We start from the raw sequence: 72,089 nt of genomic DNA on the forward strand, positions 1-72,089 counted from the left end.
CCAAGAAAACAGCAGCAGCAACAGAGTTGCAGCAAGCCAAGGGAAGTAACAAGAAAAGAAGTAGCAGCAATAGCACAAGCAAGGAAGAAAACAGCAGTAGGGGAAGCATACAGTGGGAAAGCAAGGCAATAAAACAAAGGCAAGTCAGTAAACAACAACAATGGAAATACTAGACAGCAAAGAAATATGACAATGAAGAAAACAGTGTGAACAAGATAAATGAACCAAGGCCTAAGGCCAAGGGCAAGGGAGATGGTGAAGCTAACAGAGCAAGGCTAAGGCATTCATCTAGAGTGGGAAGAGAACTAGCTTGCTCATTGTCACTAGTGAGCACTAGTTTCTCCCAATGCTCAATCAAATCAGTGCAACCTAAGCATACAAAAATGGAATGGCAAGATAATCAGCTTGCTATGAGCACTGATTTCTTCCATTACTCAATCAATTCAGTGCTTCAAAGGCTTCTAGCCTAGCATTCCATCAAACTAACATTACATGACAGTGAATTAATCCTAACAGTGAGCATTTAACTAACATTAACAGTGAAATAACATGGAATTAAACCTAAATAGTATACTAACAGACATTTAAACAACAAATATAAACATTAACAGTGATTCTAGCAGTGAGATAAACATGAACAAGGATTGATTTGTAACTGAAATTGAACATTAAAATTAAACATACACTAACCCAAATTTGGGGGAATCTTGGCTAGCCCAAGAACGCCCTCAAATTGCTCTACACACTCTCTATTTATAGCATACAAATACCCAAATTTCGAAACCCTAATTTTACAGACCTAGGGTTTGATTTTTTTACCTAATTTTATGTAGCAACATCAAATTAAACTCGACCCATTCTTCCTCTGACATTGTAGCTTCATTCCCATGCCTTTTCTAGCTTCTCTAGCTCGATCTATCTCATCAGTCTCTTACCTAGGGATTAGAATAGGGGAGAGCTTGATGGAATAGATAGGTAGAGAGATAGGGTGGTTGTGATGATGTGGTATTTGGTAGTGACAGTGGAGAGTTGGTGGTGGTGGCGGACATGGTGGTACGGTGGAGCAGTTGTGGAGTTGGTGGTGGAGCAGTTGCAGAGGAGAAGGAAGGAAGAAGTCGATGGAAAGAAGGAGGGGAGTGTTTGGCGATGGGTATAGGGTTAGGTTGCTCGGGTGTGAGGCGGGTGCAGCGATTTTTGATGTTTAGCGAGACTAAGCCGTGAGATGTGGAGCTGGTAGGTAGATCGGACGGTGATGCGGAGGCAAGCGAGGAGCGACCGTCGGATGAAGGGATACAACGAAACGAACGGTGCTAGATTAGATTAGGTTAGGTGTTGTAGTGTAAGGCGGAGATATCAAACTTTGATGAACAGCAAGGGAGCAACCGTTGGATTCAACTACCATCTAATCTGAAGGCTTGGAATTTCAGCCTGTGGTGCTTGGCAGAGACTTCAGATTTTGATGCTCTATGAAGGAGCGACCATCGGATGCTTCTGAGAACTGATCTGATGGCTGAGAACGGAGGCGTTTTTGTGTGTAGAAAATGAGGTTGTGCGCACCATTCTTCGCGGCTTCCTTGCGTGATTTCTCCCGGCTTTTCACTACTTTTCTGCTCTTTTTGCTCCGCAAGTCATCCAGACTTTATTTATTACCTAAAAATGCAAAATTAATTAATAAAAATATTTATTCTTGAAAACAATGAAAATACAGAATATGGGATAAAATGTAGAATTAATGCACAAAAGATGAGTTAAATGCCAACAAAAAGGGATAAATATATACAATATTTGGCACTCATCAAATACCCCCAAACCTGAATTTTACTTGTCCTCAAGTAAAACAAAACTAAGGAAATCCTAACTATACCACTGTCGTTGGTCTCTCGAATGCATTTAGCGTATGCACTAAGCCTTTTAAACCACTAAGTGTTCCTAGTGGACGAGTTGAAGTCTCGTGAAGGTTTGCTTAGAACGTACCTACAAAGTTCTAGGTCAAAATATAAGCTCAGATTCCATCAAATGTGACATGTGCAAAACAGTTAAGCTCACAGCAAAATGGAGATGTCAATCTAGCTATCAAAGGCACAGTCCTAGCACTGATAACAAAAAAAATAGACATGTGATAAGAGTGTAAAGTGTATCTACACATGTGTAAAGAAAGATCTGAAGTTATGACTACTAATCACCAAGAGATAGTTTCTCAGGCTAAGAACCAAGGTCGAAATCTAGCTAGCTGTCCGGACTTTACGAGAATTGTGAATGAGTTGGAGGTATTTCACAATTACTCGCGTTGTACATCAATGGTATACACCCTTCCTTGCTTATTACAATGAAACAACAAAATGACTATTTACATGACTCTTATTTACATTGACTACTCTCTTTTATTTTTGGAACAAGAGAGGATGGAAATGATAAATACTTGATTTTTTGTATTTTTCTGATATATTTTTTTTCTCTTTTTTTTTTTTTTTTTTTGACATTTTTTTTTTTTTTGATTCGGAAACACTTTTGATACATATACAAAAGAAACAAAAGATTACATGACACTTTGCAAGAGGTAGCCCTTTTTGATGCACCCAGTTAAATTCGATGGTTGTCTTTCTTAATGTAACCTCCACCTTCTATCCCAACCAACCAAAGAACAAGCTAGTCAAGTTTCGTTCAGTATTCTAAAGTGATTGGCAATCGTAACTTCCTATCCAACACCTTGAAGATCGAGGCCATACATGTATTGGTAGATCGTGCGCGTGCAAATTTCTTATCACTATGTGAATTGTGCTAGAATCAGGGTGCCTAAATATCTAGACTAAGACTCCTAATAAAAATACATATTTGCACAAGAGTCAACATTTCAAGGTAAATGAGCTCCATTTTTTATGATTTTTTTCAATTTTTTTAATTTTTTTGAATTTTGATTTTTCAATTTTTTTGGAATTTTTTTTCAAAAAGAAGAAGGAGTTCGTTTTCAATTATGGCAAATTATCATGGTATCTACTCTATACCCCCAAACCTAAACTAAACATTGTCCTCAATGTTTCAAAATATGGAAAGAATTAAAATGCAACATATGGAAAGGGACATGCTGAGTAGAGTAAAAGGAGAGAGAATACCGAGTACGCGGCGAAAGCGATTAAAACTCCGTTATTCAAGGCAAAAATCCAACATATTTCAGCCGAGATCATATTGGATTAGCAAAATATATACAAAAGGAACAAAAGAGTTTTTAAGAAATTTTAGCTACTGGATTATATACAAAAAATTCACCATACACTAACAATCTAAAGAGTTGAGGATCAACCCAAAAGACAAAGTGTAGAGACATAGAAAGTTTCAAAACACTAAAATTGGACTTAAATGGGGGTGAGAGTGAAAAACCGAATGAATCACCCCTGAACCAAAATTTTTCAACAGGTTTACTTTTAAGCACAAAATCTTTTAATTTTAGGGGTTCAGGATTCAAAAGGTCTAACTCATAATGGACTGTTTTAGGGATGGGCAAAGAAATGCATTCCAACTGTGGCTCTTTAAAAGTGTTATATTTTGAAGCAAAATAGTCCAAGAGGACTTGGGAAGCACACAGTTCCAATCCTAGATTAGGAATTTTCAGAAAAATCGGTTTGACAATATGGGTACAAACCAAATCTAGGTTGGGTGGAAGGCCATCAGATTGTGACTTAGGTAGAAGAATAGGCATATCATTATCAATCAAATCAAAATCTCCTAACTCATCTACACATGTCACATCATGCTCACAATCATCAATCAAATTGGAAAGATCACAATCAGAATTATCAACATCATCAACAGATTTATTCTCGTGTATCGGCACATCAGGGGAAACATCACATGGAATACTAGAAGAAATATCATGCATTAAGGTCGGGGCAGATAAGCTTAATGTATTTGAACCCAGAGGTTCCATAACATTTTCAGTATAGACATGTTCTTCTAACATAACATCATAATCATCATCATCATCATGATAGGAATTTTGCAATCTAGGATAATTTTCAATCCTAAGGTCGGAGCTATTACAAGAATAAAACTCTAATTCATGGGGGTGAATCATATCATGTGGTGTTGTTCCTGTTTCCCTAACGGATTCCCATTGATGGGTTTTCTATGCAATCTCGGCTAAAAAATTCCATGCATCATCCACAGATTTATCAATAAACTCACCATTACACATAGACTCAACCATGGTTCGAGATTTAAAGTCTAGTCCCTCATAGAGGATGACGACAAGTCTCCACTTCTCAATTCCATGGTGCGGACATTCACTCAACAATTCATTAAAACGTTAAAAATAGTGAAAAACAGTTTCCTCATCCAATTGGACAAAACAATTGATACTTTGACGAATAGCGATGGTCCTATGATGTGGAAAGAATTTTTTGAAAAATAGATCTGTGAGTTGGTCCCAAGTGTTGATTGATTGTGGTCTCAAACCGTAAAACCATGTTTTGGCCCTTTCCTTTAAGAAAATGTAAACAAACGCAATTTCAGAGAGTCTTCGGACATATGATCAGGTTGCATAGTCCGACAAATTTGTTCAAACTCTCTTACATGAGTATAGGGGTTCTCAGAATCGAACCCTCGAAATATAGGAAGTATTTGTATCATGCTTGCATTTATTTTAAAAGGGTTATTGGTTTGAGGTAATACAATACATGATAATGGAATTTTTATTGACGGATACATGTATTCATGGAGAGCACGAGGTTGGCCCATTTTGAAATGACACAAAGCCCACTATTTGGTTTTTAAATGGGTTTTCAAAAATTTGGTTTTTGATGGGTTTGGATTTTTGGGAAAAATTTGGTTTTGGTGGGAGACATTTGAAAATTAAAATTTGGTTTAAAAATGGGAGCAAAGTAGAAATTTGGTTTTAAAATTGGGAGCAAAAGAAATTTTTTTTTTATTTTTTTTTTTATTTTTTTTTATTTTTTTTTTTTTAACAGAAAAAAATGAAGAAAATAAATTTGGTTTTTGAAATGGGAGCAAGCCCACTGTTGGTCCTCTAATGGAATGGAAGGAAGGCTGCGGCTCAAGAAACACTAAGTTTTAATTTTGATAGTTTAATTTGGCCCAGTTGGTTAAGGCCCGACGTTTGTTTTAAAACTTTGGTTTCGAGGTCCACTCTTGAGTGGAAGCAAGACCACAATCGGTTACAAGCTCAGCTGGGTTTAAACCCAGAGTCCAAAATACAAGTCCAATGGAAGAATTTAAACAAGCCCACACAAAATAAATACAAGCCCACAAATTAAACAACAAGCCCAAAAATAATTAATTACAAACCCAAAATAAAAAAATAAAAAGCCCAAAAAATTGGGTTAATTATTACAAGCCCACAATTAAAGAAATTTGGAATCCCACAGGTTGGGTTCTCTTAATGGAATGGGTTTAGGCTTACCTTTTTAGCACAGCCCAGCTGCTCTGATATTGTTGCAAAAACCCAGTTGGGTTTTGGTTCTTTTCCTTGGTGGCGTCCCAGCAGAGGAAAAACAGGTTCAGAACAGCAGGTCCAACAGCAAATGAAGTGAAGCAGATGCAGATGCAAATGCTATGAAATGAAATACAAAATAGCTAAAGAAAAACACAGCACCAATCCCCGGCAGCGGCGCCAAAAATTGGTAGGCTTCTAAAAGGTCCTAAAAATTATCCCCGGCCAAAAACTTGGTGGGCCCGGAGATATGTATAAAATTAAGCGCAATAAAAACGGTGGCCTACAGTAATACCGCAAGTGCACGGTCGTCAGTTGTATCTCGTGCAAGTACGGGTCGATCCACAGAGATCGGGTGTGTTTGGAGTTTTCTAGCTAATTGGGTTCCTAAATTGCTGTTGGGCTTAGTTGGTCTTTGAAGTGTAAATGGGCTTGTGATTGAAGTTGGCTTTGGCCTTATTCCTAAGAATGAACTGGCCTTAGTCTTTTGAGTTAGGCTTTTGGGTCAAGCCCACAGTTGAATGAATTGGGCTTTGGTTTGAGCTGGGCCTGTGGTCTTTCAACAATTTACAATGGGCTTTTGTTTTGGTCTTCTGGTGAGCTCAAGTTGTGCTCTGGGCTTTTGGGCTCAATGGGATTGAGCTAACAGTGGACTGTGGGCTGGGCTTTGGAGAGGAAGCAGCAGCAGCAGGGTAGCAGACAGCTGCAAGGGAAGTGGAGTGGCAGCAACAGCTGCAGAAACTCAGATGCAGGAGAAGAAGTGGCAGCAGCACAAGGCAATGCAAGTAGTAGCAGCACAAGAACAGCAAGGCAGAGGCAAGTGCACAGCAAGGCCAAGAAAACAGCAGCAGCAACAGAGTTGCAGCAAGCCAAGGGAAGTAACAAGAAAAGAAGTAGCAGCAATAGCACAAGCAAGGAAGAAAACAGCAGTAGTAGGGAAGCATACAGTGGGAAAGCAAGGCAATAAAACAAAGGCAAATGCAGTAAAAACAACAATGGAAATACTAGACAGCAAAGAAATATGACAATGAAGAAAACAGTGTGAACAAGATAAATGAACCAAGGCCTAAGGCCAAGGGCAAGGGAGATGGTGAAGCTAACAGAGCAAGGCTAAGGCATTCATCTAGAGTGGGAAGAGAACTAGCTTGCTCATTGTCACTAGTGAGCACTAGTTTCTCCCAATGCTCAATCAAATCAGTGCAACCTAAGCATACAAAAATGGAATGGCAAGATAATCAGCTTGCTATGAGCACTGATTTCTTCCATTACTCAATCAATTCAGTGCTTCAAAGGCTTCTAGCCTAGCATTCCATCAAACTAACATTACATGACAGTGAATTAATCCTAACAGTGAGCATTTAACTAACATTAACAGTGAAATAACATGGAATTAAACCTAAATAGTATACTAACAGACATTTAAACAACAAATATAAACATTAACAGTGATTCTAGCAGTGAGATAAACATGAACAAGGATTGATTTGTAACTGAAATTGAACATTAAAATTAAACATACACTAACCCAAATTTGGGGGAATCTTGGCTAGCCCAAGAACGCCCTCAAATTGCTCTACACACTCTCTATTTATAGCATACAAATACCCAAATTTCGAAACCCTAATTTTACAGACCTAGGGTTTGATTTTTTTACCTTTTGATGTAGCAACATCAAATTAAACTCGACCCATTCTTCCTCTGACATTGTAGCTTCATTCCCATGCCTTTTCTAGCTTCTCTAGCTCGATCTATCTCATCAGTCTCTTACCTAGGGATTAGAATAGGGGAGAGCTTGATGGAATAGATAGGTAGAGAGATAGGGTGGTTGTGATGATGTGGTATTTGGTAGTGACAGTGGAGAGTTGGTGGTGGTGGCGGACATGGTGGTACGGTGGAGCAGTTGTGGAGTTGGTGGTGGAGCAGTTGCAGAGGAGAAGGAAGGAAGAAGTCGATGGAAAGAAGGAGGGGAGTGTTTGGCGATGGGTATAGGGTTAGGTTGCTCGGGTGTGAGCGGGCGCATCAAATTTTGATGTTTTGTGACTCTGAGCTGCGGGATGCGAAGATGGTAGGTAGATCGGACGGTGATGCGGAGGCAAGCGAGGAGCGACCGTCGGATGAAGGGATACAACGAAACGAACGGTGCTAGATTAGGTTAGGTGCTGTAGTGTAAGGCGGAGATATCAAACTTTGATGAACAGCAAGGGAGCAACCGTTGGATTCAACTACCATCTAATCTGAAGGCTTGGAATTTCAGCGCTGTGGTGCTTGGCAGAGACTTCAGATTTTGATGCTCTATGAAGGAGCGACCGTCGGATGCTTCTGAGAACTGATCTGATGGCTGAGAACGGAGGCGTTTTTGTGTGTAGAAAATGAGGTTGTGCGCACCATTCTTCGCGGCTTCCTTGCGTGATTTTTCCCGGCTTTTCACTACTTTTCTGCTCTTTTTGCTCCGCAAGTCATCCAGACTTTATTTATTACCTAAAAATGCAAAATTAATTAATAAAAATATTTATTCTTGAAAACAATGAAAATACAGAATATGGGATAAAATGTAGAATTAATGCACAAAAGATGAGTTAAATGCCAACAAAAAAGGGATAAAAATATACAATATTTGGCACTCATCAAATACCCCCAAACCTGAATTTTACTTGTCCTCAAGTAAAAAAAAACTAAGGAAATCCTAACTATACCACTGTCGCTGGTCTCTCGAATGCATTTAGCGTATGCACTAAGCCTTTTAAACCACTAAGTGTCCCTAGTGGACGAGTTGAAGTCTCGTGAAGGTTTGCTTAGAACGTACCTACAAAGTTCTAGGTCAAAATATAAGCTCATATTCCATCAAATGTGACATGTGCAAAACAGTTTAAGCTCACAGCAAAATGGAGATGTCAATCTAGCTATCGAAGGCACAATCCTAGCACTGATAACAAAAAAAGACATGTGATAAGAGTGTAAAGTGTATCTACACATGTGTAAAGAAAGATCTGAAGTTATGACTACTAATCACCAAGAGATAGTTTCTCAGGCTAAGAACTGAGGTCGAAATCTAGCTAGCTGTCCGGACTTTACGAGAATTGTGAATGAGTTGGAGGTATTTCACAATTACTCGCGTTGTACATCAATGGCATACACCCTCCTTGCTTATTACAAAAAAAACAACAAAAGATGACTCTTTACATGACTCTTATTTACATTGACTATTCTCTTTTTATTTTTGCAACAAGAGAGGATGGAATTGATAAATACTTGATTTTTTTGGTATTTTTCTGATATTTTTTTCTCTGAATATATACATCGATTTTTTTTTTTTTTTTAATTCAATGAAACACTTTTGATACAAATACAAAAAGAAACAAAAGATTACATGACACTTTGCAAGAGGTAGCCCTTTTTGATGCACCCAGTTAAATTCGATGGTTGTCTTTCTTAATGTAACCTCCACCTTCTATCCCAACCAACCAAAGAACAAGCTAGTCAAGTTTCGTTCAGTATTCTAAAGTGATTGGCAATCGTAACTTCCTATCCAACACCTTGAAGATCGAGGCCATACATGTATTGGTAGATCGTGCGCGTGCAAATTTCTTATCACTATGTGAATTGTGCTAGAATCAGGGTGCCTAAATATCTAGACTAAGACTCCTAATAAAAATACATATTTGCACAAGAGTCAACATTTCAAGGTAAATGAGCTCCATTTTTTATGATTTTTTTCAATTTTTTTAATTTTTTTGAATTTTGATTTTTCAATTTTTTTGGAATTTTTTTTCAAAAAGAAGAAGGAGTTCGTTTTCAATTATGGCAAATTATCATGGTATCTACTCTATACCCCCAAACCTAAACTAAACATTGTCCTCAATGTTTCAAAATATGGAAAGAATTAAAATGCAACATATGGAAAGGGACATGCTGAGTAGAGTAAAAGGAGAGAGAATACCCGATTGTACGGCGGCAGCTCGATTAAAACTCCGTTATTCAAGGCAAAAATCCAACATATTTCAGCCGAGATCATATTGGATTAGCAAAATATATACAAAAGGAACAAAAGAGTCTTTTAAGAAATTTTAGCTACTGGATTATATACAAAAAATTCACCATACACTAACAATCTAAAGAGTTGAGGATCAACCCAAAAGACAAAGTGTAGAGACATAGAAAGTTTCAAAACACTAAAATTTGATGCTCTATGAAGGAGCGACCATCGGATGCTTCTGAGAACTGATCTGATGGATGAGAACGGAGGCGTTTTTGTGTGTAGAAAATGAGGTTGTGCGCACCATTCTTCGCGGCTTCCTTGCGTGATTTCTCCCGGCTTTTCACTAATTTTCTGCTCTTTTTGCTCCGCAAGTCATCCAAACTTTATTTATCACCTAAAAATGCAAAATTAATTAATAAAAATATTTATTCTTGAAAACAATGAAAATACAGAATATGGGATAAAATGTAGAATTAATGCACAAAAGATGAGTTAAATGCCAACAAAAAGGGATAAATATATACAATATTTGGCACTCATCAAATCCCAGGGATGGAAGAAGAGTTAGAGGATCCTCCCGGTCTACTTTTCTACGAAGACCCCAACCGATGGGAAGTCTTCGTTGATGGGTCGTGTAATTGGAAGGATCAGGCATCGGAATGGTTTTCACAACCCCAACCGGCCGAAGGATCGTCTACAGGTTAAGGCTCGAATTCCCTCCCACTAACAATATAATCGAATACGAGGCAGTAATACATGCCCTCCGAGTAATCATCGCGCTGGGCATCCATAATGTGCGTCTCACAAGTGATTCACGACTCATTATCCGGCAGATAGATGGAACATACCAAGCCTCGGATTCATATTTGCAGCGATACCTTCAACTCACCAAGCACTACATCGAGCAGATACCAAACATCACGTTCCGCCACTTAAATCGAATCAACAACAGATATGCTGATGCCTTAGCATTCATAGCTTCTATGACAATTAACCCTGAAGCTACCAATGTCAGAATTGGAAGGGTCCTACTCCCCTCCATCCTCTTGGAAGGAAACATGGACATCCTCGTTGTCGACTCAGTAGACCAGGAGGAAAGTCTTCCAGAGGATGACTGGAGGACAGCAATCATCAAGTATATAGCTAACGGATACCTCCCAAGCGATCAACTAATTGCATACAAGATAATATCAAGGTCTGGGAACTACCAACTCCGCGATGGCGTGTTATACAAACAATCCTACCTTGGGCCTCTCCTCAGATGTCTCTCCTTTGCGGAAGGACAGACCATATTAAAAGAAATACACTATGGTTACGCAGGAAACCATAGTGGAGGACGATCCCTCGCTCACAAAGCGAGACTACAGGGGTATTTTTGGCCTCGCATGAACGAGGACTCAAAGCAAATGGCAAAAACTTGCATAGAGTGCCAAAAATTTGGCAAAAGAAGACATGCACCTTCAATAGACTTAAATTCCGTTCTAAGTCCTTGGCCATTCGCCAAATTGGGGGTTGATATTGTCGGACCCCTAAGAGCCGGTACTGGACAAATAAAGTATTTAATTGTGGCCACAGACTACTTCACTAAATGGGTGGAGGCCTCGGATTTCATACACATAAAAGACCATGATGTCTTTAAATTCCTCTTCGAGGATATTATATGTCGCTTCGGTATCCCAACCGCAATTGTATCTGATAATGGGGCGGAACTCCGAGGAAAAAACATCGACCTTCTCTTCAATTGTTTCAAGTTCAGAAAAAAAAAAGTCTACGATAATCTATCCTGAGAGTAATGACCAGGCAGAGGCCACAAACAAAACCATCGCCGACATCCTCAAGAAGAAACTTGGCGGATATGGAGTCAGTTGGTGTGAACAACTACACAACGTCCTATGGGCCTATCGAACCACTAAAATGGAAGCCATAGGAATGTCTCCCTTCGCCCTCACATATGGCACAGAGGCAATCATACCAACAGAAGCCATGATACCCACAACGAAGACCGAGGCATGGGAGAAACCTGACCTCGGACATGATACTCTCCAAACTGGACGATTTGGAAGAAAATAGAGAAATTTCTCTCCAAACAATAGAAAACTATCACAGAAAATTGTCTCGGGAATACAACAAACGTGTTCACCAGAGACAATTCAACCCAGGAGATAAAGTCTGGCGCAAGATTCCACCCTACCAACGCGAGTCAGGAAAATTTGCACCCGTATGGGAAGGCCCACTAACAGTCCTAGCTAAGGCAGGGGATGAAGCATACAGATTTCTCAAATCTAATGGCGAAGAACTTGAACGCCCATGGAACATCAAATACCTAAAAGTTTACAATGCTTAGGAAGACCGTCCAACGGTCCTAGAATGGGGCACGATCCCTACTTGTACACAGGTCATAGAACCTTCCTAGAATGTACTCATAGCTTACCAAGTTCTCTTTTGACAAATAATGAAACTGCTCTTTTTGTGTTAATTTTAATTTTGCTTTGTTTATTTGATTTACTTCGGTTCTTTTTTGTTTTGTTTTCCCTTTTTGATTTTTTTTGCTAATTACTTTACCCCATACTTGCATACCACAAAATCCCATAAGCCACTATGGCACGGTGCTAGCCACACCTTCCATTCTTCACAGAATGATGCAGGTACTTTACCTAAGCTACCCGACACGGACACAGACCTAAGGTAATGCCATCACGATCACGGAATCGGGTGATGTCCTCCGCAGTAGGAGATATCAAGAATCGAGATACCTTCCCATGGGTGGGGCAAGTATCACTCGACCGAGGTATCACCCTACAAGCCATATGGGGGAAATCCATTCCCAAACAAGGAACCAAAAAAATAAATAAATGAGAGAGCGCGAAGGAAAAGATCTTATGTATAAAATTCTAATAATATAAGTGGTGCCTTATCCAAATACAGGAACTGATCACTCCTTGGATTTGACATCCATGATCGGACCAACATTACATATGGTCACTCCTCCGAGACATACGACTCGCATAAAGCAATCAAATAAACAAACTTTGAACAGTACAGAGCTGCAAATTACACGATGCCTTCGGATAAGAACATCGTTCTCGCGCCTCGCTTGGAGCAACGGGTTCCTCACCTACTAGTTCCTCGTCCAAAGCGACATCCACGAGCGGGAGCACAACCAACCCTTCTCTTCACACATTCTTTGGACTGGAGCAAGCCACCAATCGATTTCCCTCCGCTTTAAACATATGACAAGCCTCCGGTGCTACGTCATAAAACATGGGCAAGGTATATATATATATATATATACGTTTGAAAACAGAAATAGTATTTTATACCCTAGCACCTCCAGCAGCAAATGTTTCTAAAATTAAAATGCGCAAACAACCACACACATACAGTGTTCCCAAGGCCAATCGTAAGAAGAAACACAACACACGAAGTATTTCGAATCTTGCCCGTAAAAGGAAAATAAGTGATAAATACGAGATCCCATAACAGGAGGTGCAGACACTTGACGAACAGACGAGACTAAAGATGTCATGCGAAAAGATAGGTTTCTCCGAAAAGACATTGATGATGATCTAGAACAGGATCAATAAAAACGAAGGAATACATGAATGAGAGGACATACCATCATAGTAAAAAAAAATACATGAACAACTACCTTGTTCGCATGGAGGACGAGGAGGAAAAAAATTTAGCATACATCTGAGAAAAGAATGAAGAAAAAAGGAGATCATGCCCTCATCACAAAAGGACCCTTCTTAAATAGAAGAGGAAATCTTTGGAAAACTAACTAGATCTCCCAAACCCAAGAAGGTCAAATGCGCGGCAATCTAGACGATTAGAATTCCGGAGGAAAAGTACAAAAGAAAAGACATCCTGTTCCCAGAAAATCTGAGAGAACCAATAGATATCTTAAAACGAGCGGACAGGTACACACGTGTCGAAAAAGGTGGGACGGTTACAAAGTTTTCTTCCCATTATTCCTTCGGCAAGTTGCAAAGAAAAGGAGCAAAATGTGTGGGTAAAATACTCGACGGCCACGTGTCAACATCCCAAGGTATGAATACATGGTGAGATGAGGAGGTTGGAGCACTGAATCATCCTCTGTAAAGAAGGGTTTGTCTCAGTCGAGGCAACTGCACAAGCGCCACATGAATGACGTGTGTGTATAAAGGTCTAATCTGCTCATACGGTCAGGTTTAAAAGTAAGATCGCATTTAATGAAGGATAAGAACAAGACTTGGGTAGTTGAGCATCGTGACGGAAGACTCGGACGATCTATACTACGACCCAGAAGGGATGGATAACGAGGATCTCCACAGAAGGGAAGCACAATCCAAGGGAGAGCGAGACAACTCGGAGGGAGGACCAAGTATGCCATCGCGAGGGACGGTATAGAACGAGTCCGAGGGAGCCATGACGATGGAAGACAGCTCACCCAACTCGTACGATCAATCGACCATGAGTTTATTCTGTCTATAAATACCAGTACATGTACCAGGAGATGGATGACTTATGTAATCTTAGATGGTCTTTCTACAGAAAATTCCTGAGAGAGACTTAGATAGAGAGAAAGTGAGAAATCTAGAAGAGATCTGTAACACTTTCAAGGGTAAGACCTTATAATCAATAAGAAAACATCTTCTTCTTCGTGGATGTATGTCTTCATGGCAGAACCACGTTATATGCTTGTGTCAATCTTTACATTCCATGCTATTTACATCTTGTTCATGTTGAATCTTGTATGTTTAAGTAGTTTTTAGTCTTTAATCTTACTTGGGTGTAGTAGTCAGAAAATATGCAGCTACATTCATAAGTAGTCTAATCGAAAGTGTTATGTTTCTTTTTATCATCTTGACATATATTAGTTGTAAAGTATTTCAAACATTACTTGCAAAAGCTGCTTACCAATTTAATAACCGTATTATCAGTTCCCCAATGGTGTTTTTCTTTAAATATTAAATTCATTACTAACGCACTCTCTGTTGGTGCAAAACGCCATTTAAATTCAACACACATGGACGCAAGGCAAAGAACTTTGTCGTGGTTCTATCAAGAATGTATTTTTATGAAGAGGGATGTTGGAGGCATCGATAAGCTTCTCGTAGCTATGAATTCGAGGATATCGGATAATGAAGTTGTTTCCCAATTGGTAAATTTTGTCGGTAATTATATCAAAAAATGTTTTGTATATGTATTTCATTTTACCTATATATTAATATTTGGAATAATTTTATTTTCCTGTATAATGGTAAAATAATTTTTTATTGGGGTTTTTAAACAAAACAAAGAAAAAAGAACAAACTTATAAATGAATAACAAAAGAGATTCAATCGAATAATACGAAATAAATCTAAACTTAATTCAAAGGAAGAAAAAATGAATTAGAAGTTGAAACATAAGAGCCTACGAATAATAGCGGTTATAGACCACTACAATATATCTTATTAAATCATCATCCATTCTACATATAAGAAATTTTTAAAATACGAAACTCTTTGAAAATCTACTTTATCATTAACATTTAGCATTATAACCGGGACCTCCATAGTAAAAACCGTATCCATTTGTATTATGGTGGTTATTGTCAATTTCCAAGCCATAACAGTTTGGATTTGGAACTCTTGTCTCCACATTTTCAGGATCCTTGGTCACGTTGTTTTCATCAACTACTTGAACACAATTAAAATAACTCGATTTTTTCAATCTACCCTCTGAAGGGAAATGACCGCTACCCATTTGTGTCGAAGTATGTCGTCCTTTACTCTTGTGATTCGTGATTTCTCCACCAAAATGTACTTTTGTTGACGTCATTGATAACTCTGTGAAGAGGGAACTTGGATAATATCCAATCGGATTACCTTGTATTTGGACCCACCATTGTCCACCAATTTGGTCCTGCCAAATTATTCAACATTATGAATCAAGCAAAGTTGATAATGAGTATAAAATTTACTTGCTTGTATTCTCTTACCTTGTGAATACTGAAGTTGGCATCTTTCTGGTTGCCATTGAAAGTGGATACCTCAGTAAAACTTCCACCAAGGCAGAAATCTGATGTTGTTTGTACAAAACCATCGCATAGGAGGTTGAAGCAACCCGAATTCTTGTATCCGTCCATCTAAAATGAAAGAAGTCAATTGTTTTGATCTACTTGATAAAATAATTTCAAACAATAATATATATCCTTTCAAGATATTCTCGTCATTAAGACATTTTGTATAATGTAAAAAGTAATAATACTTACGGTCCAGTATATAAAAAATCTAGGCTGGTCGTCTCCATATATATGTTGGCTCACCTAATCAAAAACAAAGATAAAATTCAATGTTGCCAAATAAAAGAATATAAAGTTACTTGTATATAATTTTTGGCATATAAGTTACCATCCATCCTGTTTCAACACTGTTTTTCACTTCGTTTTCACCAGCTGTAAGCCAGATTTGGGATATACTCATTTCAGTTGGTGTTTCCGTAACCGGTTTCCAAATATTGATTTTCGCATTTGCTCCAAGAAAATGTCCATTCACCTCGATTACCGCGTACTAAACAATGTATTTTTATGCACATATAAAAAAGAAAAGGAAACATTCTTATTATCATATACATACATGTACACAGAGTAAAGTAAACCAATAATAACAATATATGGTCTGTGATTATGTATACCTCATGTTCACTTAGATCTCCTCCCCATGTATTAAGAGTTTTATTATATGATAAATTTGGATAATTCTGTTTACGCAAAACTGTTGGATCGTAATTTTTTCCTTTCCTCCTTATAGGGATAGTTCCTTCCGGACATGATCCATATTGATGCCAAGTTTGTGTAAGTTGAAGTGTCCCGAAATTATTAGGTTTCATTTCTTTCGGGTACGAATTTGGTTTCACCTGTTTCATAACAATAAAAATAAAATAATTTCATAAGAGTTAAAATAAAAACACAGACATATACATATATATATATATATATATATATATATATATATATATATATATATATATATATATATATATTGTCAACAAAAGTATGTATATATATTACACCTGTATTCTGTGATTATGAAGCAAAGGATGATTAAGACTAGGTTGTCTGTATATATCATAACAATCAATGATCTCATTATTTTCTGCCTGCAAAATAAAAATAAATACATCCATAAACATAAGGTTAACTCTGCAAAATAACAATCAATACATCTAAAAACATAAGATTAACTCTACAAAATAAAAATCAATACACCAGAATGTGTGTAAAAATGATATTTCACCTTAATAGTTTTTATTATTGCTTTGTTCACTGCATCTATGATTGCTCTTCCTTCAACTAAGTGTTCATTGATGATTATCGTTAATATGAGTAGCCAGCATGTCAAGCCAATAAAGATCGACATCGTCAAACAAAGCGATTTTTTCTCCCTTTTTCTTGAAGCAGCAATATAGTTAATGGAGAAGATTGAACAAATGATTATATATACTTTCTGACATTAATACCATATTGTTTGATATTATAATCCTATAATATTTAATATTAATGCTATAAAATTTGATATTAAATGAAATATTAATGGTACAATGACGTTTATAAATAAACTAAGTAACTACAATATTTGCAATTAATAGTATAGTATTTGCAATTAAGGTTCAATTAAATATTAGTATAATATTCAATTCTTTTTAAAAGAGATTTTATCTTTTACCTTAAGTCGATCAATAAATATCATATTAATATTTGTATTTAAACTAAAAAATGACCAGTGCCATAACAGCCCGGGCTTTGTGCTGTTGTTACTAATTAATCTGACCTTACTAATTCATTCAAACACGATCGTTCCTTCTTATTTCCACCCAAGTATATATCCTTGGTTAAGAAACCATGTTGTTGCATAGATGGGGGCGAAGTCAACTTAAAGCATTATGTGCAACCAAGCTGGTTTCCGAGTTTAATATTTTTACTTGATTATACCTCTATCAAGTATCAAGTCTTTATTTGCTTCTCCGTAGCAAGATTTGATAAGTCTATTAAAATGATGCACATCAATTTCTTTGATCACATCAATTTCTTTTTTCAATGCATTTCATGTAGTATCATTTCGAAATCAATCCAAAAAGAAATACATCCAATTGAAAATGAATAAATGATGGTAGTCATTAGTCATCCTAAGGCTTGTCCGGGGATTGGCTTGATTTGACTTCGCGTGACACAAAGTAAATTACCAAGCATATCATCTTGTAGTAAGTTTGGATACTGGAATTTCTCTGCCAATAATTGAGGAGTTCAGTTGAGCCGCACTATATGGTTCCTAATTCCCTACTGACCATGTTATCACAACCAATACCATAAGTAACTGAGACAACATCTTATATATAAGCTACATGTCAGTATACTAACATACAAATGCCAGCAGAAGAATAAATACATAGACTTTTATATACCGATCAACCCATAGATTTCAATAGGATGTTTTCACTTAGATAAGTAAAAGATTACAAATATAAGATGAAATACATCCAAAAATAAGAAGGAACTATTAGACTTTCCAAAAATAGAACTTCACAAATTCCAAATATATATGTTATTAAAAAGTTCAAAATTGAATCCAAAGAGTTGATGAAGACTTCTAGGCTATTCTTCAAGTTTTTACTGAAGGCTGAACTCCATGAGTCCATGACACAAAGAGAGTTTATCGTCATTCAACTATCGATTGCAGCACGGTGTCCAGTGATTGACTTTCTATTTGACGTGTTTTAAGCCAAGTAGTGGAAGCCGTTGATAAGTTTCTGCAATCAACTAATGATTTCTGAAATTTCGCAATGCGTTGATATATTAACAGATCTTCTATTAAAAATAAGATGAATAATCGGTGTACAAACAGTCACTTTTGTTAAGAACCCTTAACAGAATAGATTCCATGGAAACAACCTGCGACTTTGTGTTACAAAGTTTGGCAAAAAAGACTGTTCTCCAAGCAAACGAATCCCTTACATGCTCAATTAATATTCTAGATATTGAAACAAATGAATTTAAAATAGTTCCAGTTAGTTAATTGCCTAAGCAAACAAAGGGTCCTAGTTGCTCACACAACAAATGTTTGTTACAAATTCGAGATACAGTTCAAAGTTCAATTGTTGTTTATTTATCCTTACTTGGTAGGTATGCAGTCATAAGATTCTTCAACTACTATTATCAGTTTTCCGTATGGTCCGTCGTATACTTCCTCTAAAGATACTGCCAAATAGCTAGATCAAATTCGAGATTAAAAATCCGAGTGCCCAAAATCATTTCCTACATTTTAAAATTCCAGTCGCAATAGATGAATATGAAAAAGCTCGGAGAAAAATAAAACCTGGTAAGCAAAACTATAGCTTGAGTATAGGTGTTGCTTTTTCTCTACCTCTTTCTTCAACATTTTGCAGCTGTTGGTTTTGAATTTTTTCATACAAATACAATCATCCATGTAGCTGTTAAGTTTGACCATCTCCTTCAAACACTGCAACCGTACACTATCTTTCAGTAAACAATACAATAGAATCATTAGATATGGAATTCTAATGAAGCAGGTCCAAAGTTGCAAATGAAGTAGGTCCAAGGTTGCAAATTAGAACTTAATTTACTGTCTTAATTGTGCACACAACCAGCTTTTGGACATTATATCCTAGCAAAGAGAGAAAGAAAAGTAATCCGTTCAACCAAAACTATCATAAATAGCCAAATTTCAAGAGTAATTTATAGATTTTTGAGTTTAGGAATTGTCGAAATTAGTTCTCATGATGATAAAACAAATGTGTAACCTTATCTACACATGAATAAGCTCAAGGCCAAGACTAACAAATATCACATTTTTTTAAGAAGGGTTGCTTTTATCAGTTCCCACAAAAGCAAAGTTTTCAAACAAACATATTCCGCAATCAATTTTCAAACGAATATAATGGACATAGTAATACAAATATAGGAGATTGGGTGTACTATTAGTCATGTTTTCTAGAATGCCTGGAATGAATAACATGTTCCAAAATGATTCAAACTATGTCTCATCTGATCAAGTTTTTCTTAGAACAGTATGTATAACACCTGCAGCTTGTGGTGCAATAATTCCAGAAGATGACAAAAACATAAATAGATGTAATTGTTAGCAATTGCATGACAGATGAACGAAACAGGTCTGAGTAAACCGTAGTCCCATACTCTCACTTATTCAGTCAAAATATTGGTGGAAAGTATGAAGCAGTTCAATTAAATCTAGTGGTACAAAGAAAGCTAAGGAGCTTCCATATTAAAACACAGTACTATAACTTAACGGATGGAATGTAATAACCTAAAACCACCAGCAAATTACATTCAGTACTCGATCAAATGCATATAACACTTGGAAGTCTTGAAAAATTCTAACCTTGTAAAGTTCTTCATTGAATGGAGTTGGCAGCAGTGTGCAGTTTTGCCTCCTAGTTCCCAGGCATGTGCAAATCTAAAATAGAATTAGTTCCTGATTGAGAAGTACTCAACCCCTTCCAAATAAAAACCTCTTCCTCTAGCAACATTAATACCACATATAATAACAATTTACTTGAAAATGCAAATCTATGTTTTCAGTTTGTTTGTAATCAGAGGCTATAAAATTTGGAGGCAAATCCAAATCTCTAGCATGAACTACTGCCGCATCCTCTGTTCTGCTGTAATAAGGGCACCAAATGTTTGTCATTTCTATTATACAATATCTCAAACTACTAAAGCTTTCCATTCGAATCATCTCAATCATGTTTATAGATTCTGGACAGTGTAGATTTTCCGAATACATGGAACAAAATTACTGATTCTCTGTCTAGAGAATGAGCAAATTTTGTATAAATATACAGCAGACTGGATTAAGGGGAACGATCGGGTGGACAAATTATACCTCTTTGGGGCTTCATGGGCGGGAAATCTAGTATTTACCTCGAACTGATTTCTCCAACTTTTCAAAGCCAATAAAATTATATCTCGTGTTCATCAGCTGCAACAATTGTGAAGACCTGGAAACAGAACCATAAACCATAACGACCCAATCAATTAAAAAACTATAATACGCTGCTCAAATTAGTAACACATGGATCCATCCACATGGGATGGCATGAACACAATACTCTGTGATGGGTATTTCAATGTTAGGAACATGACTGTAGATATCCGCGCACCATAAACACTTTTCAACCCAGATTTCACATTATTAGCACGGTTGAGGACCATATATGCAACACATAATGAACAACCAACTCCCTTAATTCTGCCGGGTTAGTTTTCTGCATAACAATCGCAAAAGGCTTTAAGAAGTTATAGCTAGTTGTCTCAACGAATCCATTACAAATATTGCTACTGAGAGATTACCTGATAACCCCAGCGAGACAAAGAAGTCTGAAAGAACGTTTCATATGCGAGCACCAATTATATCAGACTACTAACAGCGAAGAGACAAAACATCCACAATTCCTCATTCTAAACCTAACATGCAAACTTGCATAAAAAAAAAATTGAACTAAACAACAAAATCAAAGAAATTGTTCAGAAGAAAGAAGATTATTACATCAAAAATTCTTAGAAATAACTTGAACTGAACAACAAAATCAAAGAGATTACTCATAAAAAGTACCAAAACCATACCTAAAAAAAATGCAGAAGAAGAAATGCTCGACCACGCATATAAGAACAGGTTGTTTTGTAACCATTTGATTTACTATTAAGAAGATATCTATTCTCCAGAATATACATGTCATGACTAGTTTTGTCATGGCATCAGAGCCTGACAATATCTAAGAAACCATCTTCCACTGCAACATAAACTCTGAAATATCAAAAACCTTGCACTGATCAATCAACTTGTCTTCGCTATTTATCTTATCAATAACAGACTATAGAAATCCTAACCGCAAATCTTCATCTTTTATCTTTACCTCAAAATGTCACGAGAAGACTATCAACCCATCACTACAAAATTTGATGGAACAAATTATAATCGTTGGTCCTTTCTTATGAGAAGTTTACTCAAAGGAAAAGGAATGTGGAAGTATATGGATGGCACAGCTAAACGTCCAAACGCTGCTGATACAACTGTAACAGAAAAGGATAAAGAGCCCGCAAGAGAAAGCATGGAAACCTGGGAGATCAACAACCATAAGATACTCACATGGATAAGCAACACAGTAATAACCTCTATAAGCATGCAACTTACCAGATTTGAAACTGCCAAGGATGCATGGGATTTTCTCTCAAAAAGGTATACCCAAATCAACTTTGCTCAACGTTATAAGCTTGAACAAGATATCAGATCTCTGAAACAACAACATGATCAATCTATTTCTGATTTTCATTCTGAGATGTCTGTCATATGGAATCAGTTATCTCTTATGGAGCCTAACTGGACAACAGATATTGAAATATGGGAGAAATATAGGGAAGAATCACGATTAGCTCAGCTTTTAATGGCACTAAGAGATGAATTTGAAACTATTAGAGCATCAATTCTTCATAGATCACCCCTACCAACTGTAGAGACTGCACTATCTGAACTTATCACTGAAGAAACTAGGAAACGCATTAAACCTGATATTCCCACCGTACTAGCAGTACCTTCTCGAACAAGCTTTAACAATCATTATAGTTCTCAAAAATATCATCGTGATACAACTCAAACTGTGTGTTATAACTGCAAGAAACCTGGACATATATCCAAAAATTGTACTGTGCCACCTAACACAACAATATCAGATATGTTTGAAAGTTCAACTTCACAGCTTCATTGCAATTACTGCAAAGAACCTGGACACACTGTAGAAAACTGTACATCACCTTCATCTAGTAATATGAGAGAAAGAAGAAGGCAGCATGCAGCTACATCATCATATGATCCTTCTACATCATTATTAGCCACAGGCAGTTGAGAAAAGTTCAGAATCAGCAGCAGTCACACAAACCAGTCTAGCTGATATTCAGGAGATGCTCAAACAAGCACTTGGTAATAATCACTCAGCAGCTACTGCTCTCTCAGCTCCATCAGGTATTCTTTCAACTGGATGGTTTCTTGATTCAGGGGCATCAAACCATATGACATTTGATTCAACTCTATTTGAGAATAAACATCCCATTGTTACACCTAATATCCATACCGCAGATGGATCAGCAATATCTTCTACTCACATCGGCCAAGTTAAGGTTACAAATAAGATATATGTACCTAATGTGCTTCTTGTTCCAAAGATTAGAATGAATCTTGTATCCATTGGGCAATTGTGTGATCAAGGACTTAATATTTTCTTCTTTCCTTCTGGTTGTGTGATACAGGATTCCAAGACAGGGAAGCTAGTTGGGATAGGTCGTAGAGTTGGTCGACTTTATCTCCTTGAAAGTCTTATCATTCCTCAGCAATTTATGAATAAAGAAGTTGTTGCATCTGCTCTTATTTTGCCTTCAACTATTTCTCCATTTATGTTTTGGTGTTCCAAGCTAGGACATGTTTCTTTTTCTCGTCTTACCTATATGATTAATAAAGGTTTATTAGGGTCTATTCAAGTAGAAAAAGAACCTCATTGCGTTGCATGTAAGTTGGGAAAACAACCAGCTCTTTCCTTCAGTAATTGCATTACTTTATCCACTGCACCCTTTGATCTAATTCATTCTGATGTTTGGGGAAAATATCCCATTACATCCAAGGGAGGAGCATTATACTATGTGATTTTTATTGATGATTATACTCGCTTCACATGGATATACTTATTCAACTCAAGAGCAGATTTTCTAAAACTATACTTGGATTTTTCTAGGATGATTAAAAATTTAAAACTCAGTTTAGAAAAACTATCAAAACTTTTCGTTCAGATCAGGGAGGCGAATACATCTCAAATCCTTTTAGAGATTTTCTCAAATCCGAAGGTACACAACTTCACTTGTATTGCACTGAAACTCCAGAGAAAAATGGAGTTGCAGAAAGAAAACATCGTCATATTATTGAGACAACAAGAACTCAACTTCTCTATGCTTTTGTTCCCTCTAACTTTTGGGGAGAATTTGTTCTTACAGCAGTGTACACCATCAATCGTATTCCTACTGCTGTTATAGGAGGAATATCTCCATATGAAAGTCTTTATGGTAAGCCGCCAAATTATTCTGAACTTCGTGTCTTTGGCTCAACATGTTTTGTTCTTCTTACTGAACGAGAACGTAACAAACTAGGTAAAAATAATACTATTTGTGTGTTCTTAGGATATGGAATAGAACAAAAGGATTATCACTGTTATGATCTCGAAAGTAGAAGATTGCGTATCTCTAGACATATATAACCTTCTGGGAGAAAATATCATTCTGGTCTCTTCCTAGTAGAAAAACATCTAGTTTAGAAACATTCTCCTTTATAGATCCTTTTGAAGACGTAATCACATCTCATCCAAATATTCCTATCACTACTCCTGAGCTTGCAGTTACTCCATCTCCAGAAGTCTTAGAAACTGTCACCAATGACTCTACGGACAATCCTGACATTGCTTCCCCAGAAAGGAATCCTGCAACTGAAGATACAACACTGCCACCTCGTGCTCGTCGACCACCAGCTAACTACTCTGATTATCATTGTTCTTTATCTTCTATATTGCCTCTACATGAACCCAAATCTTATAGGGAAGCAGTTGCAATCCCTGACTGGCAAGACTCTATGGGAGAGGAATTAACAGCACACAAGAATGCAAATACATGGGACATGGTAGATCTTCCTCCAGGAAAGTCAGTTATTGGTAGCAAGTGGGTTTACAAGATAAAGACAAATTCAGAAGGAAAAATAGAACGATGTAAATCTCGTTTAGTGGCTCAAGGGTACACACAAGAATATGGAGACTATGAAGAGACATTTGCTCCTGTTGCTCGCATGACTACAGTGCGTACTCTCATTGCTGTTGCTTCTACTCAAAATTGGGATCTTCACCAAATGGACGTCAAGAATGCCTTCCTCCATGGAGAGCTTCAAGAAGAAGTTTATATGCAACCACCACCTGGATTACATCATGCTCCAAATCAAGTATGCAAACTTAAAAAAGCATTATATGGTCTCAAACAAGCACCTCGTGCTTGGTTTGAAAAATTCTCAAATGTTATTCTTCAGTATGGACATAGTCAGGGTGCATATGATTCAGCCATGTTTACTCGGAAAACAGAGAAAGGAATGGTTATTCTCCTTCTGTATGTCGATGACATGATCATTACTGGAAGTGACTTAAAGGAAATCCTTTCTTTGAAGCGTCATCTATTTTCTTGCTTTGAGATGAAATATCTTGGTCTCTTGAGATACTTTCTTGGGATAGAAGTCGATAAATCCTTTAATGTTATTTTATTTCTCAAGTTAAGTATGCAACTGGCATTCTTCAACGTGCAGGGTTAACTGATAGCAAGACTGTTGATACACCTCTAGAACTGAATGTTATGCTCAACAGTTACGAAGGAAAAGCATTATCTAATCCTACACTATACCGTCAGCTTGTAGGGAGTCTTAACTATCTTACTATTACACGACCAGATATCATCCATGCAGTCCATATTGTAAGCCAGTTTATGTCATATCCAAGATCAACACACTATGTTGTTTTCCTTCGAATTTTGTGATACATCAAAGGTACTTTATATCAAGGTTTACACTTCTCAAGTAATTCGGATCTTCGTCTTCGTGCATACTCCGACTCTGATTGGGCAGATGACGTTACTGATCAACGATCAACCACTGGATATTGCCTATTTTTGGGTAACTCATTAATCTCTTGGCTAGTAAGAAACAACCTGTGGTATCTCGCTCTAGTGCTGAAGCTGAATATCGAGCTCTTGCTCACACTACTTCATAAATTGTCTGGTTACGGTGGCTTCTTCAAGATATGGGAGTTATATCATCTGAGCCAACTCCACTCTCCTGTGATAACAAGGCTGCTATTCATACTGCCCACAATGATGTGTTCCATGAGCGTACAAAACACATTGAGATTGACTGTCACTTTGTTCGTCATCACTTCAAACACTTGACAATCTCATTGCCCCATGTTTCTTCAGAATTGCAGCTAGCAGACATTTTTACTAAGACTTTACCTTCTACTCGTCTGAAGTTCTTGGCTTCCAAACTCAATATGTGCTTTGCACCATCATGAGTTTGAGAGGGGGTGTTATAAATATTATCTCCAAGATATTATCTTGTTGAGATATTATTTGAGATGTTATTATATATTATTTGATAGTATATATTGTTTTCATTAGGCATGTATATTCTCTTTATGTTGTAATATCTTGTTTATCTTGTTTCCTTATTTTCATCTGTTCACGCATATAAGAACAGGTTGTTTTGTAACCATTTGATTTACTAATAAGAAGATATCTATTCTCCAGAATATACATGCCATGACTAGTTTTGTCAAATTCAAGGGTAACAGATGAGTTTATGAGCGGAGAAATAATGGTGCTATTAATACCATTAAATCTGATTATTAGAAGCGTAACTGATGAGTTTAGCTTTACACACGCAGGGACGTTGGATTAGGGCATCAAAGAGGGAAGGACTTTCAGCCGCGATTTGTCTCCCCCATTTTCATGAGTTTTGAGCAACCGGAGTAGTCGATAGCTTGCAAACGCCCATTAAAAACCGTTGGATTAGTTAAAAACTATTTGTTTTTGTAAGATAGATTTCAGTCTTTTCAACAAAAAAAAAAATACCTTACATCCAACTCCAAAATTTTAATGTATTCATTATTGCAAGCTCTGACATTTTTTCTTGAGAAATTATCGGATGTTCTAAACTTCATACAAAAAGGACGTCACTTAAGGTAAAAGTGCCAGAATTGGTCAAGTAAATATGCTCCCAACATAAAAGGAGACTCCAAGGACATGGATGCTAATGGGGGACCGATATTACCAGGGATACCGTTTGAGTGATCTGACGGTCAGGATCGAATATAACTTTTTTATCTCATATGAAACTGTACTCCTTGCTAATACCGGTCCCCCATTAGCGGCCATGCTCCAAGGAGATCTGGTGTAGGCCGTACCTATCCTACAGTCCCAGGCACACAATATGTTTCCTTTGTGCAACAACCGTGGTTTGTTTTTAGGGCTAATTTAGTTGTCCCAAATTATGTCTCAATCTTGTTGTGACCACGCCGTCCACGTCCTCTAGGTGGTGCCATGAAATTTAATGTATCCATGAACAGCAATAAGATATTTGGGAATTGAGCATATGCGGACCATTAACTCATTTTCTATCTCTCACTCTCATGCATGACAGAATATTTTAGTGAAAAAGTACATATTTTCAATTATTCCAGAAATGTATTATTAAGGCATGGGTGCACATTTCGGACCTCAGTGTTGGCAGAAAATTATCATTTTTGCCATTATCTCGCTACAGTTATTAGTTTTTGTTGATCACCATGTGCCTCGCCCAAACTACATTTGGTTGGTCTAAACTCCTATAAATTTCTTACCTAAGACAAATCATGTCAGTTCAGAATCCAGTTAAATATACTAGATGTAACTTGACAATATGATATGCGTACAACTTTAACCTACATAGTCTGATTAGTATGATGGTATGGAGAAAATATTTCCTTGTCTTGACTGCACTACAGGGCACTAATAGACAAAAAAATAAAGTAAATAGGCTCTCAAGTTCAATGTGCCGAGGCAAATAGTTCCTTGGTTGGTGGTGAGGTAGTATACAAGTGACAATGAATCTGATTTGATGATCACGAGTGCAGTGATTTTCATTGGACAAGCTTGGTAAAGCCCAGCTAGCACTCCCTCGAACATTGAAGTCTTGGGGGGGTTCTGCCATAACTGCTGAAGTATAATCTACTGGTTCTGCTATAACACGGAGATGAGAGAACCCTCCATCTTCATTCCGCAGCACTGCTCCTGCTTCTGCCATGCCGCTTGGTTGTTTCTGGACGCGCCATCACAGTGGAGTTTAGGGATACCTGGTGTGGAGGAGTTGAACCCGCATAAGTAGTATAGCGAGTGTTAGTCATACATAACGAATATATATGTAAATTGAACAAATCAAATGCGGAAGCGGGTCATTAATTAATACCTTGTAATCGCTCCAAACGCGGATGAATTAGGACCAATGGATCACTTGCGTTTCACTTTCTTGAACCTTCAAACCCGGCGGTGAGTAGGTGCCACAAAAACGAGCACAAACTATATTTCCACAAACTAAGTACCTTATAAAACTTCAACTTCTTCTACAAAGGATACTAAGGTATTTTGGTGATTCTACAACTAATGTTTGAATACTAGAAGACTTTGCTAGCTAACTAGAATGCTCACTTAGAACCCTCTAGCTTATTCTCATACTTAGTTTATCTCTTGCTAAACTCACTACTATTGAGTTGTAGTGTTTTCTTCTACTTCTTATTATTGTTTCAACAAATGAAACTAGAAGCCTATTTATACTCAAACTTCAAGTATCCTCTCTTGGCAAGTGTCAAGAAAGAACCAAACACTTGGAGCAAGTTCTAACACTCTTTTAGCATGGACTAAACACATGGAGTAAGTGATTAAACACTTGTTAGCATCATGCAAATACATGGTGGAAAGAAACAAGAAACATGTTTCACCATGGCTTGGTTAGTTGGAGAAGGATTTTCCCTTTGACAAAGTCAAGCATATGACTTTATATAACCACCCAAGATGGACTTTGGGCATGCATACACACAATAGGTGCCAAATTTCTAACATCTCCAACTCACACATAGTGTGTGTAGCAGCAACATGCTTCTCAATCACATTCCTAAGAGAAAAATGTTCATACTGGTAAATAGTTTGTGCGACCGCCGAGATACCTTCATTTTGGGAGCTCCATACTAGAACCTCATTACGAGTCAGCATGGAGAAATCAACCCTTCACAAAGAATGTTCGTGTCTCATTACCTCAGATAATTTGACTACACCTGACACAATACTCTTAATCCCTCTAGCAAGCAGTATTGCACCCTTGTACATTTTATCAATTGTACTCATGATTTTCGACAGACGAAAAACGCTGGCCAGCTATGAGTCACAATTCATGGTGTATCATCAAATTTTCTTCCAAGAAATGCATATCGTTCCAATTCAACTTAACAGCTTTCCTAGACATGTATCATCATACGGGAAGTCGCATCGTATTAGAAAACATGCTAAAGTAGCATCATTAAATATCCTCTTCATGACATAAACTCAAGTCAAAGGGGTAAATGAATTGGATATTAATCCAGTGGCTCACACAGAAATGAAGCAGGGAATCATTCATCGCTCTCACAATCGGTCGACTTAGCACATACATCACAAAGTGTATGCTATGGAGTCTCTCCCACTCAAAATGGGCATGTCCAGCATAAAGAGCATACGCCATACAGATCTTAGTCTAGTCTCCATTTAAGTACCTAACTTGACTTTATGTTCCAACAGTCGTTCACATAGTAACTGTTCAGAAAATCACATCTGGTTATATAACAGGCTTCACTAAATGGTGGTTACATTTAATGATCGATCTCTTTGTAAGATCTCATCTTAAACATATTAAGGCGACTTCTAGTTGTATAGAAAAGTTTTCCATTAAAAGCACGTGGTTTTCCGAAAAACATATATTCCGCAAAACGTCTCTTCATTGTCTCATCTTGCTCGTTGTACTAAGCGCCAAGGCGAATCACCTATGTGAGTAGGCCGATTCTTGCCTGCTGACAACTTTAATATCCGTGTACACATCAAAATTATATGATTTCTACAAAAACATATTCATTTAAGAAAGCATTAATACTTATAATAATAATAATTTCATTATCACATGTTCTACATATCAAATCCTGTTTAATCCCATGTTCTCTATGTGAGACTGAAAAGAAATTTTCGGAATGGGCTTAGTCAAAGGGTCAGCCAACATTCTATTTGTGGAGATATGTCTAAGAACAACCTTTCTTCGTGCAACCATATCGCGTATAAAGTGGAATCTCATACCAATATTTTTGGTTTTTCCATGGTATTTGGGATCTTTCACATATGCTAGAGCTGATGTGCTATCACTGTGAAGCAACACCACTTCTTTTGCGTGTTCCGAGACACCGAGTCTCTTAAGAAATCTCCTTAACCAGACAGCATCTTGGACGGCTTCCACAAGTGCAACATACTCTGCTTCCATTGTTGACAGAGCAATACACTTTTGTTTATGTCTACACCAAGTGATGACCACCTCCAAGTTTAAAAACGTATCCTGAAGTGGATTTAAACTCATCTCTATCGGCATCGCTAAATCCTCTAAGTCTAATGTGTTCACCATGGTAACAAAGATGGAGATTAGCAGTCCCTTTAAGATAACAAAATATCATTTTAACTGCTTTCCAGTGATCTGGTCTAGGGTTACTTTGGTAACGACTTACCATCCCTACTGCAAAACTTATGTCGGTCTAGTACCCAACATAACGTACATAAGACTCCTAACCGCAGATGCATATGGTACATTAGACATGTATTTCTTTTCTTCTTCATTCTTAGGGAATTGGTCGTTACTTAGGACACATGCTTTGTCCATAGGAGTGTCAATGGGTTTGTTGTCATGTATTCGAAAGCGCTCAAGTATCTTTTTTATGTAAGTCTGTTGAGACAAACTAAGAGTCTTTCTTGAGCGGTCTTGCGTGATCTTAACACCTAATACATGATTAGCTTCACTCATGTCCGTGATTTCAAAATTAAAGGACAACCACTTCTTAGTGGCGACAATTCCTTCTAGATCATTACCTTCTAATAGAATGTCATCGACATATAAGGCTAGGATAAGAATGCTTTCCTGGGATCGTCTTATATACACACAATGATCTTCCTCAATCATTTCATAACCAGCAGAGGTGATAGATTGATGGAAACGCATATACCATTGTCTAGACGATTGTTTAACGCCATAAATGGAACGTTTGAGACGGCAAACTTTGCGCTCTTGTCCTTTAACCTCAAAACCCATTGGTTGAGACATGTAAATCCCTTCGTCTAGTTCCCCGTTAAGGAATGCAATTTTAACATCCATCTGGAACAATTCTAAATCCAAATATGAATAATAGCAAGCACGAGGCGAATTGAGGCAAACCTTACCACATGAGAGAAGGTTTCCTCATAGTCAATACCCTCTTGTTGAGTATATCCTTTTTCCACTAGACGAGATTTGTATTTTTTGATTGAACCATCCGCCACTACAAGAAAGCATGCCTTTGGTGACGATAGTTTATGCGGCGAAGAATATTTCATTGCTGAAGCTTAGTTATTCTGACCAAAATATTTTTTTTCACCATTGTTAGGTGTTCAACAAAGAGACTCGGGTTTCGTCACTCATAAGTTTTTAGTGATCTCACTTAGAGACGAAATAATGTCTAGTCACTAATAAGTTTTTTGTGATTATGTATGTTTGTCACCCTTTAATTCTATTGTGATGATGCTAAAAAATTGACATAAAATCTTTTTGGTGATAATCTGTAAATTTCGTTGCAAAAAAAATATTTATACTGACCAAATTAATTCGTCACTAACTAATTTACAGTAATGAAACTAAAAGTTTGACGTTATATTTATTTTTCGTGGCCATCAGCCTTTTTTATTGCTAATATCTATATGGTAACAACGTCTAATCGTCACAAGAAAGAACATCTGCAACGAAGTGAATTTTGTCTCTTTAGTCATATTTAGTGACACTATAATTTCACTGCAGTTTATAATTTCAGTGATTACTAAAGTGTAGTCACAAAGAATTCATTATGGTGACAAAAGAAAAAATAGTTTTTCATGAATAATTTTTTGGTAACAGTAAATTTTTATCACATAAAACTTAATATCTAACTATAACTTATAAATTAGCAAAAATCAAGTTATCTGACGAAGTAAATTTTCATAAAAGTAAAACTACAAGTCATCATCTTTTTACATCATATAAGGAATAGAATGAAGTCTGGTTGAGAACTATGAGGATATGCACCCATTGTATATTTACAAGATAGATCCATTTTTAATAGAAGTGAAATTGTTCCAAAAGCGCACATTTTATGGTAACCTTTCACTATGGATTTTCTTTCATAGATGGCACTAGAACATTGATCTATAGAGAAGGACAGAGAAGATAAAGAAGAACCTGATAGTTCTAAAAGTAAACTCCCAGACCGCAGAAAATTAAGATGAAAAAAGAAAAACACCTGTGAAGGGAAATCCAAACCTAAAAAGTAAATTTGAACTTTAAACTGAGAAGAATATTGAAATTAAACCAATCAACAACAAAAATAATTAACCGCTTAGTTCAATGTATATGAATATATATGAAAAAGAGCTATTATTCTGGTCAAAATTATTATCAAACTAAACTCTATTTTTTAAGTAAATAAATGCAAACAACTAATACTCTATATTCGAATCATCGCCAACCGGAACAATGTCTTCCTCATCTACCTCTCCTTCCTGGACATCATCACCATCCACACCATAATCAGTTTGTTCTTTCTGATTAAATTTAGTTTTAGTGTCACGGAAGTAAATCGAGCTGAATGTCAAACATTCATTGTTATTGTAAGCCTCCGCAATTGAACCTTATGGGCAAGAGTTAATTTCCATGTATCATTTGAGTGTTCCTTTGTACCTTGATAAATACAAACAGGTAAACATTAGTAAATATACTCAACTATTGAAAACAAAGTATTTTACTGTGTGAAAAAGTTATCTTGTGACACAAAATTTTACATTCCAAATTTTATTGTGTGAAAAAAAACTTATTAGCTCGACTTGAAATTTTCTTCGTATATATTTTTTTTTTCATTTTTTTTGTATAATATCCTATAATATCACTAGAATTTCCTCAAATTTCACTCTAATTTTTCCAAATGTCTTTCGATTGAAAAGTTGAGTATTTCTCCAGTCTTCCATCGTGTAAGTGGTCATTATCCATATATACACAAAGTATATTTTTATTTGTGATCAAAATTTACTTTGTGATGACTCGATTTTTTTCATCAAATTAAAATTTAACTACAAGCGTAAATGTACTACTACGTTAAAAGTTAATCTTGTGAACCAAGAATTTAAATACCAACCCTAAAATTTCCAATGTAACTAAAATTTGTTAGAGCATTAAATTTGTGTGGTATCTTTTAGTTTGTTTCAATAATCTTACAATCTCATAATAAGTAACTGAGTTGTAAGGCAACAAAGGGTTATTTCTTCTTCTCCTCTATATACTTTACAAACAAAGAGCACGTAATAAAGGTAGAGACTGGATCTCAAGATTTCTTGAACAAAATTTCTTTTGTGATTTTTGCTACTTAATACAAATTTCAACCACAAATGTAATGCAATCTACCTGTGATTTAAAAATTTGCATCCCAACTTGGAATTTATCAGTGCACACTTGAAATTTGTTAGCACGTCCTAGAATCATCGGGTAACCTTAAAATCCTTGTACAAGCTCATTTGCTCAATATTAAATGCATTCTCTTTAAGAGCTAGCGGTCCTCAAGGTTATTTTGAGTATATATTTAGATAAATCTTCGCGGAGAGCGCCGAAGGTGCTCTGGCGGGTGCAATGTCGGGCGGGGTTTGACCTCCCCGCTGAGGTCACGAAGAATTTTTGGAAACTACAAACCTAGTCTTCACTACCAAAAACAAAATTATTTGCTTAGGCCTATTCCTATGGGTATGGCATATATGCACCCACTATGGGTATGCCAAACTACCAAACTCATATGCATATATGCCAGTTCTGGCATATAGGCATACGAGACAGAGTTTCCATCGAGCGATAAAGACTCCATCGCCCGATGGTCATCCCATCGCTCGATGGTCAATCCGTCGTTGTCGACAGTCAAGATAGCGCTCGACCGTATGATTAACGCTTACTGCTTCATCATCCAACGACTGGAATTTTCTACCTCTATAAATACCAAAGTCAAACTCATTTTAACTCACACCAGAATTTCTAAATCTCTATAGAATTTCTCAATTTCTCAATATTTTTCAAATCTAAAACTCTCTATATTTTCTTGTGAAATGTATTCACAAATTCAAATTCAAATTCAAGGAAAAGCAAAAAAAAACCCGAGTCCGTACGTGGTGAAAAATACAGCATGGCAGAAGATGAACGCATTTGTCATAATTATGTTTATTTTACCCAAGATTGTATCCAAGGTGCACAACAACAGGGTCTCACAATGTGGGATAACATATTTAAGAAATATGATGAACAAACCATGAACATCAATGATCGTGATGCAAAAGGATTGTCATAACACTTCATTGTAATCAACCGGGAAGTGGTTGCTTATGTTGGATTAATAATGCAAGCCAAGAGAAAAGGCAAGGACAATGGTAAGACTGATGCTGATTTTGAAAGAGATGTTCATACAGATTGGCAAAGAAAACATGGAAAGGGATTTTCTTTTGAAAGTTGTTACTAAATTTTGAAGGTGTTGAACAAACATCATCCAGAATACTTGTCAAATAATCAACAAGTACCTGAAAGGTCACCATATAATTCTTCTCCCTCGGCACAAAATTCTTCACCATATTCACCAGTTCCATCAAATTCTTCACCAGATACGCTCAAATGTCAACAACGTTTCCAATAATTATGTTGACAGTAATACTAAGGGAAAACTTCCAGGGAGGAACACCGCAAAGCTGGCTAAAAAATTAGCTCTAACATCTTCATCGTTTGGTTTTCGTAAATATGTTGGACCAAACTGATTAATTATTACTTCACAGAACAATGAAAGTTAAGTGAAAGAATTTGTTTTACCCATACGAAGGTATTCATCGTTCGCATCCTCCGGAGTGCCATAACCCAGAATCCTTAAATCCGAAGTGACTTTTTGTTCAGGACTATGACCTCTAATATTCAGTGCATCAAACTGATAAATTGAGGTTCCACTCGACAAAGCTCTTTAATAATCTTTTCACCAGATGTCGAGACATGCGGAATAGACCTTGAAAATCTCGACCAGAGTACACACAATTTGGAAGAAAATAATCGTGCATTAGATTTTGGTGGTAAAATTCCCTTCCTCGATACATATATCTTCTTTTTAATACTTCTTTGGGTTCTGGAACTCTTGGTATTTGTCCCGTATGGACAAGCATCAAACTTTCAATTAGCTTATTATCTTCAGCTTCCTCATCATAAATTTCTTATAACCTATTACGATATCATTCTTGTTGTAAATTGAACCGATTCATAATAATATTCCTCTCTTCATTGGATCTCGAGCTCGACATTGATGATTATGAGTATAGAAAAAAGGAAATCGGTGAAATATTTGTAGAAGTAGGTGTTAGTTATCTTGAGAAGGAAAATGGCGTATTTATATACAAACCATTTGGGAAAATAGCCATTGTAGAAAAACTAGTGGGCGATAATCATAGTATCGCTGGCGTTTGTATGTAAACCGAGGGATATTCATAATATCTCCACCGGCACAATGTATATCACTAGCGATATTGGTAATATCGCTCGCTAGTAACCCTGTCGCTTATTGATTTCCTCATAGTGGCGATTTTCTGGCATATGCATAGGAATAGGCCTTAAAAAAAATTGATCTTTAGCTTTTGTATGATGCCTGGCAAGTCCCCATTGGACGAATGGTCTGTTGTATCTTAATTTAGTGCATCATGATGTTTATAATACAATTTCTCTTAGAATATAGTTTCGGCTATTCACTGTTACACCTCTTTTCTATCGAATATCTCAGAGAAATTTTCTTCTTCTTCCCTAAAATAAAGAAGCCGAATTTTTCTTCTGATTTGTTATTGATTACCTAAAATATGAGATCGTGTAGAAGGGATATTTGACTAGAAATCAGGATCTGATTGGATGAAGTTTTTCTCAGATTTTCAAGATATTTTTTTTTTGAGGGATGAATGGTTGAATCGTGGGTAGATGGGCAGATCACATGGTTGGCGGTGAATCTTAAATTCGTTCCATACAGGTAAATCTTCCCTGTTAAGAATTATTTTGGATGAGAATTTTCTATTTTTGAAGAGAAGAATATTCACCCATTTGGAAAGAAGATGGATAAACAGAAAAACCTTAGTTTTATCTCAAAATCAGAGAAAATCATAGAAAAACAAGCTAAGGAATGATTTCGATTTTGGTTAATCTTCAATTTTTTGGCGCCATGTAAATCAAAAAGGGAAAAAAGCTGGACGGGATATCTTCCATTTTCTCTCCTATAAATACAGCCCCAAAGTTATCAAGTTTTTCTCACAAGATACTGATTGAAGGTATTTTCTCTCTAGATCTCACATTATCATTCAATTTCATATGTTAAATCATATATGCAAACCCTAATTTTGTAATTGTTTGATCTCCTAATTTCAGGCTGATTCTACCCCTTGGTTATCCTAACTTCAAGGATTTTCAGAACTCTAACTTAAGGTTTGTTCTGCCCTTTATGTTCCTTCCATGTTTTTGCCTGTGGTTTCTTAGTTGTCCTTTTAATCATGGTGTTGTTTCATTTCCCATGTGGAAAATGGCTAACAACAATGAACAACCAGCTCCACCAACTTCATTTTATGAGGGTGCCTATCACATTTCCCTTTTCTTTTCTTTTTCGTATTTTACTTCTGTAGCATTTCTATTGCATCAATTGAGAATAATATTGTTTGCCTAGATTGAGGGAAAGTGGGTTGCGTACAAGGTGTTTGAAAATTGCCATAATATGAATATGCTAATTGAAGTCACCATGAATAGGTGTATTGGGGGTTTTGATTTATGAAAAAAAATTTCAAAATCTATAATCTGCTTTCAAAAGTTGTAATTCACAATCATTGTCCTGTGGATGTCCAATTTATGTAGTTTCTGAAATATAGTCTATGGATTACACTTAACTATAGATGGGTCTTTGTTGTATTTCCTTTTAAATGACACTTCCATGGTTATTCCTCTATTTGGTGCAAAGCTTGTTGATGCTTGTCCTTTGTTGTTTCATTTTGTTGTGTGGAGGTATGAATCTTTACTGTGTGTTGATTTGCGCCCTTGTTTGGTTATGCGAAGGTGAAAATCAATTGTTTTGTAAGTACTAGTATATCATGAACATGTGTACTTATATCATGCATTAAACTCTAAAAGTATATATGTAGCTGATGTTGATTAGGTGAGATTATACCAATTACAAGCTAGTGCCAGTATGTTGCCCTGGAATCTATATATTGTTCTTGATAACATGAATATGTTGTATGCATCCCAGGAAAAAGAAAAAAAAACACAAAATGATCAGCAGTCACAAGTGACCATGCGTAGTTTAGAGTTAATGCAATATTTCTTTCTTCTGGCATTAGGGCTGTTTGACAACCATTAATACTGATCCTAAGGCATGTACTTTATATCAGTCTTTTCCCCTGGTATCATTTTTCTTCTCACCACTCTTCTGATTATTTATTAGTCGCTATCATTTAAGTACTGCCTTGCTTGTTTGAGATTTATTTAACTGAGTTAGTTTACATGAATATCTATGACTTGCATTGGAAATTAGTCTCTTAAAATCCGTTGTTATCTGAGACTCTTCCTTCCAAATCTTGTGAACTCTAGTCTAGTGATTAGTGGGCACACTTCGATACTTTGTTGTTTCTTGGACTAAAATTCTTTTGTCTTATACTATAATGGATTTCGTTAAACCAATCGTATCATCTATAGGCTCTCACAGTCACATGTGCTTCTTAGTGTTTGTTTTCTGAAACTTCTTCAGTTTATGTGATTGTTATGGCATCTCAGACCTCTGGCATTATACTCTCACGGACTTTATGTTGGGCTAGTGTATGTAGTATGTCTTGGACATTCAGTTCTGTTAAGTAGAAAACAAGCCTGTCTACCAACAGTGCAGGATAACTTGGATATTATTTATATTCATTTTAGCACAGTTAAGTAGAAACCGAAGATGTCTAAAGTTGATAGATAATTAGGAGGGTTATCTTTGTTTTTACATTTATTAGTATTGACCAGGCACATCTATATGCCCTACACAAAAAACGTGGGCGGGCTGGGTCATATATTTATTAGCATTCTCCTTCTCTTTTTTCAGTCCTTGAGGTTGGTTGTGTAATTTGAATGTGCAACAGGTGTCTCCATTTAATGTGAGATAGGACGTTGCATTGGTAAATGGCCTCTAGGAGTTGTTGGTATATTAGTTGCTTCTGTCCTCATTGGTTCTTCTATGTGGATTTAAGAGCCCAATATGTATTTGAATTATTTATGAACTCCTGCAATACAATTCCTTTGCATTAACTCTATTTTCTCATTCCTTCCTGATCTCTGGTTTTTCTATGGCATATAGAGAGATGTTTGTTCACATGTATAAACATTTTAAGAATATTAGAAGCCTAGGATAGTAAGGTTCATCTCCATTGTAAAATAGAAACATAAATCTGGACCCGAGCAACCAATAGGATCCAGAAACACATCTAATCAATTTTTGTAATCTTCTCTTAGCTATTCAATTTTATATCATTCGAATTAACCTACATGTTTGACATCCTAGTGCATTTAGTAATTATTCTCTCTATTATGTATCTCTGTACAGGACACAATGAATGAGCTAATGCAGCAAGGCAGTGAAGCAGGAGCTACACCACCGACTGAAGCATAAGTATTTGCTCAAGTTTTGAAGAAAAAGCAAAGACGATGTCGTGCTACAACCACTAATTATAAAACTGAAGGACTTCATGCAATGTTACAGGCACAGGCTGATGATAGAGTTCAAGCTCAGGATGACCAAATACGTGCTCAGAATGAGGTTATCAAAATGTTGAAATAAGATAACAAAAAGCTCAGGATGACCAAGTTACCCACCTGCAATCACCTGGAGCATCAGTTCCAGGAACAACCTTACCCACTGGCATCACTTCTCAACTTCCATGCAGTGCCCATTCCATCTACACCAATTACTACACACTTCAATCATTCCGTGCCTCGAGTCTCCAACATTAACCCATGAAATCTCCAGCAGCAACAGCACCTACATATGTGCATCCAGCTGCAGCTTCTCATCTCACACAACAACAATTCCATTTATCCCTGCAGCTCAGCAATAGCATCACTACACAGCCAACTCAACACCAACATTGCACCTGCAATCTAACTGCTGCATCTGCATTTGCAACCATTGCAGCATCGCCTATAACTCCAGCTGTACCAGCGCATCACACTGTCAACATCATAGCTCTCTCCAGCTTCACAATCAACAGCGCCACCGATCCACTTCATTCCCACCTGCAATATCAGCTCAAGCCATTCAAGACAACCAAATCCATCGTAACCAAACAACCAATTCCTTCAGCTACAACAGTTCTCTCCTGCGAAGTTCCTAGCATGCATCTAAGCTCATCTCATATGCAACTTCCTTGCTCAGCATCACCCCTGCATTGAGCTCACAAACATCCATGGCAGCAATATCTCCCAGCTGACTTTACTCAGCTCCATAAGCGAACCCTTGTATTCAGCATTCAGTGAACCAAACCCTGCACTAGCTAGTTAAGTTGCGCGCTGCACTGCACTGGCCAAGGCATCGCAACCAATTAATCCATCTGATTTTCCATCCAAAGAAGACCATTGCAGATTCATCACTGCCATCATCTACAGATCCAACTCCTATTGCTTCAGCTTTACCAGTTCCAAACCACCAAGAAGAGCACCACCTGCTACAATCTCAGAACCACCAGCACCTGCAATCTAACTGCTGCAACACAGCTTACCAGCACCAATTCCATTCATCTAACATCTTCATCTCAGGTTCAAGCTTGCACAACCATTCATCACCATCTCTGAAGTCAAGAACTTCTTCAATTCGACAGCAACTCAATTAAACCCATCTTCTAAAATTCGCTGTAACCTTCAATCCACCACCAAAATACAGCTACTGCTTCTTCACCAGCACCAGTTGAAAACCAATTCAATTACTGCTTGTACTCACTAGCAGAACCCATGTCTCAACATTTGCAATTCATCTTCAACTGAGTTTAATTCACAGCACCAGTCCCTCAACTCCATTACAGATTCAACAACATCAAGGTCTTCATCAATCTTTCACCCCATCGATCATTTCAGCTCACACAGCCATCACCAGTCCCTTGATTTTCCTTGTTCATCTCGAGTCCTCAATTCTTCAACAATACCAGAACTCACCAATTTCCATATCAAACTCGGCTTCAGATCTCCTGAATTTCGAACAGCAAACGCAACTCATCAATTCAATCATAACCCAGGTCTCTTCACACAAACCCTAAATCATATATTTCATCAGAAACCCATTCATTCATTTCACGGAAGCACCAATTCCTCTTTCTCTGACCTCGAATCCATGACCTAATCTGATAGCCGACGAGAACCCTTATTACAGCGTCCGTGTTAGAAGAAACGAGACAGAACTTTGTGTTTCTGAATCTCGACCTGATTCGATCAAAGCATATTGGATGGTGTTAGGTGGATGCCCTGATCCAAGTGTTCTGGTGCTCCAGCAATCCTTGTTTGAGGCACAATTGAGACCAGTGTCCTGCTAGCTCTAAGTCCGTGAACACACACAGCCTCCTCCGAGTGATGAATTTTGCCTATATTTCTCTTCTTTCATGTCAATAACTCCAAAACACCTATAAACTCAAAAAGATACATAATTCACATGAAAAATAGCAAACAAAGCATAAACAATAGATAATAAATTAAGGTGTTTATAACACCTATCAAATTTCCCCACACTTAGACTTTGCTAGTCCTTGAGAAAATCAAACAAAACAATTTTAAAACATACATACAACTCTGTGTCGCCGAGGATACGGTTACTCTTAGCATGAATAACAGGCCTTTGAATCCCTAGGTGTCCCTAGTGGACGAGTTATAGTCTCGTGAAGGTTTACAAGAGGTGTACCTACAAAACCTACTTTTCCAACTTACAAGTTCTCCGAAATGATAGCATCCAACACGCTAAGAAGACATAAAGATTCTGCACACTAGTCATAAGAATTTAGACACATAAATGAACACAATCTCATCCTTAAAAGTTGAGAGAGAAATAACCATCCCTTATCGAAAGAAATTCGGGTTCGAAGTGATCAAAAGTATCGACTCTGCCTCACAAGAAAGGGTTTTATGAAGTTTCTCTCAACAATAAATAGCTTTTTAAGGGTCACACATGTGTCCAGGTAGGAGTGAAGAGAGAATCCTGCGACACGTTGAATGGCAGGAAGGAAAAAACCCTCTGAATCGTTTTGAAAACCCATTTCTTTTATTGTTTTGAAAACCAATTTTTCTGACGATCTCTAAGAAAGGAAATCAACCACTTAACGAAGGTGGGAATATGCTTACTTACCTCGTTATCCGTTCGATGCGCAGCTAGCACCACTCTCACGACATCCATAGAAACGTCTTCGGTCTTCAATCCTTGTCTTCATCTTCGTCTTCGGTCTTCAACTATTGATGATAACTCTTGAACTTCGTAGAATCTTGACAATGTGATTCTTTCCTCTAATTCCTTGTTGCTCGAAACTTCGTGATGGATATGCCTTCTTTCCATTGGCTTTATTGAAAGAACAAAACTAAAAACAAACAAAAATATAATATAACACATTTTTCTTGTCTCTTTTTCTTTTCTTTTCTCTCTTTTTTTTTCTTTTTTTTTTCTTTTTTTTTAATTGAGACAAGAAAAATAAAACAAATACAAAATAAAAACAAAATAAAACTGGTAATGAACGTAAAGAAATTTTCTCTTGTCTTTTTTTTTCTTTTTTTTTAACAAAAGACTTAGCAAAATGATGACCATGTCCCAAGTTTTTTTTTTGAGAAAAGAGAAAATGAAATACAAATAAAGATAAAATAAAAATGCAAGTACAAAGGCCCTGCTGTAAGTACTTTACCGCCTGATTCTTCAGAACTTCTCTGTCTTGATATCATAAACTTCTTGAACTCTCATCTTGATAATCTCACTCTTGTACATAAGTCTTCAACTTGTAAAAATTCTACTTCTCGTCTTGTTGCTTTACTTGAATCTGAAATCCGCTCATTTCTGTACTGGTGCATGTAAACCTTGAACAGACTCAACTTTCCTTCGAATTTGTGATGCTCCTCTTGTTGATGATGGTGGTGTTTCTATGGACCTGTTGGTGTAGAGAGAGATAAAGTGGATGGTGTTAACTGCGAACAAGAATACAAGTGATATGTAAGTTAGCAACTCGATGTCACCATCATGATTGATAAAATAGCACTCAAGAGATCAAAATAGTGCTTCTATTGGTGGGAGGTTGGGTAGCTCACCATTCTACCCAGAGTTTACGTACGGTGACACACACTCTAAAAGCACATATTTAGACAGGTACAAGGAATTGAAGGTTGGTGCCTCACATGATGTAACATAGGTAGTCTCCACTATAGGGGACTACTACTCTAATACCGAATTTAGTCTGCACCTCATTTGCCACTGGCATGGTTAAATCCAACTTTAACTCTCATACAAGTAAGAAACCCGATCATGTTCTCTGTCATCTCTAAGTTCAGTCACTCTTATGAGAATCTCGATGTAATCTTAGCGACATGTGTACTATGTGACTCTAAACTAACTACAAGTTGGAGTTCTTGATTCACTATTTTACACAAAAGTTGAAAATTTCATGAAAAATTTACAATGCAAATTCTTAACCACTCCCCCACACTTAAACTTTACATTGTCCTCAATGTAAATTGAATCGTCCAAATAAGTCAAGGTGGGAAATCATATAATGATATGCGACAAGAAAAAGTTAAAAATGAAACAAGAATATAAAAATAAGACAAGAAATACTCATCGTATGGGTTGCCTCCCATTTAGCGCTTGGTTTAAAGTCGTCATACCGACTTGCAAGACGAATTCCCCATACACCAACAATCTGAAAAGTTGGGGATCCTCCCATAAAACCTGTTTTCCAAAAATTAGCTTCACACAAATATTAGTAATATAAAACAGAAATGAAGCTATTAACCGATAAAAATTTCTCCACACTTATTCTTGTTCACACTTGGAAGTGTATAAAGAATATAGAAGTCAGGGACTACCACGGTTTCTTGTTGCAAAACCTGCATAGTTTGAGAATCAAGCATCTCTAATGGCGGAAATCGAGAAACAAAGTCATTCAACAATATTCTCGAAGCACATAAATTTAAATCAATAAGAGGTAAAGGAGAAGAAGCAATTTGCAAAGGGTTAGACAAGCCTTGCACAATCTATTGTATCACATGATCCTCTTCATCCTTGAAAAACTCAAGTGAATTAGTCACCTCTTTTATATTATGGTCCTCTATCAAACCTTGCAACCATTATTCGTCCGTTTCTGCCTTAACCAAAGTCTCGACATAAACATCATCATTACAATTCTTTGCAAGCTCAATTGGGTCTTCCACAATATTGGTCAAATCGGTTTCATTTTCAACACACTCCTGTTTGTTGTAAGGCACATACTCTTTTGCGGCTCCAAATTTCACTACAAGGAACTTTTTTAGAAGACTCAAAAATGCATCATCCTCAAGCTCCACCCTTTGAATAGGCTCTTGATCATTATAAAGATCATTTTTAGACTCACCATAAGTTAAATTCACATTCACTAGGACTTTCTCATCAAGAGAAAGGGGTTTCAGTTAGAAAGAGGAAGGTGTAGAAGAAGAGGGAGCAGAAATAGAAGGGATAGAGAAATTCGCGGAAGTGTCAACATTATCGTTAGTAATGTCAATATTCGCAAGCGAAAAAGTATATACGAAAGTTGAAACGATCAGATCTTCGTGAGATAACGTCGCAGAGGCAGGAATTGAGAAATTGTTTACTCCCGGATCAGTAACAACATTGTATTTAGGAGGAGAAGTTTCTTTGAGAGGGATATGAATGTCCACAGGAATAGTGGCAGTTGAAGATTGGACAAAAAGGATGGTATTAGTCTGAGCCTATGTTTCAAAAGGAGTTGGAGGAGTGGTTTTTACTGCACCAAACTCGGGAATGGAAATGTTGGAAGTAAGTGACGTAGGCTTGCGAACTTTCCTGAGTTTAGTTCCTTTTCCGCCATCTACCTCACGATCGGAATCCTGCGATAATAACGTAGATAAGAAATAGAGGCAACAATATTGTTTAATAAAAACAAAATATTTCTTACTCCTTTGTTCTGCGAAGGCTTTCTTTTGTGAGATTCCTTATTTTTTGTATCTAAAGAAGATATAGGGTTATTGACAGTTATCTTCATACCACCAGAAGATGAACTTTTCCTGCAAATAGTATGAGAATTAGGCTAATAACAAGATCAATGATTATGATTATTGGAAAAAAAGAAGAGGTTGATTTCGAGGGAATATACAAACTTTAAGTTGGGATCCATGGAGTTAGATGATGATTGATTAAAAAGCAGCAGCAAAAAATGACGGTGATTGATTGAAAGAGCAACGACGACAGTAGAAATAACGACAAACTTAAAGAAGCAGCAGTAGAAAAAGTCGAGAAGAGAAAATAGTTTCAGAAAGGGAAGAATAAAATAGAAGAGAAAACAAGTTATCTTTCTGAAAGATTGGTCAATAAATATGTAGAAGAAGAAGACCGGTTAGAAACAGGACGTATCGGTAAAAGCAAAGTTGACACGTGCAGGAAAATAAGCTGATATTGCGGAAGAATGTCGGCAAAGCAAAGTACAGTTATAAGAACATGTGCGAAAATTCAGAATGGAGATTTCTCATCTTGCTCATTCTGTGGAAGGAACGACATGAGAAGAGACAAAATGTAGGAGTAAAATATCGCACATGTATTATTTATGCGAGTAATGACGATCTAGTATGTAGATGATGTCAGCATAGTCACGAGTAAAGTGTGAAGATCTATGTGAAGCTGGTAGAGTCTGCGAATGTAACTAGTGTACATGTGCGATAATAAAGCACAGTGATTCCGAAAATAGGGGATCTGTTAGTTGTCATCCATTATATCCCTATATAAAGGGTAGAGTAACCATGTAACAAACACAAATCTTTTTAGAATTTTTAGACAAGAAATTAGAAGAGAGAAAATTTGTGTGGAGAGCAAGTTTAGGTTTTCATATCATCTTGTAATTGATTTTGAGATCTTGATGAATAAAGAGATGATTTCTATTATGATTACCTAGATTGTTATTAGATTTACACATTGGTGTAGTTGTAGGATTTCTTGCAACTACATATGCGTCCGTTATTGAAACTGTTGCTTTCAGTCAATTTTGACGCTGTCACACACATTAGAAATATATTGAATAAATACCGTTAAGTGTAAGATAATTGGATAACCTATTCGTTCAGTCAATTTACATGCATTTTCAGATGAAAATAATAACTAAATAAAGTATTGTGATGCAATGTAAAGTTTTGTAGAAGTTGACTTGCATTGGAAGGCTGTCCAGCACCATCAACCATCCAGGGAAATTCTGCAGTTCCACTGCCAATGGATGACTTTGCTCCAGTAGTTATAATCTCATTCAATCTAGCCTGTGCCGTAAAAGGAAATAAATATTAGATCCGGGAAGAAAAGCACAGGCTACTTTATTTGAATCTCCAATATTCTTCTATTTCAGTTTTTCCTCCTACTCAATGTAAAACACATTGAGTAGATAAATTACCAAATAAGAAGATAAATTAGCATTTATTGGCAGACCAACCTTAGCTCCTTGCATTTCAATGCCGGCATTTTCTAGCCCAGGACTAAGCAAGCTTGTAGCTTCACCTGCAAAATGAAACATGCTATTAGAGAACTTAGAGGTGCAACAATTAACAACTATATTCTTAGCTACTAATCTAAATTGATTTTCCGTCTGTTGAATATTTCCATGGAGTTTTGCACTATTGATTTGAATATAGCGCTCATTTTCTTAGTCGATATTCTTTGTCAACTTTATAGGCTCTGTTATGACTTTTTGATGCATCTCTATGCCAAGAGGAATTACTAGTGATCAACATCTTTGTCTCTTGTAGTAAAATGATGGAAGCTTTTATCTGGTCCAGTTGACAGCTTCTTTTGGCTGGATTTGCCTATAAGAAAAACACAGAGAAGTTTAAAACCAGAAAAGCTAGCAGATGCCTCTTAGATGATATTTCACGACTTTAGATCGACACATATCAGTGATTCAGTGTCTTAAATAAATAATTTCGTATAAAGGGGGAGGCCATGTTAACAATGTTAAATGGAAGTTTGGTGGCTTTCTAATCCACCGTGCTCAATAATGCAAACTGTGTTTACAATGAGAACAACAACCCTAAAGAAGAACAAGAAAAACACGTTGTGCTTACCCAATTCTGATAAACCATTAACTCCACCGTGATCTTTTGAGTTTCCCAAGTTATCAGTGCTTATCACTGAAGTACGCTTGTTGGTGAGTGCAATTTTAGCCTGTATGATATCTATCGCAACCCTGTGAGTATACTTTATCAAATCAGAAATTTGCTCATGTGATATGGGCTTAGCAGAAGTAGAAGTATCCTCATTGGATATGGAGTTAGGAGGAGCAGAAATGCGCTCATATGATATGGGGTAAGGAGATGTTGGAGCAGCAGGATGAGAAAGAGCTTCAGGCGGAACGAAAACAGTAAGAGGCGGAGGAAAAACAACTTAAGAAGTAGCATTCGAAGGGGTAGAAGCAGCAGCATGAGCTCGAGGAGTATTTGCGTCTTTCTTCTTCTCCTGTTGGGAAAATTAAATTCTCATTTCTGCTGTACTTTGTTCATTACTAATGCTGATTTAACTGGAGGTACTGAGCAGTTGAAATGGGATGTTGTTGGTAAGATTTTTCGTGATCTACCAATGCCAATTGGAGTTGCTATTCATCAGGCTAAAGCTATCTGGGTGCATTATCAAGATTTACAAGTTGGCTGTCCTGCTCAAAACTTTTTCCAGGTCAGATTCAAGTCTAAAGAGGAGTTGAGAGAGATTTTACAGAATGCGCCTTGGTCTCTAGGTAGTTCGTTAAGTCTATGACGTGGATTATCACACTATTGATTGTGGCTCTAAATGTTTTTCGCTCGACATCAAAGATTTAGTCCCTTAAGTCTGTGACGTGGATGTTATTTATGCTATGGGTAGTCTTCTTGGTCAGGTTCGAGCTATTGATCCTGAAGATGCTGCTAATCCAACTGATTCCACTGTGGTAAGTGTTTTTGTAAAAATTGCCCTGAAACAACCTCTTCTTCATGGAATTCTTGCTGGTTTTGTTCAGTGGATTACTTTCTTTTATCATCTTTTACCATAAGCAGTTGAACTAAATGAGATGGCTCGTACTATTTACAATTTTAGGAATCGTGATGATCCTGTTGATAAAGATCCAGATTTAGGTGAATCTAATATTATCGTTGAACTCCTAGCAATGCCGACAAAGCACGTAAGCATGTTTTGGTTATACCTGATCAGCTGGTCAGCACTGTCTTTGTGTCTAATTCAGTCTTGAGAGATCTGCTCTTCAAAAGTATAAATGCACTCGCAATCAAACTCTCATCTCACAGACTGCTTCTAGTTCTTCTCTTCAACAACATATGCAGGAGGATATAATGATTGATGATGCAGCAACACCCATCTACCCAACAAGCTACTGGGGATTGAGACAAGTTTCTCCATTCTACTTACAATACCACCCTGAGTCACTGTCAAGCTGTTACCATCATGTTTGTCCCTTGTCTCTAGTTTAACTTCTGAGTATATATTCTGCAGTATATTTTTCTTACTTTACCTTTCTCTTATATCATTGTATTCTTTTCTTTTTCTATTATATTATGAAAATCTTAGCATGAGACTGCCAGGGCCTTTGGTCCTAAACTAAGTTGTAACCATCTAGACCTTTGTCAGAGATTAAATCTTAAAGTTGAGTCCCCTTTGTCTTCTTTAAATTATCCTCTCATCTTTGGTTTTCAAACACGAGGGGTGTTGCTTTACTTAGGAAGGCAAACCAAGAGTGGGTTCTCACTTGTCTATACACTTACACTGAGGAAAGGGACGAAAGGCATATGATGGATAGCCAAGAAATGGATAACCTCCGGAACCCAACAACAAATAATGCCGTCCGTCTATGTCTACTCCCATCAGAACTAATGCAAGACATACTATTCCGACTAGCTCTACCAGAAATCCTATGTCAACAAATTCTGCATTATGGTCTCGCTCTAATCAAGATGCACGTAAATAAGCTACGGTGAGTCGAACGAGACAATAATAAGATAAATGTAATTGATACAAAATGCTTGTTCTGAAATACACAATATCAGCAACCAACACTAGTCGAATCATCAAGGAAGGAGTAGTGTAACCATAGAAGTAGGTGGATTGCAGTATGCGTATAGCAGCACAAAAAATAAATGAACCAGCAACCTGCACCATTTAATTCAGAACTACACCATTCTTAAGAGATAACCAAGCTGAGATGAAGAACTGTGAAACATTAGCATCTCCAGGAAGTGAAATCTGAACCTGACACTGACACACATAACCAACACCAACAAATATAATATATCTGTGTATATGACTGCCAAACCTAAAAGTACCCAAGAAACCCATACTGCTGACATAAGAAAAAATCAAACATCCATAACTGAGCTAAGACAGAAAGTGGATGATAAAGCCATTTGATGAGGGAACTGTATTATAAGGAGTTGCAGTAGATGGAATTACACCAACATATGAGCAGGATTGGTAGTTGCTTTGCATTTGAAGTATGCTGTCTCATTGTCAATCTTCACTCTTGAATTATTCATGAATAACCAATACGTCAACTGATTTCAGCAATCCAAAATTGAAGTAACTTATTGCAGTACTTTGTAAAAGTACCCATTATTGAAACCAGCAAACAAATAAGAAGGATGGAATTATTCAGTAACATGAAAAACAATGGAAAAGATAACGAAACCAGGCTATATCAGATTTGAATGTAGACTCATCAAAGAGAACTCCAATATTTATACCAGTACCATCACCAAATTCAATCCCAGAGCATCATCCTCAGTTAAACATACTAGATTCATAAGAATCTACATTGCTGAACGATTTTGTATGCAAATATTAAGAAAGATAATAATTCTGTTACAGAGATGAAAACTACTTAAACATGACTCGACTCTTCACTCAACAGCCACACACATTTATTCTCACACACACTGTGCTATTAGTATCTCCTTGGAGATGCATTACGGGGTTCCAACTGGGCTACGATTTGCTCGTGCTGCAGCAGTTCGCCTGTTGAAAACCACAATAGCCACTACCAATGTTGATACCAACAGACACCCAAACAATCCCCAAACAATGATTGGGATATAAGATGATGATGCAGTTCCCGGCGGTGAATTTGGTATGTCCCCCGCCGAGTAGCCGCTGTCTGGAGAAATAGCCGGACCCTGCACAATTTTTTTTTTGAAAAGGACGAAAGCATTTATTAAGAGAAGCAGAGGGAGGAAATACAATACATATCATATAGTATCCATTGCTTAAATACCAAAAGTCATTTCTTCTCATTTCTTTCGTTTCAGTTATGGGATGGGTAACGAAAGATTCTGAAAAAAAATAGAGTTTTGGTACCTGATTTCGCTTGTAGATCTCCATCTTTCTGATATTAGCTCTTATTGGTCGATGAGGAAGCTTTCACAAATGAACGATTTTCTGAACTTAATTGATTTGAACTGCTTAGTTTATTGTTTCAGTGATCACGTTCCTATATATATACACTTATCATAGAGATAGATACATAGGAGATATTTAGTACGAAACTTCTTACAACTTTCCTACGTAAACCAACCAACCGCTATTATGTGCATAAGTATGGTATTTACTCGTCTTAATAAGAACAAAGCAATTCAATTTGGTGGTTAGATAATTAACTGAGTTGTTTCTACGAAATTTCGTCCTAAGAAAAAAAAAAGGGGGGGGGGGGGAAGAGGTAAATTCTACGGTGACAAAACGAGCCTTGTAACACTCGAGAGTACGATCCTTTGGAGAACACACAGTTGGGGGACATTAGAATTTAGGTGAACAAGCCCTCGCACCCATCTATACAAGTTTTTGATGATGCAGGGGGGGAGGGGGAAGAGGTAAATTCTACGGTGACAAAACGAGCCTTGTAACACTCGAGAGTACGATCCTTTGGAGAACACACAGTTGGGGGACATTAGAATTTAGTTGAACAAGCCCTCGCACCCATCTATACAAGTTTTTGATGATGCATACAGAACACAATCCAAATATAAGAAGGGCCCTCTTTAGAAGCTAGTCTCCCCGTCGTCAATATTGAGAAGCCAAAACAATGAAACCAATACTTGTATGCTGGTGACCGTAGTCAAAGGACATGAATATCACAATCAGAATTTCTCATTAAGAAAACCTGTAGATATTATAATCTGTCGTCGTGCACCATTATTATTCTGCCGCAACTCTTCCAACGTGAGAAATATGCGTAAGGATCCCATCCTGGAGCATGATATGGAGGTGGGAAGCTGCAGGTAACATATTGTTGCCACTGTCAGACCTAGGATAATAATATAGCTCTGAAGATCTATGGAGGTGGGAAGCTGCAGGTAACATATTGTTGCCACTGTCATAACCAACCACAAACGGTCAGAGTTCAATAAATTACCGTACTAAATTCTACCTTTGAAGATCTATACGACATTTGCTCTTCTGATAGATGCTGTTGAAACGTAAGTACGTAGTATTTATCAAACCATGTCCTACGTATTTAAAGATGATAAGCATGTTAGTTAGTGTGTCAGACATTTGAAGGAAGAAAATTAGCAGCATTTAATTTTCTAGTAGTTGGAGCCCGGCATTTCAAGAAATATTTTGAAAGCAATGTTTGTTGAGGTAAGAAAACGAACTAATTCTGTGATGAAATAGTTTGGCTCATACAATCAATAGAATCAGTACCAGCCAATGGAAGCATGCAGTTTTAAGAAAGAGGAAGGCTCCTAGAAGCCAAAAATCGGTAGTTAGGAGAGGGAAGAACGAACTGGACTCGGTGACGGTCATAATTAACTATCTGTCTCAGTCATTCACTTGATAGCTACTCACTGATGCGTTCAACATCATCTCATTCCAAACCCTACTCAACTCTACCTACATCATTTCCTAGTTGTATCTTGTCTATATCTCTTTGGTATTTGATAACACAAAATTAACTACGTGCATTTCTTACACAAGCCCTTCTTTAACTTTACCTTAATCCATCATCATCACAACAAAAGGGAACTTTCTTTTAAAATGCTTTTGGATTTTTTGGGTAGGATGATGTATGCATTATCTCTTGCCTCGTGCTCAATTATTTTGTTTCTGCAGTTTGTTAAGTTCATAAGGTAAATAACTTTCAAACTACAATTTTGTGTATCTAGACTTGGGATCGCAACAAAACCGCCTCACAGTTGAGGACTACATTTCAATAATGGATAAATTTATGAAGGTTGTTTTTATAAGACGGCCACATGTACTGTGAAACTAGCTGGACATGAGTATTATGTTACAGTTGTTACTGTTTTATTTTTGGGTTGATACTGATGAATTGTAGTAGATTAAAAGTCCATTTGAATGGGGCGAGAATATAAACAACGCCTGATGGGGCGTGAGTGTAAAGTTCGCCTGGAGACAGGTGAACATTAAACAACTGTTTGAATTAAAAGTGAACATTCATAGATTTAATTGTTTATGGAATGTTGGTCAGGCGAAGGTATTAAGTACGGTACATTTTGAGTCCGTCTCATGCCAGGCGAAATTTTTATTTACAACCAGATCAGACGTTATTTATGTATCCGCCCAAGTATGAGACGTAGATTAAGTTGTGAGTTGATTAAACATGTGCTCAACCAATTTTGCCCGCACCACGGAATAAATCAAATCATTTTTGTCTTTTTTGTTTAGTTTTTGCTCTTTCGTTATGCTGGCGTGATTGGAGACGCTCTTAGAGCGTCCACAATGGATGAGCAAAATGTGAAATAAAACTAAATTTGGTAGAAAAAGCAATCACAACCGAATAGAACAAAACCAAATATGCTGGGTTTTTAGAGTTTCAGAGTATATGTGATTTCAGATCCGGACCAAAACAATATTTAGTCGAGTGGAACTAAAAAGTGCAGTACTAGGCGTAGGTATAATAACCCTATAGTGTGCGGCGCATTTATAATATTCGTCCTATGGTGAGGCGCAGACTTAAATTCCGTTTGATTCAGGCGAAAGTATAAAGTACGCCGGGTGTGGCGTGAGTATAAAGTTCGCGAGATGGCAGGTGAACATTTAAATTCCTTCTGGTGAAAACCACCAAAGCCACTATATTTAACAGATACCTTCCATCTTGGTTATCTTCTGATGATGGTGGCGGCCTCCGCCTGCCCGTTTTCTTGAGGGTAGTGAGGAGTCGACGTGTGCAATCTCTTGTCGTAATGTCGTAGCAGGTCTAGTACATCCTTGTTTACAAATGAGTTGGCATTGTCTGCTTTGATTATTATTGGTGCGCCGAACCTATAAATGATGTACTCTTTGATGAACGCGGATATGGTTTTTCCCGTAGTCTTTTAGTCGCCTCCACCCATTTGGACCAATATTCTGTTGCGGTGATTATGTATTTGTGACGCTTTGAGTAATTTGGATTCATCGGGCCTATAAGGTCCAATCCCTAGCTGTGGAATGGCCATGGTGTTACTATGTTGTGCAACTGTGTATGCGACGCTCTGATAAATGCTCTGTGCATCTGGCAACTTAGGCATTTTCTAACATGTTCGGAGGTATTTGTTTCCATGGTCAGCCAATGGAACCCTCCTCAGGTCTGTAAGAATAATTATTCTGATATAATCTATGTATGGAACCCTCTGATATAATCTATGTATGGATGTCTCCTATCGATCTCCTCAACTGAGCAAAATTTTCCGGATTGTGGTGGAGCCTTAAAATCAGCGCAATTATCTTGAATAGTTGTTGCCTGTGCTGACATGCTCGACCAATATACTCCGAGCAGCTGGAGTTTCCTGTAGAGATGCACGGCATCGGTTTTTCTGCAGGTCTCTTAATGTAATTCTTGTAGTATTTTCTCCGCTTCCCTTTTGTTTACACATCTGGCGAGGGGTCCCTCCGCAACCCGATAGTATAATGCTCCTTGTTGTGAATGCCAATATTTTGTGTAGCACATGTCACGGTTTTAGTGGTCGTTTGCAAGATAACGATGTAGTTGTGCCTACACAGAGGAACCTGAGTAACAAAAGATACCTTCGCAGATCTACTTTATCTTATCCCAAGGCGGGATACCTCGACGTTCAAGATGAAAAAGTAGAACCTAGTCTAGAGAGCCGCAGCTGGCGAAGGGACAGAAGTAGATGACGAATCCAACCAGCATTTAATTCCCACATCTCTTATCTACACACAAAACCCAAGCACGTGGAGAAAGACGAGGTGGCAGAATCAGAGTGGCGGAAGCTAGCGGTGGACGAAGGTACAATCCATACTAAGGCTGGGAAGTTCCCGAAGGAACGTGGGTTAGCTGAGGTGGCAGAGTCCGACTGGAGAGAGCAAGCGGTGAACGAAGGTACCATTTGTAAGGAAGGCATATCAGGGGACGATGGACCCAAAGACAACAAAGACATATCTGGAGCCAAAGGGACTATAAATACCAAGCTCCACCAACAAAATAAAGGCATTCAATTCCTAGGAGAAAAAGATCTAGTCTTAAGATTATACCTCTTTAATGAGAAATCAAAGTAGTATCTAGCCCAGTACTCGATCTCTTCCTTTTCCAAGTACAATTTTGCACTCTCCTTTGCCTCACCCATTCTCTCCATATAGCCTTCAAACTCAGTTTTAGTATATGACATGGTTGCATTCCAATCCAAACTCTCCAAGTGTTGTCCTAGATGGTACTTTTTCATGTTCTTCCATGTGTGCCTAAAGCAATACCTATGGTAGTGGTTGACATCACTAAAATTCACATCAACACCAGCTTTGAGTCCCTTTTGTCTATCAGAAATGAAGGTTAAGGTCCTTTTGTGCTGCTTCAAATACGGTGCCATAATTCTCAGAAAGTCTATCAAATTCTCTTTTGTCTCATACCTACACAAGTATATCGCAACTGGAAACAGTCCATTGTTTCCGTCCAAGGCAGTGATTGCTAGTATTACTCCACCATACTTTCCATCAAGATGAGTACCATCTAACCCTAACAAAGGTCTACCTCCATTTACAAAACCATTTATACTATACTTATAAGCAATACAACAGTTCAAGAATTTACCAGATGTATCCCAATTACAAGTAGCAACACTTCCATGATTTTTCTTCAAGAGTTGCTTACAGAACTCACGTAAGAAAATGTAGCTTTCTTCAAAATTACCCAGCAGCCTCTTAATACAGAGATGTCTAGCATGCCACGCAGTCATATATGAGATCTCCACTCCATCTGCCAACTTGATTTCATCCTTGAAGTTCTTAGGTTTGTAGTTTGGATGAACTTTAAACTTCTGCAACATCATTCTAAAAACCCACCTGCAATACAAAAACATTAATAGATGAAGTTAAAGTAAAGGACAAAAGTTGAATACTTAAAAACAGTGGTACCCAACTTGTTTCAATATGAGATCTAAAGAAATCCTAAGATTAAACAAAAGGAATCACTCGAATCCCTATTTTACTTCATGACGGCAAAACCCTAATTATGTTTCTAATTTTTCCGCAAAGAAGAAGTGATTAGGTTGTTCTTCTTGTTTATACTGACACGTCCAGGTACCATCATGGTCGTTAAAATAAATTATGGTAAAGATTGAGCCACGTATCATGACCCCTAACGAGACGTTAGGATAATCCAAGGACATGTTAATATTCGTAAGGGTGATAATGTAACACATCACTTCTGTTACAGATATTTTATCTGGGTTGGGTCAACGGCTTGACTTGACGGGTCAAGATACCAAGCGTTAATATTTGAAATGTTGGGTACCAAAGCAATATATTGGACATTTGTTGGATGCCAAACGTTAAATAATCCTAAATTATATACATAAACACTAATTGAAAAATTAAAAACGAAACAAAGATTGATCACTTGATTAATCGATCTCACATTTTTTGTCCTAATTGAATTTGAGAGAGATCAGAGAAGTAGCAGATTCTTCTTTTTACTTTCTATTTTTATTGGAAGTGACTAAATGCAACTCATACTTTAATTAAATCCAACCCTAACTAAATACAACCACGATAAATTTGTAATTGGCTAAATACAACCTTTAACTAATTTTAACAATTCTTTACGTGCAACCCCTACCGCTTGACCGATTCAGTAAACCTGTAGATCAAATCTCTACATCCCATATTGTGCATGTTATGATTGATTGGTTGGATATTACTGAGTGGTCATGATCTTATATAGGAAAAAAATTCCACTATATGAAAAATAGTAAAAAAGATAAAATAAAAATCCACACTAGTGGAGGTTTTGATCTAATCAATTAACTTCGAACATTAATTGATTAAGTTGATCTTAGTGTTGAAAATTCTTTTGCTTTCTAAGATCAAGAGGATTCCGCAATTCCATGATCGACTAATTATCATGTTTTTGAACCGTTTCCATAATCCACTAATGGACTTGATCACAAATAACACCAAAGTTTCAAGGTATACTAGAACGGTATACTAGAACACCGTTATCACGATGGAAGGACCGATCCAAGAAGACAAAACACTGCTTTAATGAGACTGTAAAAGAAAGTTTCCCACTAAATAATTAATGTGGAGAATGAACAACATGATATTGAGTTGTTGTTTTTTTAATGTATTATTTTTTAATACAGTCTAATTTTTTTTTTTATAAGAAAACATCGATTTGATATGCTTGATCGGAGTAATAAATTTATATGCTTGATAATAAATAAATGGTAGTGAAACATAAAACCTCTTATTACCTACCTTTGTATCTCTCTTCAGTCTTCTCCGGTCTGTTCTAGACAAACAGTAATCTCCCTTTCAGATCTAGAAAAGAAAAAAAAATCTCTACCTTGTACCAGTTTGGTTCCTCCCTCTCTGTTTAGATTAGACTTTTAATTTAAGATTTTCCAACAGTTGTTGAACTTGCTCATTATGCCCAAACTTAGAAAAGGAATTTGGTGAATATCTTCCACAATTAACCTGTGGAGATATGCTTCTTATTTATATTAGGAAAGATAATAGATTTGTTACAGATTTAGAATATATCCTAACAAACATAAGAAGAATTCAAATCTGTTTAAAGTCCTAGTTTGTAGCCTATGGACTAGAGTTGTTGAGAGTCTTTGGGAAGACTTGATGCTTATCTTAGACACGTACTAACACCGCCCCTCAAGTTGTACTGGAGTTGACGGATGTGCAACTTGGATCGAAGAATTTGAAATCTTGGTGATGAAAGACCTTTCGTAAAAATATCCGCCAGTTGATCTCGAGAACTAATGAAACGTACACATAGCTTCTTGCTTGCAACCCGTTCTCTAACAAAATGGTAATCGATTTCAATATGTTTAGTACGTGCATGAAAGACTGGATTCGCAGTCAAATAAGTTGCCCCCAAATTATCACACCATAGAATTGGCGCCGAAACCGAAAAACCCAGTTCCACTAATAACGACTGAATCCAAACCAATTCTGACGTCGCAATGGCAACACCTCGATATTCCGCTTCTGTGCTGGATCTCGAAACCGTTTTCTGTTTTCTAGCACTCCAGGAAATTAGATTACCGCCAAAAAATATACAGTAGCCGCTAGTAGATCTTCGATCATCTAAACTACCAGCCCAGTCAGCATCCGAATATGCCTGAAGAGAAAAGTCTGTGGATGGGCTAAGATGTAAACCATAATCAATTGTGCTCTTCAGATAGCGAAGGATGCGTTTGACACTCTCCCAGTGTTCGACATAAGGATTATGCATATATTGACAAACTTTATTAACAGCAACAGAGATATCTGGCCTAGTAAGATGAAGATATTGCAAAGCACCAACAACGCTGCGATATAAAGTAGGATCAGACATTTTCTCAGTACCTTGTTGCCGCATTTTTTCACTTGACGACAACGGAGTGGAAACAGGTTTAACTCCATCCAGCTTCGTTCGCTTTAGCAGATCCGATACATATTTCCGTTGTGTGAGTGCTAGTCCACCAGTGTTGCGCAACACCTCTATGCCAAGAAAGTAATGCAAATCCCCCATATCTTTAATAGCAAATTCCGATCCCAGATCTCGAATGAGATTATTAATGGATTGTGGATCCGAGCCTGTGACTATAATGTCATCTACATAAACAAGTAGATATGTAATCGAAGATGAAGTTTTTAAAACAAAAAGAGATGTATCTGCCACAGAACCCTTGAACCCAAGAGCTAATAAATAAGTACTCAACCTCGAGAACCAGGCCCTCGGAGCTTGTTTAAGGCCGTACAAAGACTTATGTAATTTACACACATGAGTAGGACGATTCGGATCCACAAAGCCTGGGGGCTGTTTCATATAGACATCTTCATCTAAGCGGCCATGCAGAAATGCATTCTCAACGTCTAGTTGCTTTAAAGACCAATTATGCATTACCGCAATAGAGAGAACTAGTCTGATAGTGCAGGGTTTGATAACCGGGCTGAAGGTCTCACTGTAATCAACACCCTCGCGTTGATTAAAACCTTTCGCAACGAGCCGAGCTTTGTAGCGATCAATGCTGCCATCCGAGTTTTGTTTTACACGAAAAACCCATTTGGAACCCACGATATTCATACCAGGCAGTTGTTGCACAAGTGAGTACGTACCATTTCGGATAAGAGCATTGATCTGGTTACCCATTGCAGCTCTCCATTGTGGTAATTTACAAGCCTCCGTGTAACAAGAAGGTTCCATAAAGTCGGAGTCCAACAGGGGATGTTTGGTGGCCAAGAGACTGAATTTCCGGGCAGGCTTCACTATTCCAGACTTAGAGCGTGTCTGCATGGAGTGAGTAGGTATTGCTGCACTGGCATCGATGTCTGCGGGAGGTTGAGACGAAGAGATCAATGGAGTTGATGACGCTGTAGACACTGCATCAGGAGAGCCAACAGGAACTGATGAAGCTGCAGACGCTTCAGCAGACAAAGTTGCAGAGGGCGACGCTGGAGAGCCAACAGGAACTGAGGCTTGGTGTGACGTAGCAGCAGATCCACCAGGAGATGCAGCAGTGGTAACAGGAGAACTATGAAGTGAATTGCCAGCAACCGGTGGAGTAGAACTCATAGTATTCTCAGCAGAAGTAACAGCAACAGGCTCAGGTAAATTACGGGAAGCAAAGCCAAAAGACGTTTTTGAAAAGGTGAATGAAGAAAAACACTTGTGTCAGATGGAATCATACCTTGCGATGACTGGGTTCCTTGCTGCTGTGGCCTTGAAAGGGAATGTTTCTTCAACAAAACGAACATGACGAGAAACATATATGCGTCCACTTTCACGATGTAGACAAAGGTAACCTTTGTGTGCATTGTTATATCCTATGAACACACACGGCAAAGACCGAGGCTCTAGTTTATTGGAGTTGTAAGGACGTAAACATGGATATGCTAAACAGCCAAAGACCCTAAGAAAAGAGTAGTCAGGTTTTTTATTGAACAATAACTCTAATGGAGTAGCAGAGACACTTTTAGATTTTGGTAGACGATTAATCAGGAAGCAAGCCGTTAGAAAAGCGTCTGACCAATAAGAATAGGGAATCGCCGCTTGGAAAAGAAGTGCTAAACCAGACTCAGTGACATGTCTAATTCGCCTTTCAGCAAATCCATTTTGTGCAGATGTATGTGGACAAGTGAATCTGTGCTGAATGCCAGAATCATTCAAATAAGATGTGAACTTTTTGTACTCTAAAGCATTGTCAGACTGAAAAATTTTGATCCTGTGATTTGTCAGATTTTCAACTTGCTTTCGAAAGAGAATAAATATATTTAAGGCTTCAGAACGTTGAACCATTGGAAAAATCCAAGTATAATGGGAATAAACATCCATAATTAACATGTAATACCGAAAACCAGTTCTAGACAATTTTGGTGAAGTCCAAATGTCAGACACAACTAAACTCAAAGGAATATCATAAGAAGTACTACTGTGAGAGAAAGGTAATCTCTTACTCTTGCTTACATGACACGAATGGCAGTAATCAAAAGACTTATTCGAAATAGGTAAAGAGAATCTACGACAAATGCTTGTGACAGTTCTTATCATTGGGTGACCTAGACGTTGATGCCAAACTGGCAGAGTTGAAGCAACATTCACTTGGGGTTTTATAATATGATCCAGCTTGTTCAAGTCGTCAAAAATGTAAAGACCATTCCTATTCAGGCCGCGCAGCAACAGCTCCCCCGTCATATTGTCCTTCACAAAAAATTGAGAAGAGTGAAACTCAAAGAACACATTATTGTCTCTACAAAATTGTGAAACAGACAGTAGATTTCTGTTGATATTCGGAACACGGAATATGTGATTTAACGAAAACACCCTGGAATTAACAGTAAATGATGCATTGCCAACATGAGAAATAGGAACACTATTACCATTCCCAACTTGTACTTGTTCAGTCCCGTCATACTCATGAGGTATAGACAGATTTCTGAAATCCGATGTCATATGATGTGTTGCGCCAGAGTCAGTCACCCAGTTATTGGTTGTATCCGAACCGGAAGAGCAATATAAGCAGCCGGATTTTTTGATTTAGGAGTAGAAGATTTCTCATACCGAAACCAGCATCTAGGAGCCTGATGACCATTTTTTTGCATATCTGACAGGGTTCCTCAGACGTATTGGTTGACTGCTGTCCACGGTGTTGCATGTTGAAACGTTTCTGCTGATTGTTGAACTGGTATTGTGGATTTTGATTACTGAAGTGATTCTGTGAACCACGGTTTTGCTGGTGCATCTTGGAACTGGATTTGAACTGTGGTGCGAGTCTGGAGACAGCTACATTGACAGCCGGTTGTTGGATGGAGGACAACTGCTGTTCTATTCTCATATCAAAGGTGAGAAGATGGGAGTAGAAAGTTTCCATATCCATGTCATCTTTTGTACTCAGAGCCGTGACAATGGGATCATAGGATTGATTCAAACCATTACTTATTGACTGCATTTTTTCATCATTGGATACATCATATCCAGTTGCTGCAAGCTGTTCAAATAGATTTTTAGCATCAGTTAAATATGTTTTGAGGGACTTGTTACCTTTGTTCATAGAATGGAGTTGTTTCTTGAGACTCATCATGTGAGCTCGTGTTTTTGGAGCAAAGTAGCTTTCTAGTTTCTCCCATACGGCTTTGGCAGTATCCAGACCACGTACATGACACAGAACCTCCGGGGTGAGTGTTGAATTGAGCCAACCAACAATGAGAGAGTCCTGTGCTTCATATTCTGTATAGAGGGGATTTATTTCATCTGAATCAGGGAGAGTTTTAGGAGGGATTGCTTTGCTTCCATCTATAAAACCAGTTAAACCATACCCTTTTAATATTGGTTTGAATTGGGTTTTCCATAGAGAGTGATTTGTTTCTGTAAGTTTTAGGGTGACTAGGTGATGAATCTGGATATTTCTCATGCTGTTTGTTGTGGATGCCATTGTTGTTTTCTTCTGTTTTTTTTATGTTTCTTTGCGGAAGTGTGTGTTGGATCGACTCGTGATACCAACTTAGAAAAGGAATTTGGTGAATATCTTCCACAATTAACCTGTGGAGATATGCTTCTTATTTATATTAGGAAAGATAATAGATTTGTTACAGATTTAGAATATATCCTAACAAACATAAGAAGAATTCAAATCTGTTTAAAGTCCTAATTTGTAGCCTATGGACTAGAGTTGTTGAGAGTCTTTGGGAAGACTTGATGCTTATCTTAGACACGTACTAACACCCAAGATTTTTCAACACCAAGATTTTCACTTTTACAAGTACAACTTCAAAAATTGAATTTTGATTTTTGGTGTGATGGATAAACAAACCTTCATGTAATCTGCATTGATTGGACAAACAAACAGTAAACCTTCATGTAATCAAAAATTGAATTTTGATCTTTGGTCATTCCCTACATATCTCAGAAAAGGGGATTTATAAATTAGCTTTTAATTTGATATTTTTGTTTGCCTTCGATGCATTAATCTCGAATTTCTTGTAATTCAATTTTTCATGAAATTTGGTAGTGGTGGTGGATATGGTGGTCGTGGTGGTGATGGCGTTTTTGTGAAAAGAAAACGAAGGTTTTAAAATTTGGTGGTGATGGTGTTACTGGAAGAAGCTGGTGGTGGTGATAATTGAACAACATGAGCCTGAATGTTGCGAATGAAATAGTTGTGGTGGTGTTGATTCCTTGCTGGGGTGTAATGGTGTTGCTGGGACTGAAGAAGGTGCAATAGGGGTGATCCGAAGAGAAGTTTTTGGTTTCGATTAGAGGTGGTTCTGGTGGTGCGAGTAGTACTGGGGAGCTGGCGGAGGTGCTGAAGGTGTATTGGTGGTGGTGTTGCTGGTTACTGTAGTGATGGTGGAGAAGAAGGGTGGCGGTGGCGGCGGTGACGGCGTTACTGGTCACGTTGGTGGTGGTGTTTACTGCGGTGTTGTTGGAAGCGTGAGATTTTGATTTGGATATTGGTGGCGGTGGTTAAGGTGGTAGTTATTATTAGGGTTATGGTGGTGGGGGTGGTTCTGATGGCAGGCTCATGTTATAGTGGTTTGGTGACGATGGGACTAAACCGAAAAGAAAATAGGGAAGAGAAGGAGATACGATTGATCTCAAATCTTTTGGATATTTAATATTTTTAATCACCTCTGAGTTCCCGCACAGTATTGATGTCTCAAGTGAAACCCTAAGACGATGAAGAAAGAGATCGCATGGTTGACTTGACTTTTTAGGATAGTATTTAGCCCCTTTAAAAGATAAGAGGAAATTATTTTTGAAAGTAAAATCTAGGTTGCATATAACCCAAACCAGGGTTGCATTTAGTCATCGCCTTTTTATTCCGACTCCCAAATAAAGATAGTAGATAGCAGTAGAAGTAGTACTGAGTGGAGCAGAGACGAGCACGTTAGAAGTGGGTCGTCCGAGCATGGATTTCTTGATATGCTTAAGGCCTATTTCTATGGGTATGTTAAAAAAATATTGTTTGGCATATCAGGAGGCATGGCAAATGAGTTTCCCCATTATGATAGATATGCCAATTACTTGATTAAAAATATATATTTAATCGTGTTGGTTGGGATCCTAATGAATAAAAAATATATTTGTGTTTGTGTGGTGAGATATTTATAAAAGTTTTAGTATTATAATATAATCAGTGGGACCCTTTAAATATAAAAGTATATTAGAATAATGAAAAAGTACCGGAGAAAGAGAATTTATATATATATATATATATATATATATATATATATATATATATAACCTAGTTTAATTGGGGGTCATAACTTCTAATTGGGTGCCATGGAATTTTGTTTGCCTCCCAAATTTTTCAGGGGTGTAAAAATTGGAAGATGAATATACTATTTTACCCTTGATTAATATTTTTTTTTCAAGTAACGACCATTCACCGACATTAACGACAGTTTAGGATCGTCATATACATCATGATCAAAACAATAACGACTCTAAACTGTCACACACTAACGAATCTTTTTAGAGATTAACGACAGTTTATAACGACATTTCTAAAACATTAACGACTGTTTAAGTCATCAAATGCGTAACCAAAACAGTAACGACCCTTTCAAAGGGTCGTCAGGGAATTGATCATTTTTATGACGATCCAAAACTGTCGTACATTTCCTCCATTAATGAATCTTCGACAGTTTAGAGTCGTCACTTAAACAGTCTAAACATTAACGCCTGTTGAGGATCGTCAATGAAAATTTTTAATACCTATACGATTTTTCATACTATCTGGGCAAAAAAAAAAAAAAAGTTAGACTAAAAATTGCAGACAAAAAATCTGGAAAAAAAAATTAAACTCTAATTAAGTAAGATTATCACTAATTAATTAAATTTTAACACTAATCATTTAGGGCATTTTAGCCATTTAAAAATATTTTTATAAGGGGTGATCCAAATTAGGTTCTAGTAACCTTTTTTGTCCACTAGTGTATGGTCCCCCAATTAATTCCGATGGCCCCCAATTAAGCTAGGATATAAAATTACTCGGAGATAAATAGAATATCGCTGGAGGTAAAGATAATATCGTCAGCGATAGAATCTCTATAGCTCAGCAAAGCGATAGAATCTGTATCGTTCGATGGAAACTCTATCGTGTATGCCTATATGTTATATCTGACATATAGGCATATGAGTTTGGCAGTTTGGCATACCCACCATGGATGCATATATGGCAAAACTTAGATGTTTGCGGTATGCACGGGAATAGGCCTAAGAAAAGTCAAGAGTTTCATCTTCCTTGATAGAAAAAAAAAACTTCTGTGAGTCCAATTTACACATTCTCAAAAAGAAAAAATCTGATTCCTCACTTGAACTATCCCTGAAACTAACGTCCGCGCAGCTAGCTACGAGTTTCATCTTGGGAAGGGAGGGTTCTGTGAGTATGTTTCTTCAAATCAGATTCAGTTTGTTCGGCATTTGTTTGTTCTTAGATATGATGATTCTGATGATGAATTATAGGAGAGAGAGAAAAAAAAATGATTCGGCTAAACATAACTACCAAACTGTTTCAATCGAATTATTTTTCAGGAATTAAGCTACTCGGTCTATATCGACTATGATAAGATCATCTCAAATTTCTGATTCTTCTGCTACCAGTGATTTGGAATCACGATCTTCTAATTTTGGTAACATTTCCTTTTAATATCTTATAAATTTGACATTTTATCTCAATCTTGTGGCCATGTTTAATCTGTATATTCCAGGTCCATCAGTACTCAGTCCGCAGACATCAGAGTCGGAATGTCCATGTATTCATGACCCAGTAACACAGGTATGAGTGCATACTTCCAGTGATTTTATTATTATTATGTTGAACAACTTTCATTCCATTTTTTCGCAATTGTAAATGTTTCCTATGATAGGGTGGAAAGAAGTCGACATTAAACGGTTTCCCAATGGAGGCCCATATCATTAGCAACATTGGCGATCAGAACTTGGGCGCTGCAGCAGCTTATGGATCTAAAACCAATTTCTTACTTGTTGATCAATGTCCCCTCATACTTGCTGTCGGAGAAGAAACACTCAAATCCAATATTTGATTGTTGCATATCATCTTCGGTTATTGGATTTCCTGAAATTGTGAGTGCATCAAGAATAGTTTCCCATATTTTCTGTGATGTTGAGTTGATATACCAACAACACAACTCAAGACACACTCTCTTAGAGTGGACAATAACCACCCCAAAAATAGCTAAAACTATTTTTGATGCACTTGCAACCTCAGGAAATCCAAAAATTGCTTGTTGCATATTGGATTTCCTGAAGTTTCAAGTGCATCAAGATTAGTTTTTAGCTTTTGAAAAATAATCTTGCATGCATGGTTTTGTCACCTTTGTTAAGATTGTGCAGTAAAGAATCTGGTCTTGTTCCTCTTCTATTTATATTTTTCAATACACATGAATTCAAATTCAAAAAGAAACTACCCGTATATAAAGAAGGAGAGAATGCAGGAAGATTAGTTGTGGTTGTTGAGAACTCCTATTCATCAGTGCAGGTAGTTGAGTATTTGTAGGTCAGTTATATCTCAGATCCTTAACAATATGAACCCATTGTTAATCTTGATCTTGATTGAGTTGGTTATGTTCTCATTTTTGGGCCTAATTTCTTGTTGGAGAAGCTCAAGCTTAATCTTAGAATTCAAGAGAAGTTCAAGCCTTAACAAAGCAAGGAAGAAAAATAGAACTGAATTACATTTCTTTCTTCATATTATGGAACTTTTAATAGAGCAGAAAGGTTCCCAGCCAACAGGGCTAGCTCCAGTTGGTTTAACAATAGTAGTATATATCTTGTTGAACACATTCAACAACGGTACAGAAAACGTAAAACTATTATTGATCAAACCATGAAGATGAATTAAGATTCATAATAAAGACTATCGATATCACTGGCATCAGGAATCACAATTTTCAGGTCCATACCTTTCATTTCTGCTCTCAAAATGTGCAACTGTAAACGTCCCCATACCTTCTCTGAAAACGATATTGAGGGGTTAATGAAGTAGTTTAAGAAAGCCTCGATCATGATTGTGATAAACCAATACAAAGCAAGAAACACCATTTCTACAAACTTCATTGCTTCTCTTCCGGAGGATGAAATCTCTCGCTGCCACCACTGTAAATCCATGGCCGGCCCTGGTGATCTTAACTACTCTTCTAGATAAAGCTTTCCTAGCATTAGCTAATGGGTTTTGTTTTCGTGTGGATATTTATATTGTTGAAGATCTTTTGGTCTTGGAACTTCAGCAAATTGTCAGTCTTTGTGCTTGCTGTCTTTCAACAGTATTTAGGCAATGGCCAAAAATGTCAGATATGGCATATGGCCCATAGTCTTGCAATCTGTATCAATATCTATGGCAACTTGATCTCGCTCTTGCACCATATGAAGTGCAGCGTTTGAGTGAATATAACTCGATTTCAAACATAACGTGCATTGAGAATGGTGGTTTAAATTTCTACCCCCCAAAGAAACATGGTTGAAATAGTAATACGAACCAAAAAGAAAAAAAGACAAACGAAAAGGAAAAGCACAAGAAACGTGGTTGATATGATTGTCCTCGTAGTAATTTGTTTTGTTGAATTGAGATTATTCGGTAGCTAGTCATTCTCATTTTTTAACTTGCGAAATCATCATGGGGACCTATTGCGAAATTAGTTCCCTGAAATACATGTTCAAAACGAATGATATCATACTTTGCTCTAGCTGCCAGCCAACGCCCGTCTTACGAATCATGGAACTGAATCACTTATAAACGCTTGAATTGCAGCAATTCGCGAGTCTGAACGGATGAAAATCCTCCTGAACCTCTGCCATATAATCTAGTAGTAGTGCCAACACCACCAATACTCTGAGCCCCAATTACACTGCAATCATTCATTCCAAGTCACATTCTCAATTCCCGCGCAACAAAGGCACCAACTGCATTCGATTGGTACCACTTTTTTAACTCTCCGAGGCACTAAATAGCACAAAACTATCAAGTCAGCTGGTAGAGAAATGAGTCCAATTCAGCTTTGCTGGGGGACTTGCAAGAGTATGAATATAACAAATTCCAGTGTTGCCCATGGGGATTTCTTATGGATACAGGGATTTACTGATCTTAAATTAACAGAGCCAATTTGAATTCAGGTAGACCTGACAAAATGAACATAACGCAGGGAAAGTGGGAAAGAATCAATACCAAAGAAACTCAGACAGATCAGGCTTATAATATCCAAGTAATGTTGGAAAAGCTAAACAAAAAACAGTTTCAAAATTTTGTTCAGAAAGTAACTAAAACAGCAATTGTTCTTTTAAGCTAAGATTAATTTCCAAGCCGAACACCTGGTCATGATGGCCGCACCTAAGCTGTGGCAGCTCCTTGGGCCGCCAACCTTTTCCTAGCCTCTTCAATAATAGACAACTTGATACCCTTGCCCTTGGGGAGTGAAACCCATGGCTTGGTACCTTTCCCAATGGTGAACACATTGGCCAAACGGGTGGCGAACTCATGGCCAGTAGAATCCTGGATATGAAGGGTATCGAAACTTCCCTTATGCTTCTCTCTGTTCTTGATAACACCAACACGGCCTCTGTTTCTACCTCCAGTAACCATGACGACATTACCAATATCAAACTTGATAAAATCAACAATCTTATTGCTCTCAAGATCTAGCTTGATGGTGTCATTAGCCTTGATAAGAGGGTCAGGGTAACGGATGGTGCGACCATCGAAGGTGTTGATGTATGGAATACCCTTAGATCCAAAGTGTACATTTCTAACCTTGCATAGCTTGAACTGCAAAGAGGGAAATTTTTCATTTATGAGATCAAGAAAAATAACTTTCATTTAACAGAGGCTGGGAAACATGATGAATAGAATAATTTGTAATTTACATGGTGGGTATACCATTAGTAAATACAGTATCAGAGCTGTGAAATGTTCAACATATAAGTATGGCATAACAAATGAGGGTAAAAAAAAAAAGACTAACCTTAGCTTCTTCATCCTTGATGGAGTGGAGACGGAAGCGACCCTTGGTGTCATATAGGAGACGGAAGTTCTCGTTCGTCTTGGGAATCGACACAACATCTATTAAGGTTGACAAAGAAGCGATATCAGGGTTTCACATACTTGAAAGCTCAATTATACTAATACAAATTAATCGCAAAAGGTCATGGGAACATATGGAATCAAATAACATTTCAGTATCCACATTAAAGAATTATCTCCTAAGAAGGTGCACATTATCTATACCCATCAAAATGCTGAAGGTACAAGAAGGTTGAGAACATCCTTCGGGGATTTCCTCAAAGTTTAAACTGGCTTAATTCAAGAGAATCATTAGGCAAGCCCTGACACCCTTCATTTTCATAGATATCTTTTCTCTATCGAAACATGTTAAGAAAATTGAGAATAAAAGGAAGAAACAGACAAAGTGAAGAGTACATTATGCACACATACCCATGAATCCAGATGGATAGGTCTTGTCTGTTCGCACTTTCCCGTCAACAAGAATGTGCCTTTGCATCAAAATAGCAATAACTTCACGGTATGTAAGGGCATATTTCAATCTGTTTCGCAGGATAAGAATCAGGGGAAGACATTCCCTAGACTTGTGTGGTCCAGATGATGGCTTAGGGGCCTACATACCAAATTCTTTCAGGATTAGATACATCAAATCAAGTAAACAAAAGATAAATTCAAATAAGATGAAATTTCTTTACTTACAAAAGCACCACCCAATTTATCAAGCATCCAATGCTTAGGGGCATTAAGCCTCTTCATATGTTTCTTCAATCCCCTCGCCTGAAATCAAATGAACCAATCAAAACATGCAGAAGGTTACAAGATATAACATATTCGAAAATTTCAAAACCAGATACACGTAAATCGGAACAATTCCTCATAAAGAACAACATTCAAATCAGCAAACTAGCTTAACCCTCAAAATTCTACTACAGCAGCATGTTATAAACCACGAAAAGAACTTAAGATATTGACCAAGGTATGCTCCTGTTGCCTAACTAGTTCACCAGCTCAAAGTAAACAAAAAAACACTCGGTACAACCACTCTTCTACTTGTATCAACAAAGTTCTTCCCCACTAACAATGTATGAATAAATTTTCTTCTGCTACTTGACAAAATTCAATTAGCCATTATCTATTAAGGTTTACCCACTGAGATTAGAAACAGCTATAACTTCCAAGTCTTTTCCAAAGTGTAAAAAGCATCAAAACAATCCAGCATAAATCACAGAAAAACACACCAAAATCTACCATAAAATATTTTGAAAATCTCAAAACCAGATTCAGGAAAATCGTAACAATTCCTCATATCACCAACCTGTATAATCACTACCCTCCTCAAACAATAAGGTATACATACAGCTATCAACAAAGTTCTCCCCCTTGAACTTCAATTTACCATAATCCATCAAGGTTTCTCTATTGAGATTAAAAACAACTACAATTTCCAAATCCTTCCAAAGAGTGTAAAAAGCTTCAAAAAAATCCAAAATAATTACAGAAAAACACACCAGAAACTACAAAGACACCTACAGAGTCATAAAGCTCATCAATCACATACAGATCTCCCATGATGGAAAACAAAACAATGAGATTAAAACCCTAACATGCTTCTAAATCCAGAATCACAAAAAATGAGCAGAAAATCAACATCAATGAGTGAGTTCCGGCATGATTCAATCAGCAGGAAAATGAAATATTGAGACATTACGAACCATGATGGAGTTTTTGGACTGTAAATTAGGTTTGCCCTAATTTTCTATTCCTTCTTCTTCTTCTTCCGCCTCTGGAGCTAAATCCACTACACTATTACGAGAGAGGAACCAAAAACCCTAATGAAGTTTTACTTTTATATCAAGAGTTTTCTGTTGGAAAGACGAAATTAACCTTATGGATATAGGATTATATTCGAACAGCTGGGGTTGAATCGTTTGATGAAGATTGGGCTTCAATAGTGAGCCCATGTGGTGATCTATGTTGGTTGGTGGTAAACCTTTTACCTTTAAAGGTTGCTAGAGGGATTATGGAATCCCATGGGGTCGTGAGGATCAAAAGAAAATCACCCTTAAAATTATATGGGATGTGGTGACCTCTTATACAGTTTTGTGTTGTTGTTTTTTTCGGGTTAATATTGGAAAGTTATAAATTGAGTGATTTCATTGATTAGCTCATGGCGTGTTTGGATGGTGAGTAGTGAATCGCATTTCCATAAATCCTGTTCCGTGGAGTGGAGGAATCCGTAATTTACTTGCCTCAAGGGTTTTCAAATCTCTCTTTTTTGGGATGATATTCCTAACCACCATCTGTTCCTATTTACTAAGCATGGGAATGAAATTGTATTCCCATGGATTTAATCCATCCCTTCAACCATACACGCCATTAATCCGGTGGATTATGAGGATTATATCGTGTTGTGTAACTAGGGTGTTAGAAAATAGTATTGGCCAGGGGTGGATTGGATACATGTATGGTTTATTAGGGATAAATGCCTCACTTGTCAATTGGCTCAGAAAGTTTATGTATACATTTCGTGCTCTATTTAGTAGTTGATTGACATTTGACTTTATTCTACGATTTTTTTTTTATTTTTTTTTTTGATCGGTAAAGAATGTAATGCTGGCGAATTTCGAACTCGGGTCACTAGGTCATCTCCCAATGACTTTATCACCGTACTACAGTGACACCGACCTCTATTCTACGATATTAGATGTTTGTTGGCCAATGAAGATGTTATAAGACCGGAAATTCCATTGTTCCAGAGATAGCATTTTGAACGACGAATTCAGGTGCGTTGTCACTCAGCAGATAGAGGTTGTTTTTTTTAACTGTACTAATTAAAACCATTTATTCAGTCATACAAAAATTGTAAAAACTCATATTTTCACAAAAAAAAAAAATTTAAAATCTATCCTTTTGTTAAATTTTTTTCCTCTAAGAGGGAGTCAGTAGAAAACGCCAAGTTTTGCACCGTTCGCGAACTCAATTGCAACTTAGAGTTTTAGGATTTTCTTGTGCAAAAATAATTTGTTAAACAATTAGAGTTATTCTCAATATCAAGTGTGATAAGTCATTCGTACTTCATTATTGGAGTCCTAGTTTCGAAATTCGTCAATAATAAGCTTGATCTTGAAATTTTTCCTTTATACATTATGAACTACTAAAGCCAGCGACATATCTCAAAAAAGGATGGTCCAAATCAATGAGTCAAATAGGATAGTCAGTGTTCACTTATCTTTGTTGATGAAGTTGTTGTTGATGTCTTCGTGTGATCTTCAGTCTTCAATCTTCACCTAAAGATAATCCTAGTTCAAGATTGACTTTAGTAGACTTAAATCAAGAAACAGCTTCATCTAACATTGACAACAAGCTTGATATACTAACACTTGAGGTTTCAAACGAGGAGTGCTCTTGTGACACCCTGTAATTTCGTGTGATGCATACTCTAGGATTCATCATCACACAAGAGGAACCATCGTATCAATTTTGTTTTTCCATCCACGACATGTTGGCCAAGAACTATAATTTTCACCATTATAGTGCATCACGCAAGTGGGATATTGGCCAAGAGCTAGCTAAGATGCATTACTATGCTGCATTGCTTGTAATTCATTCTCCCAAAAGCAGGTGGGGCTTGGTATATAACCATTCCCATTTTCTATTTGTGGAAATGTCAAGAATATATATTGGAAGGTGTGTTTGTTGAAGGTGCATAAGGAAAATGCATTTCTAAGCTACAAAGATTATTCATTAAAGCATACTTGACGGGAAAGCATCATCATCGCATTGTTTGATGGAGGGAGCTTCATGATGTGTAGATTGTTGCGTTTCTAAACTAAAAAATACAGCATTTCTCCTTGTCAGTTACTCAAGAATGCATCATGGAATGAATGATGCACCGTTTAGTCAAACATTGCTCCAAAAGGGAATTAGGTGGTCATGTGTGGCAAATATCTCCCCAAATTCCTTTTGTAGAAATGCCAATAAGACATATATAGGGGAAACGTTGGTTGAAATGAACATATGCTAATAAGCAATATCTTTCCTATGTTGCATGCACAAGAAAGCATATAATATTCAATCATTATATCACTGTTTTGCTTATCGAGAATGTATCATACTGATGTAAGACAAAAGAAAGGTGAAAATTGCAATAATTTGCATGACCCAAGTTAGAGGAAACATAATTGCGAACAAAGAGGCATCAATTATACGTAATCTTGTGCAAATTTTGTGAAAATCATTTTTGTCCAATACAAACTAGGCTTTGTTTGTCTTTGGCCTTGCAACACTAGTTGGATTTGATTTCTAGTTACGAAAATGATAAACTAAGGCTTGTGCTCGATATCTTAGGGATACAGGTTGAGTACGTAGACAACTGCAATGTAACGCATTTGTGGTCTGACACCTTTTTGCTCATATCATCGAATTAGGAGGTGATTGGGACATTTTGGTAACTCTAACTCTGACTCGGAAATGAGTGACAAAAGATGAATGTTACCATACTTTATGAGATTGTTTTATTATATACATTGAAGACTTATACTTCCTATCAATCTACTTGGTGTCGGCATTACACCGATTATGAATGGTGATGACCAGGAAAGGAAGCTAACAGGTATACAAGTTAGGGAAGTTTGCATAATCCACTTGCATCAGCCTGGATGATATACCCTTGGAACGAGCAAGACCATTGTATGCATCAAACCCATTGTGTAAGCAAACTACGACGCAAAAATAGGATTACAATGGCTTATGTGCAAGTCCAAGACATGCCCCATTCCTATATAGAATCTGAAGCAAGTGATGCATCCAGCCCATAGTCGAAACAAAGTAAGAAGTGGAAATCAGGCTTGCAATGTCCTACGTAGAAGTCCAGTGCATGCATCCAATCCAAACTGCATCATAGTTGGCCTTCAGGCTATATACCTTAGCACAATATTGGTAAGTTGAAACAATGTGGAGATACGTGTTGAAACTATGTTTCAAGTATTATACTTGGTTAGGAAAATCGACATGCATTTTCCTGGTGAGAAGTGAAGCTTTACGGCCCAGTCACTGCATTATGAGTGACGCATCAGTGAATTTCGACCTGTTAGGCTTGGCGTCGGAGGTGGAATTTTTCCAGTCCTTCACAGCACTGTAAAACTTATTTGTAGACATGCAATTTGGTTTGTTATGCACTCTTAAATTATTTACCTTTTCTTTCAAAGATATAGGTTAAATACGTGTATTTTTCTTGAAAATAGTTGATTTTTATTATGTAAATCTTGATTATATGGAATAAATTAGTAATAGGTTCTTTTTTATTTTTACAAGATCTTAATTAAACATTGATTAGATTTTTAGGGCCTTTTCTGATGAAGTTTTGATCTTATCGTGTGTATCTATGATGTAATGTTGAAACACAATGAGAATCTTGTTAGATGTGATTCATTGATTAGACATAAAATGGTGTTGTATAACTATTTTTCTTGTGAATACATGGGATTTTCTTTAGTGGACGAGCCGAGTAGCTTTATCCATATAGTGATTT

The 72,089-nt window shown here is 37.2% G+C and overlaps 3 protein-coding genes and 2 long non-coding RNA genes across 6 annotated transcripts; 2 read left to right on the top strand and 3 right to left on the bottom strand.

Annotated features, from left to right (window-relative positions):
* Positions 1 to 14,927: 14,927 nt before the first annotated feature.
* On the bottom strand, positions 14,928 to 20,110 carry LOC113340593. The gene is made up of 7 exons (XM_026585717.1): positions 19,976 to 20,110; positions 16,458 to 16,544; positions 16,080 to 16,301; positions 15,797 to 15,955; positions 15,658 to 15,711; positions 15,385 to 15,531; positions 14,928 to 15,308 (listed from the first exon to the last, which is right to left on the bottom strand). The coding sequence occupies exons 1-7, from the start codon at positions 20,108 to 20,110 to the stop codon at positions 14,928 to 14,930; spliced, it is 1,185 nt and encodes a 394-aa protein (XP_026441502.1).
* Positions 20,111 to 35,210: 15,100 nt separating this feature from the next.
* Positions 35,211 to 38,234, top strand: LOC113340513. Its single transcript, XR_003355545.1, has 3 exons — positions 35,211 to 35,676; positions 35,774 to 35,830; positions 37,971 to 38,234. It is a non-coding gene; the product is annotated as an uncharacterized LOC113340513 (long non-coding RNA).
* Positions 38,235 to 48,313: 10,079 nt separating this feature from the next.
* Positions 48,314 to 49,090, bottom strand: LOC113340560. The gene is made up of 2 exons (XR_003355548.1): positions 48,957 to 49,090; positions 48,314 to 48,775 (listed from the first exon to the last, which is right to left on the bottom strand). It is a non-coding gene; the product is annotated as an uncharacterized LOC113340560 (long non-coding RNA).
* Positions 49,091 to 62,778: 13,688 nt separating this feature from the next.
* On the top strand, positions 62,779 to 63,724 carry LOC113340659. Of its 2 annotated transcripts, none has more exons than XM_026585779.1 (4): positions 62,779 to 62,930; positions 63,079 to 63,176; positions 63,255 to 63,322; positions 63,414 to 63,724. In XM_026585779.1, exons 2-4 carry the CDS (start codon positions 63,107 to 63,109, stop codon positions 63,588 to 63,590), a joined length of 315 nt encoding a protein of 104 aa, XP_026441564.1. In that variant the 5' UTR covers positions 62,779 to 62,930; positions 63,079 to 63,106; the 3' UTR covers positions 63,591 to 63,724. The 2 variants fall into 2 exon arrangements, with proteins under 2 accessions (XP_026441564.1, XP_026441565.1); XM_026585780.1 differs by having other exon boundaries at positions 62,779 to 62,926.
* A 1,973-nt stretch (positions 63,725 to 65,697) lies between these two features.
* LOC113340633 (40S ribosomal protein S4-3-like) lies at positions 65,698 to 68,401 on the bottom strand. Its single transcript, XM_026585757.1, has 5 exons — positions 68,272 to 68,401; positions 67,259 to 67,336; positions 66,992 to 67,172; positions 66,522 to 66,619; positions 65,698 to 66,325 (listed from the first exon to the last, which is right to left on the bottom strand). Exons 1-5 carry the CDS (start codon positions 68,272 to 68,274, stop codon positions 65,891 to 65,893), a joined length of 795 nt encoding a protein of 264 aa, XP_026441542.1. The 5' UTR covers positions 68,275 to 68,401; the 3' UTR covers positions 65,698 to 65,890.
* Positions 68,402 to 72,089: the final 3,688 nt, after the last annotated feature.

This window comes from Papaver somniferum, unplaced genomic scaffold, assembly GCF_003573695.1.
Source record: "Papaver somniferum cultivar HN1 unplaced genomic scaffold, ASM357369v1 unplaced-scaffold_22, whole genome shotgun sequence".
Classification (NCBI taxonomy): domain Eukaryota; kingdom Viridiplantae; phylum Streptophyta; class Magnoliopsida; order Ranunculales; family Papaveraceae; genus Papaver; species Papaver somniferum.

Bases quoted from the DNA above. Each gene is read 5' to 3' on its own strand.
- LOC113340633 (XM_026585757.1), bottom strand. The intron at 67,173-67,258 runs GTAAGTAAAGAA...TTTGGTATGTAG, and splicing joins ATAAATTGGGTGGTGCTTTT to GCCCCTAAGCCATCATCTGG. The intron at 66,620-66,991 runs GTATGTGTGCAT...CAACCTTAATAG, and splicing joins CTATCCATCTGGATTCATGG to ATGTTGTGTCGATTCCCAAG.
- LOC113340659 (XM_026585779.1), top strand. From the start codon at position 63,107: ATGATAAGATCATCTCAAATTTCTGATTCTTCTGCTACCAGTGATTTG. The intron at 63,177-63,254 runs GTAACATTTCCT...TGTATATTCCAG, and splicing joins ATCACGATCTTCTAATTTTG to GTCCATCAGTACTCAGTCCG. The intron at 63,323-63,413 runs GTATGAGTGCAT...TTCCTATGATAG, and splicing joins TTCATGACCCAGTAACACAG to GGTGGAAAGAAGTCGACATT.
- LOC113340593 (XM_026585717.1), bottom strand. From the start codon at position 20,110: ATGACAAACATTTGGTGCCCTTATTACAGCAGAACAGAGGATGCGGCA. The intron at 16,302-16,457 runs GTGTAATATATA...GTTATGAAACAG, and splicing joins TTCATAATCACAGAATACAG to GTGAAACCAAATTCGTACCC. The intron at 15,956-16,079 runs GTATACATAATC...TACATTGTTTAG, and splicing joins GAGATCTAAGTGAACATGAG to TACGCGGTAATCGAGGTGAA.